This window comes from Lissotriton helveticus, chromosome 4_1, assembly GCF_964261635.1.
Source record: "Lissotriton helveticus chromosome 4_1, aLisHel1.1, whole genome shotgun sequence".
In the NCBI taxonomy this organism is placed as follows: Eukaryota; Metazoa; Chordata; class Amphibia; order Caudata; family Salamandridae; genus Lissotriton; species Lissotriton helveticus.
The window spans coordinates 971,099,744-971,160,691 of record NC_136063.1 but is presented as its reverse complement, the minus strand read 5'-3'; the positions used below and the strand labels follow the sequence as shown (position 1 = coordinate 971,160,691).

At 35.4% G+C, this 60,948-nt stretch overlaps 22 non-coding genes across 22 annotated transcripts; all 22 read right to left on the bottom strand.

Annotated features, from left to right (window-relative positions):
* Positions 1 to 9,300: 9,300 nt before the first annotated feature.
* TRNAI-AAU (transfer RNA isoleucine (anticodon AAU)) lies at positions 9,301 to 9,374 on the bottom strand. Its single transcript has one exon. It is a non-coding gene; the product is annotated as a tRNA-Ile (tRNA).
* A 786-nt stretch (positions 9,375 to 10,160) lies between these two features.
* Positions 10,161 to 10,234, bottom strand: TRNAF-AAA (transfer RNA phenylalanine (anticodon AAA)). The gene has a single exon. It is a non-coding gene; the product is annotated as a tRNA-Phe (tRNA).
* Positions 10,235 to 10,814: 580 nt separating this feature from the next.
* TRNAI-AAU (transfer RNA isoleucine (anticodon AAU)) lies at positions 10,815 to 10,888 on the bottom strand. Its single transcript has one exon. It is a non-coding gene; the product is annotated as a tRNA-Ile (tRNA).
* Positions 10,889 to 12,541: 1,653 nt separating this feature from the next.
* On the bottom strand, positions 12,542 to 12,615 carry TRNAI-AAU (transfer RNA isoleucine (anticodon AAU)). Its single transcript has one exon. It is a non-coding gene; the product is annotated as a tRNA-Ile (tRNA).
* A 2,311-nt stretch (positions 12,616 to 14,926) lies between these two features.
* TRNAI-AAU (transfer RNA isoleucine (anticodon AAU)) lies at positions 14,927 to 15,000 on the bottom strand. The gene has a single exon. It is a non-coding gene; the product is annotated as a tRNA-Ile (tRNA).
* Positions 15,001 to 18,549: 3,549 nt separating this feature from the next.
* Positions 18,550 to 18,623, bottom strand: TRNAI-AAU (transfer RNA isoleucine (anticodon AAU)). Its single transcript has one exon. It is a non-coding gene; the product is annotated as a tRNA-Ile (tRNA).
* A 790-nt stretch (positions 18,624 to 19,413) lies between these two features.
* Positions 19,414 to 19,487, bottom strand: TRNAI-AAU (transfer RNA isoleucine (anticodon AAU)). The gene has a single exon. It is a non-coding gene; the product is annotated as a tRNA-Ile (tRNA).
* A 1,443-nt stretch (positions 19,488 to 20,930) lies between these two features.
* On the bottom strand, positions 20,931 to 21,004 carry TRNAI-AAU (transfer RNA isoleucine (anticodon AAU)). The gene has a single exon. It is a non-coding gene; the product is annotated as a tRNA-Ile (tRNA).
* A 1,442-nt stretch (positions 21,005 to 22,446) lies between these two features.
* TRNAI-AAU (transfer RNA isoleucine (anticodon AAU)) lies at positions 22,447 to 22,520 on the bottom strand. The gene has a single exon. It is a non-coding gene; the product is annotated as a tRNA-Ile (tRNA).
* A 2,955-nt stretch (positions 22,521 to 25,475) lies between these two features.
* TRNAI-AAU (transfer RNA isoleucine (anticodon AAU)) lies at positions 25,476 to 25,549 on the bottom strand. The gene has a single exon. It is a non-coding gene; the product is annotated as a tRNA-Ile (tRNA).
* A 1,444-nt stretch (positions 25,550 to 26,993) lies between these two features.
* On the bottom strand, positions 26,994 to 27,067 carry TRNAI-AAU (transfer RNA isoleucine (anticodon AAU)). The gene has a single exon. It is a non-coding gene; the product is annotated as a tRNA-Ile (tRNA).
* Positions 27,068 to 28,505: 1,438 nt separating this feature from the next.
* On the bottom strand, positions 28,506 to 28,579 carry TRNAI-AAU (transfer RNA isoleucine (anticodon AAU)). Its single transcript has one exon. It is a non-coding gene; the product is annotated as a tRNA-Ile (tRNA).
* Positions 28,580 to 30,022: 1,443 nt separating this feature from the next.
* Positions 30,023 to 30,096, bottom strand: TRNAI-AAU (transfer RNA isoleucine (anticodon AAU)). The gene has a single exon. It is a non-coding gene; the product is annotated as a tRNA-Ile (tRNA).
* A 7,187-nt stretch (positions 30,097 to 37,283) lies between these two features.
* TRNAI-AAU (transfer RNA isoleucine (anticodon AAU)) lies at positions 37,284 to 37,357 on the bottom strand. Its single transcript has one exon. It is a non-coding gene; the product is annotated as a tRNA-Ile (tRNA).
* A 580-nt stretch (positions 37,358 to 37,937) lies between these two features.
* On the bottom strand, positions 37,938 to 38,011 carry TRNAI-GAU (transfer RNA isoleucine (anticodon GAU)). The gene has a single exon. It is a non-coding gene; the product is annotated as a tRNA-Ile (tRNA).
* A 2,304-nt stretch (positions 38,012 to 40,315) lies between these two features.
* Positions 40,316 to 40,389, bottom strand: TRNAI-AAU (transfer RNA isoleucine (anticodon AAU)). Its single transcript has one exon. It is a non-coding gene; the product is annotated as a tRNA-Ile (tRNA).
* A 2,960-nt stretch (positions 40,390 to 43,349) lies between these two features.
* Positions 43,350 to 43,423, bottom strand: TRNAI-AAU (transfer RNA isoleucine (anticodon AAU)). The gene has a single exon. It is a non-coding gene; the product is annotated as a tRNA-Ile (tRNA).
* Positions 43,424 to 44,866: 1,443 nt separating this feature from the next.
* Positions 44,867 to 44,940, bottom strand: TRNAI-AAU (transfer RNA isoleucine (anticodon AAU)). The gene has a single exon. It is a non-coding gene; the product is annotated as a tRNA-Ile (tRNA).
* Positions 44,941 to 46,383: 1,443 nt separating this feature from the next.
* On the bottom strand, positions 46,384 to 46,457 carry TRNAI-AAU (transfer RNA isoleucine (anticodon AAU)). The gene has a single exon. It is a non-coding gene; the product is annotated as a tRNA-Ile (tRNA).
* A 6,857-nt stretch (positions 46,458 to 53,314) lies between these two features.
* TRNAI-AAU (transfer RNA isoleucine (anticodon AAU)) lies at positions 53,315 to 53,388 on the bottom strand. Its single transcript has one exon. It is a non-coding gene; the product is annotated as a tRNA-Ile (tRNA).
* Positions 53,389 to 56,349: 2,961 nt separating this feature from the next.
* TRNAI-AAU (transfer RNA isoleucine (anticodon AAU)) lies at positions 56,350 to 56,423 on the bottom strand. Its single transcript has one exon. It is a non-coding gene; the product is annotated as a tRNA-Ile (tRNA).
* A 2,960-nt stretch (positions 56,424 to 59,383) lies between these two features.
* TRNAI-AAU (transfer RNA isoleucine (anticodon AAU)) lies at positions 59,384 to 59,457 on the bottom strand. Its single transcript has one exon. It is a non-coding gene; the product is annotated as a tRNA-Ile (tRNA).
* Between the last annotated feature and the right edge of the window lie 1,491 nt (positions 59,458 to 60,948).

Genomic DNA, 60,948 nt, shown 5'->3' with positions numbered 1-60,948 from the left:
TCCTGATGTCAGCGTCTTCTGTTAGGGGCAGACCTGAACTCCGCTGAATTAGTGTGCTTATACTGTTCCTACACCGCTCCGTTCTGGCTTTCCAGGCGAGGAGAGAGCCACACTTCTCCCCATACTCGAAGTTTCGGAGTTTACTCACTTCCCACCTGTCCTTATTTTTTTTGTCAGCGCGTGCCTTGAAGCCACTCTGTAGCTCAATCAGCTCTTTTTCGAGTAGTGGGATCTTACCCCTATCTTCCAATACCGCTAACTGTAGTTGTTGTTCTTTTGTTTTAATCATTTCAAGGTCAGATCTATCTTTTTCTTTCATAAGCTTTCTCTTTAAAGCCATATACGACCCAAGGACACCCCTCAAGTAGGCCTTAAGTGAGTCCCAAACCATTTGTTCCGGAGCTGTATGTGCATTGAATAAAAAAAACTCCAGCAGATTTCCCTTGATTTTACTTTTAATTTCATCATCTAAAAGGATTGTTCTATCCAGAGTCCATCTATATAGTGGGGGCGTGACCTTAAGATCAATTTTCAGTTCCACAACCGAATGATCAGACAAACCTACAGGAATATGAGAAACTGAAACGATGTCTGACAAGAAAACTTGGTCTAAGAAAAAAAAATCGATTCTAGAGTATTGTTTATATTTCTTACTGTAAAAAGAGTATTCCCTGAGATTTCCTTGCTTAGTTCTCCAAGCCTCCCGAAGGTTGAAGTTTTTTATAATATTTTTCAGAGCCAGCAAGGATTTGTTAGGGGAATTATATTTTGCCTTAGAAGTACGGTCCAAAAGAGGGTCCAAAATAAGATTAAAGTCGCCTCCCAAAATGACTGGAGCTGTGTATTGTATCATATATTCTTCTATTTTTTGAAGAAACCTGGGATTATCTTCATTGGGACCGTAATATGCAGTACATAAAAAAGTAAGACTGCCAATAGAGAGGACTGCCACCAGCCATCGCCCCAATTGATCTGTTCCCCAGTTTTGTACCCTAATGCCCTTATTTGCCCGCACAATAATGGCTACTCCTCTCGTGGAACCTTTCTGTTTAGAGCACAGGATCTCCTGAACCCACCTAAGTCTAGAAAAAACTTGACCGCATGCTTCCGCTTCAAGATGGGTTTCTTGTAGGGAAAAAATGTGCTCGTTTGTCTTTTTAAGAAATTCACAAACTCTTTGCTGTTTCTTTCGATCCCCTATCCCATTTAAATTCCAAGATAATATCGTAGTACTAACTGCCATAGCGAAAACCAGTAATTATAGCTCGTTGAGATCTGCATTGATTTTTCAACCCATCAAAATAAGAACTTCTTGCATCTGAGGACATTTTTAAGTGTTTTACCCCCTCCCCCCCGTAACCCCTCCCACCCCTCCCTCTTTATCTTTCCCATGCTTTGTGTATTAACCATTAACTATTATGTCCCCCAACAACCCGTGTGCAGTTTTTTTTCCTTTTTTTTTTTATAGGTTTTTTTTTTTTCAAAAGTTTTTTCCTTTCCCCTTTCCCTTTTTTTTTTTCTATTTCCCCCTGGTAGCAGGTATACCAATCCCCTCATCCCTGTTTTACTAATTACATACAATTAGTTATGCACAACTTATAACTATATGCCAAGGTTGATGCTGCTTGGCTATTTTCTCATTTTGTCTAGCAGTTCATCTACTTCCTCGGGGTAGTTACAGTTATGCATCTTATTGTTCCACATTATTTTTAATAGGGCAGGAAATTTCATTTGGACTTGAGCTCCCAAAGAACGGAGTTCAGGCATCCTGGAACCCAGCTCCCATTGCCTCTGAGCCGTTTTCCCCCCTATGTCCGATCTAATTTGATAGGGATTGGCCAGATAGTGAAGAGAGGATCTTGCGAGACACCTGCTGAGGATTAGTTCTTTTACTGTGTATGTCTGAAAATATACCAAGATTTTTCGGGGGGCTTTGCTGTCCGGATGTAGCCTGAAGGGTTCTCTGTGTACACGCTGAATTTCAGCTTCTAGATCTATATCTGGTCGATCCTTTAATATATCTTCCCGTAGTAGCCTGCACATGAATCCCTTAATGTCTTCCACTTCAGCCCCCTCTGGAATCTTAAGTATTCTTAAGTTATTTCGACGACTCTGCATTTCCAACCTCTCCATGTCCATTGTGAGTTTACGGTTCTGCTCCTTTAGAGTATTAATATCTTTGGAATTCTCCTTTGATGTTTCCGAGAGCGAGGTAACTTTACTTTCCAGCACACAGGTTTGAGCTGCTAGTCCCTCCATTTTTGCCTCCAAATTATCAAATCTATCATATAGTCCTTTCTGATTGCTCTCGGAAGTTGCAAACTTGTCCATCAAGTCGTCCCTGAGAGATTGGAATAGACAACCAAGTCGGTCCCTCTCTTCTCCACTGACAGCTTCTTCAAATCTACCCCTGGTGTTTAGGATAGAATCGTGTGCAATACTATTTGCACTACAAAAGGAAAGAGGATTAGAAAGAGGTTTAAGTAGGGCTGTATGGGGAGTTTGAGAGGTACAAGGGCTCCCATTATCAGATAAAGTATGAACCATAGGGGATACTGGAGATGAAGCAGTGGCCAAATTTACTGCGTCTAATTTTGTACTTGGGAGGAGAGGCCCTTGCCTACTTAAAAGATCAGTGCTCGTCACAGGATCATGCTCTAGGGGAGCGGATAAAGTATGTTTTAATCCTTCCATATGTGTAATCGGCTCCAGTTCTGCATACCTATTTTCCAAAGGTTAAGTTGTCAGGATGGGGTGGGGAGGCTCAATATCAAGTTCGTTAGACCCTTCGCCTACCTCCACCACCTCATCTGAAACAGCAGGCTCTATATTGATGTCTGACGTTTCTCCTCCTACTCCCACAAATGATTTTTCGGAGGGGTCTTCCTTTGAGTTAACTGCCTGCTCCATAATCTTAAAGAAGCTTTTGAGTGAGGGGGTGCCTCTCTGAGCTAAAAGCTGTTTGTTGCACTTAACAGCCCCTCCTCTCTTGGCCCCCCCTTCTTCTTATGTTTGTGTGGGGATACCGGTGTTGGCCCCTCTCTCACCAGGGTTTCTCCTGAGTCCCAAAGCCCCCGCCTCCTAAGGTCCTGTTTAGACCTCAACTGATATCGATTTCTGGTGCCCACTGCTCCTCCACCAAACACTGCCCCCTTTAACTGTTTTAAACCTCCCTCTGTATTATCTAGAGGATTAACCACACTAATGTCTGTGTAGGCAGATCGGTTTTCAACTTCACTCACAACTTCTGCCTCCATGCAGGCACTCCCACTTAGAACCCCCTTACCAGCAGCCTCACGTTCCCTTAGGCTCGAAGAGGGGTAGCAGCCCCAGCAAACCGGACCTTTCACTCGGAGGATAAGTGCTGCTCTTGAGCGCTGCCAATAATCTCGGCTGTAGAGTATCCGTGTGCTTTTGAGGCTGTCGGTCGGTGGACACACAGCAACCTTCGAGAGACTGCAGCGGCTCCTGATGCTTCTAGCACGGCTCAGCTCTCCTGCCTCCAGCCGAGCGCACAGCCGAACGTCACATGAGACGCGAGGCCGCATCCCTCAGGTCCGGATCCGGATCCAAGGTCCTAGTGCCTGGAGCGTTTTTTTTTTTTTTTTACCGGGAGAAACAAAGGAGAACAAACTCAGTTTTCCGCGGGGTAAAGAGAAGACTGAGACATTATCTGTCCTCACCGCTCAAAACTGCGATAGTCAGCCGGTGAGATCCATCGTTATGTTGGTAGTTCCCGGCGAATTGTGGTGTCGTGGCGGGGGAGCTCTTCAGCAGCCGCTAGCCTGCCGCCGCTATGTTCCCTAAATATATAGCATACTTTTGAAGAATTAGCAGATGATGAAATGCTACTGATTCCATCCAATCCTTCAAGCAGCGTGTGATCCAAGGAGATAAACAGTCCAAAATGAGACACTAGAAAAATTCATCTATTTTCAAACAATTAAACTTGGCCTGTACAGGGGTCAAACCTGTGACCTTGGCGTTATTAGCACCACGCTCTAACCATCTGAGCTAACAGGCCATTTTGCACAACTTCCTGGAGGTCCAGCATATGAAGAAGGGCAAATGATAGTTAACCCAGGAGATTTGGAAAGCTTAATTTTAGCAGTTTACCATGAAGTTATAGATATATATCATCAACATGAAGAAACCAATATGACTTAAAAAAAACTTACAATACAAAAGAGATTTTCATACTTAGTGTTAGAACTTAGAACCATTAACGTTTTTTCAATGTGGTTAAGCAATAATTATATATTCATCACCTATATTGAATTGATTCATCTAATCATTTTATCAGCTTCTCCTCAAAGGAAATATAGAGATAAACATGATACAGTAGAAAATACATCTATTTTCAACATTAAAGGAGCATCAAGTATTAGCTTGGAGACTGATTGAAAGTATGTCCTTGGCGTTTTTAACTTCATGCTCTAACAGACTAAACTAATAGAGTCACTAAATATATAGCATACTATTGAAGATGAAGCAGATGATGAAGTCCTACTGATTGTTAATCCGGGATAGTTGGAAAGCTTATATTCAGCTGTTTACATTCATAGTATCTTTATATATTATCAACAAGACTAAACAAAAATGATCTCAATAAATTGCAATAAATAAGAGATTTAGTTACTTGGCGTTAGAACTTAGAACCATTAATAGATATTCCAGGCGCTTTAAGAATAGTAATTAATTCTATAATTATATCAAATGTATTCATCCAATCCTTCAAGCAGCGTTTGATCCAAGGAGATAAACAGTCCAAAATGAGACACAAGAAAAATTCATCTTTTTTCAAAGAATTAAACTTTGGCTGTACAGTGATCGAACCTGTGACCTTGGTGTTACTAGCACCACGCTCTAACCAACGGAGCTAACAGGCCAAATTTCACATCTTCCGGAGGACCAGCACAGGAAGCAGTGCTAATGATAGTTCAACCGGGAGATTTGGAAAGCTTAATTTCAGCTGTTTAATATGAATTAACTTTCATATTATCAACATGAAGAAACTAATATGACTTCAAAAAAATTGCAATACAAAAGAGATTTCCATACTTAGTGTTAGAATTTTGAACCAGTAACGTTTTTTCCACGTGGTTTAGCAATAAATAAATATTCATCACCTATATTCAATTAATTCATCTAATCATTCTATCAGCTTCTGCGCAAAGTAAATATAGAGGTAAACATGATACAGAAGAAAATACATCTATTTTCAACATTAAAGGAGCATCAAGTATTGGCTTGGAGACTTATTGAAATTATGTCCTTTCCGTTTTTAACTTCATGCTCTAACAGACTAAACTAATAGGCTCACTAAATATATAGAATACTTTTGAAGAATTAGCAGATGATGAAATGCTACTGATATCATCCAATCCTTCAAGCAGCGTGTGATTCAAGGAGATAAACAGTCCAAAATGAGACACAAGAAAAATTCATCTTTGTTCAAACAATTAAACTTGGCCTGTCCAGGGAGCGAACCTGTGACCTTGGCGTTATTAGCACCACGCTCTAACCATCTCAGCTAACAGTCCATTTTGCATAACTACCTTGAGGTCCAGCATATGAAGAAGGGCAAATGATAGTTAACCCAGGAGATTTGGAAAGCTTAATTTCAGCAGTTTACCATGAAGTTATTGTTATATATCATCAACATGAAGAAACTAATATGACTTAAAAAAATTACAATACAAAAGAGATGTTCATACTTAGTGTTAGAAATTAGAACCATTAACGTTTTTTCCATGTGGTTAAGCAATAAAAAGAAAAGTCATCACCTATATTGAATTGACTCATCTAATCATTTTATCAGCTTCTCCTCAAAGGAAATATAGAGATAAACATGATACAGTAGAAAATACATCTATTTAATTTGAGGGCAGCAAATGGGAGGACACCCTCGGATAGGGGGGGGGGCCCACACCTACAATAGGCCAGGACACTCCTCTAGATTAGACTACTTCCTAATAGACGTATGTCTATGGCCTTATGTAAGGGACATGCAGGTGGTCCCTTCGACTGAAAGTGACCACAATTCACTCTCTCTAAGTATGGTCCAGTGGTGGTGCACTTCAAATAGGGTTAATATTAACCTGGTAGCCCCATCCCCGGATGAGTCCGAAGTCTCCCCTTGTGGCAGACGAATAAAATGGGCGAAACTGGTCTTATCCGAGGCAAAGGTAGGGGAAATTCAATCCCTTTTAATCCAAGCAGTAACAACCCTTGGAACCTCCCTAGAAGGGGCGGGTGGAGCTAGTGGGCTTTTTGTCTCCCTGGTAGAAGCCCTAACCAATGTGTTTACTATGTATCCAAACCAGTCGGGCAATAAAAAATCAAAAAAACTAGTTGATGGTTGGTATACCCAAACCTGTAGGGTCCACAAGGCAAGGCTAGTAGAGGCGGTTAAACTTAAATCCCGAGGCGTGATTCAGGAAGCTAGGAAGGCTTATAATAAATCTATTAAACTTGCCAGGATGGAATGGGAAGCAAAATTTTGGGATGACCTCCTCCAGGCTAGCAAGATCAGGGACTCAAGGGCCTTTTGGAATCTCATTAGCACACGGAATAAACCCGATGCATCAATGAGACCCTGTAACATCCCGCCCCAAAACTGGGTAAAACACTTTGGGAATTTATATCTCCCTCCAGATGGGGAACTGATCTTGGGGATGGACCTTACACGTGAAATTGAACCCCTTGCCTATGACCTCTTCACTCCCCTAGAGATTGAGGGAGTTATAGGTTGGGTAGCACCGCGTAAGGCAGCAGGCCCTGATGGCCTACCGGGGGACCTTATGAGGGCATTCCCAACGGAGTGGGCTAGGGTTATAGCAGCTCTCCTGAACGATATCATGGCGGGAGGGGCAGTGACAGAATCCTGGAAAGGGGCAGTGGTGGTCCCGATTTACAAAAAAGGGTGTAGGGAAACACCGGGGAACTACCGCCCTATAAGTCTGATAGACTCCACCCAAAAGATAGCCGGGAAAGCTATCCTTGGTAGGATTCTTCATTGGGTGGAGGAGAATAAAATCCTATCAGACTTTCAGGCAGGTTTTCGGGCAGGCATGGGGACAATAGAGCAGGTGTTTAGGCTGGCACTATTGGGGTGGAAGGTGGTGGAGCTAGGCAAGGGTAGTCTTTTTTTGGCCTTTATAGACCTGAAGACTGCCTTTGACCTGGTTCCCCGGGAAGAGCTTTGGAGGGTACTCTACGAGATGGGACTACCTCCTTATATCTTGTCCCTTCTCATTAGCCTTCATACCCATACCTATGCACAAGTCCGCTGGGGTAAGAACGGAGAGCTCACCGAGAAGATACCAGTGTCTAGGGGCGTAAGACAGGGCTGTGTCTTGGCTCCCACCCTCTTCTCGTTATATGTGAATGGGGTGGTCAAACATCTTCAGCAAGAACCAGCCGACGCCCCCTGCCTCGGAGGAGTCCGCATCCCCACCCTACTCTTTGCGGACGACACGCTCCTGATTTCGAAGACCCCACAAGGCCTACAGAAATTGCTAACACGATTTCAGGAGTTTTGTACAGCAAAAGGGTTAACAATAAATGTGGATAAAACAAAATATTTAGTCCTAAACCCTCCTAAGAAACTAGGCCGCCCACCGTCACTTAATTCGATCCCTTTAGAAAAAGTAGCCGAATTCGATTACCTCGGCATTCGAATTACGGATAGGTTGTCCTGGGCAAACCACATTGAAAAAATGGTCCTCAACCATAGGAGAGTTGGAGGAGCCCTTATGAGGGAGTTCAGGGCCTCACCTAGGAGATCTCTTACCCCAGTAACTGACATCTACAAGGCCAAAGTTGTGTCATCGGCCTTGTATGGGGCTGAACTGTGGGGCCACTGCCGAATGGACACCCTAGTGACAGCGGAGAGTAAGCTACTGAAATCCATTATCTCCGTTCCACTGAGCACTCCATCTGTACCAGTGTGGTTGGACACGGGCTGTAAAAATATCAAAGACCAGGCCCAGCTCCGGCCGCTCCTATTATGGACACGAATATGGAGGGCCGAAGAATTAAAGTCCTATGCTGATGCCCTGGGGGATATAATGAGCCTGGGGGGTTGGCCAAAGATAAGATGGTTAAGTGAAACTAAAAACCTCCTGGAGAAGATCGGTCTAGGAGACTGTTGGCCATCACGTTCAGCCCCACCAAAAGAAGTGGTTAAGACACATTATTGGAAATGGATTTCGGAGCGCTTAAGTACAAACTCCAACCACTGCAATTCCACGGTTGCCTTTTTACAAATTAAAGACATTGTTGCCTTTGAACCCTACCTGGACATGATTACCATCCCCTTTGATCGAGCACTTTATTTTAAATTCAGAGTTGGATCCCTCCCAGTAGGTGCTGTGGTATCGAAATGGTCATTAGCGGGCCAAACTTCCCCTAATTGTGCATGTTGCCCGAGTAGGATTGAGTCCATTGCCCACGTTCTATTCGAATGCCCGGATTATGCAAGGCCTAGGAGCTCTTGGCTGAAACCTCTATGTCGAAATATGGGCACTCGTAACCACCTAGTAGCCTTGCGTATCCTAACCACAGACACTTCTCCCCCTATAGTGTGTGGAATAGCAAAATTTTTAAAGCAGTTTTGGCTTATTCGTTGTAAGAGATTGTCAGTAGCTGTTTAATTCATTTTTTTAGCTAATTTATTAATGGGCACTTCACGCCCTTTTATCCCTCTTAAATGAGTTTTATACTGGCTTCTTGTACGCAATGTTTTTCTATTTTTGAAACTGTAATGCTTGTATTTAATTGTGCTTACAAGATATCTTGCATATCGAATAAAAGCTTATGACTGACTGACTGACATCTATTTTCAACATTAAAGGTGCATCAAGTATTGGCTTGGAGACTGATTGAAAGTATGTCCTTGGCGTTTTTAACTTCATGCTCTAACAGACTAAACTAATAGTCTCAGTAAATATATAGTATACTATTGAAGATGAAGCAGATGATGAAGTCCTACTGATTGTTAATCCGGGATAGTTCGAAAGCTTATATTCAGCTGTTTACATTCATAGTATCTTTATATATTATCAACGAGACTAAACAAAAATTATCTCAATAAATTGCAATAAATAAGAGATTTAGTTACTTGGCGTTAGAACTTAGAACCATTAATAGATATTCCAGGCGCTTTAAGAATAGTAATTAATTCTATAATTATATCAAATGTATTCATCCAATCCTTCAAGCAGCATTTGATCCAAGGAGATAAACAGTCCAAAATGAGACACAAGAAAAATTCATCTTTTTTCAAAGAATTAAACTTGGCCTGTACAGGGATCGAACCTGTGACCTTGGAGTTATTAGCACCACGCTCTAACCAACTGAGCTAACAGGCCAATTTGCCATCTTCTGGAGGACCGGCACAGGAAGCAGTGCTAATGATAGTTCAACCGGGAGATTTGGAAAGCTTAATTTCCGCTGTTTAATATGAATTAACTTTCATATTATCAACATGAAGAAACTAATATGACTTCAAAAAAATTGCAATACAAAAGAGATTTCCATACTTAGTGTTAGAATTTTGAACCATTAACGTTTTTTCCATGTGGTTAAGCAATAAATAAATATTCATCACCTATATTCAATTGATTCATCTAATCATTCTATCAGCTTCTCCTCAAAGGAAATATAGAGATAAACATGATACAGTAGAAAATACATCTATTTTCAACATTAAAGGAGCATCAAGTATTGGCTTGGAGACTGATTGAAATTATGTCCTTGGCGTTTTTAACTTCATGCTCTAACAGACTAAACTAATAGTCTCACTAAATATATAGCATACTATTAAAGATGAAGCAGATGATGAAGTCCTACTGATTGTTAATCCGGGATAGTTGGAAAGCTTATATTCGGCTGTTTACATTCATAGTATCTTTATATATTATCAACAAGACTAAACAAAAATGATCTCAATAAATTGCAATAAATAAGAGATTTAGTTACTTGGCGTTAGAACTTAGAACCATTAATAGATATTCTGGGCGCTTTAAGAATAGTAATTAATTCTATAATTATATCAAATGTATTCATCCAATCCTTCAAGCAGCGTTTGATCCGGGGAGATACACAGTCCAAAATGAGACACAAGAAAAATTCATCTTTTTTCAAAGAATTAAACTTGGCCTGTACAGGGATCGAACCTGTGACCTTGGCGTTTTTAGCACCACGCTCTAACTAACTGAGCTAACAGGTTAATTTGCACATTTTCTGGAGGACCAGCACAGGAAGCAGTGCTAATGATAGTTCAACCGGGAGATTTGGAAAGCTTAATTTCAGCTGTTTAATATGAATTAACTTTCATATTATCAACATGAAGAAACTAATATGACTTCAAAAAAATTGCAATACAAAAGAGATTTCCATACTTAGTGTTAGAATTTTGAACCAGTAACGTTTTTTCCACGTGGTTTAGCAATAAATAAATATTCATCACCTATATTCAATTGATTCATCTAATCATTCTATCAGCTTCTGCGCAAAGGAAATATGGAGGTAAACATGATACAGAAGAAAATACATCTATTTTCAACATTAAAGGAGCATCAAGTATTGGCTTGGAGACTGATTGAAATTATGTCCTTTGCGTTTTTAACTTCATGCTCTAACAGACTAAACTAATAGGCTCACTAAATATATAGAATACTTTTGAAGAATTAGCAGATGATGAAATGCTACTGATTCCATCCAATCCTTCAAGCAGCGTGTGATTCAAGGAGATAAACAGTCCAAAATGAGACACAAGAAAAATTCACCTTTGTTCAAACAATTAAACTTGGCCTGTACAGGGATCGAACCTGTGACCTTGGCGTTATTAGCACCACGCTCTAACCATTTGAGCTAACAGGCCATTTTGCATAACTACCTTGAGGTCCAGCATATGAAGAAGGGCAAATGATAGTTAACCCAGGAGATTTGGAAAGCTTCATTTCAGCAGTATACCATGAAGTTATTGTTATATATTATCAACATGAAGAAACTAATATGACTTAAAAAAATTACAATACAAAAGAGATGTTCATACTTAGTGTTAGAACTTAGAACCATTAACGCTTTTTCCATGTGGTTAAGCAATAAATAAATAGTCATCACCTATATTGAATTGATTCATCTAATCATTTTATCAGCTTCTCCTCAAAGGAAATATAGAGATAAACATGATACAGTAGAAAATACATATATTTTCAACATTAAAGGTGCATCAAGTATTGGCTTGGAGACTGATTGAAAGTATGTCCTTGGCGTTTTTAACTTCATGCTCTAACAGACTAAACTAATAGTCTCAGTAAATATATAGCATACTATTGAAGATGAAGCAGATGATGAAGTCGTACTGATTGTTAATCCGGGATAGTTGGAAAGCTTATATTCAGCTGTTTACATTCATAGTATCTTTATATATTATCAACAAGACTAAACAAAAATGATCTCAATAAATTCCAATAAATAAGAGATTTAGTTACTTGGCGTTAGAACTTAGAACCATTAATAGATATTCCAGGCGCTTTAAGAATAGTAATTAATTCTATAATTTTATCAAATGTATTCATCCAATCCTTCAAGCAGCGTTTGATCCAAGGAGATAAACAGTCCAAAATGAGACACAAGAAAAATTAATTTTTTTTCAAAGAATTAAACTTGGCCTGTATAGGGATCGAACCTGTGACCTTGGCGTTATTAGCACCACGCTCTAACCATCTGAGCTAACAGGCCATTTTGCACAACTACCCGGAGGTCCAGCAAATGAAGAAGGGCAAATGATAGTTAACCCAGGAAATTTGGAAAGCTTAATTTCAGCAGTTTACCATGAAGTTATTGTTATATATTATCAACATGAAGAAACTAATATGTCTTAAAAAAAAGTTACAATACAAAAGAGATTTTCATACTTAGTGTTAGAACTTAGAACCATTACCGTTTTTTCCATGTGGTTAAGCAATACATAAATATTCATCACCTATATTGAATTGATTCATCTAATCATTTTATCAGCTTCTCCTCAAAGGAAATATAGAGATAAACATGATACAGTAGAAAATACATCTATTTTCAACATTAAAGGTGCATCAAGTATTGGCTTGGAGACTGATTGAAAGTATGTCCTTGGCGTTTTTAACTTCATGCTCTAACAGACTAAACTAATAGTCTCAGTAATTATATAGTATACTATTGAAGATGACGCAGATGATGAAGTCCTACTGATTGTTAATCCGGGATAGTTGGAAAGCTTATATTCAGCTGTTTACATTCATAGTATCTTTATATATTATCAACAAGACTAAACAAAAATGATCTCAATAAATTGCAATAAATAAGAGATTTAGTTACTTGGCGTTAGAACTTAGAACCATTAATAGATATTCCATGCGCTTTAAGAATAGTAATTAATTCTATAATTATATCAAATGTATTCATCCAATCCTTCAAGCAGCGTTTGATCCAAGGAGATAAACAGTCCAAAATGAGACACAAGAAAAATTCATCTTTTTTCAAAGAATTAAACTGGCCTGTACAGGGATCGAACCTGTGACCTTGGCGTTATTAGCACCACGCTCTAACCAACTGAGCTAACAGGCCAATTTGCACATCTTCTGGAGGACCGGCACAGGAAGCAGTGCTAATGTTAGTTCAACCGGGAGATTTGGAAAGCTTAATTTCAGCTGTTTAATATGAATTAACTTTCATATTATCAACATGAAGAAACTAATATGACTTCAAAAAAATTGCAATACAAAAGAGATTTCCATACTTAGTGTTAGAATTTTGAACCAGTAACGTTTTTTCCACGTGGTTTAGCAATAAATAAATATTCATCACCTATATTCAATTGATTCATCTAATCATTCTATCAGCTTCTGCGCAAAGGAAATATGGAGGTAAACATGATACAGAAGAAAATACATCTATTTTCAACATTAAAGGAGCATCAAGTATTGACTTGGAGACTGATTGAAATTATGTCCTTGGCTTTTTTAACTTCATGCTCTAACAGACTAAACTAATAGTCTCACTAAATATATAGTATACTATTAAAGATGAAGCAGATGATGATGTCCTACTGATTGTTAATCCGGGATAGTTGGAAAGCTTATATTCAGCTGTTTACATTCATAGTATCTTTATATATTATCAACAAGACTAAACAAAAAAGATCTCAATAAATTGCAATAAATAAGAGATTTAGTTACTTGGCGTTAGAACTTAGAACCATTAATGGATATTTCAGGCGCTTTAAGAATAGTAATTAATTCTATAATTATATCAAATGTATTCATCCAATCCTTCAAGCAGCGTTTGATCCAAGGAGATAAACAGTCCAAAATGAGACACAAGAAAAATTCATCTTTTTTCAAAGAATTAAACTTGGCATGTATAGGGATCGAACCTGTGACCTTGGCGTTATTAGCACCACGCTCTAACCATTTGAGCTAACAGGCCATTTTGCATAACTACCTTGAGGTCCAGCATATGAAGAAGGGCAAATGATAGTTAACCCAGGAGATTTGGAAAGCTTCATTTCAGCAGTATACCATGAAGTTATTGTTATATATTATCAACATGAAGAAACTAATATGACTTAAAAAAATTACAATACAAAAGAGATGTTCATACTTAGTGTTAGAACTTAGAACCATTAATGCTTTTTCCATGTGGTTAAGCAATAAATAAATAGTCATCACCTATATTGAATTGATTCATCTAATCATTTTATCAGCTTCTCCTCAAAGGAAATATAGAGATAAACATGATACAGTAGAAAATACATATATTTTCAACATTAAAGGTGCATCAAGTATTGGCTTGGAGACTGATTGAAAGTATGTCCTTGGCGTTTTTAACTTCATGCTCTAACAGACTAAACTAATAGTCTCAGTAAATATATAGCATACTATTGAAGATGAAGCAGATGATGAAGTCGTACTGATTGTTAATCCGGGATAGTTGGAAAGCTTATATTCAGCTGTTTACATTCATAGTATCTTTATATATTATCAACAAGACTAAACAAAAATGATCTCAATAAATTCCAATAAATAAGAGATTTAGTTACTTGGCGTTAGAACTTAGAACCATTAATAGATATTCCAGGCGCTTTAAGAATAGTAATTAATTCTATAATTATATCAAATGTATTCATCCAATCCTTCAAGCAGCGTTTGATCCAAGGAGATAAACAGTCCAAAATGAGACACAAGAAAAATTAAATTTTTTTCAAAGAATTAAACTTGGCCTGTATAGGGATCGAACCTGTGACCTTGGCGTTATTAGCACCACGCTCTAACCATCTGAGCTAACAGGCCATTTTGCACAACTACCTGGAGGTCCAGCAAATGAAGAAGGGCAAATGATAGTTAACCCAGGTAATTTGGAAAGCTTAATTTCAGCAGTTTACCATGAAGTTATTGTTATATATTATCAACATGAAGAAACTAATATGTCTTAAAAAAAAAGTTACAATACAAAAGAGATTTTCATACTTAGTGTTAGAACTTAGAACCATTACCGTTTTTTCCATGTGGTTAAGCAATACATAAATATTCATCACCTATATATTGAATTGATTCATCTAATCATTTTATCAGCTTCTCCTCAAAGGAAATATAGAGATAAACATGATACAGAAGAAAATACATCTATTTTCAACATTAAAGGAGCATCAAGTATTGGCTTGGAGACTGATTGAAATTATGTCCTTTGCGTTTTTAACTTCATGCTCTAACAGACTAAACTAATAGGCTCACTAAATATATAGAATACTTTTGAAGAATTAGCAGATGATGAAATGCTACTGATTCCATCCAATCCTTCAAGCAGCGTGTGATTCAAGGAGATAAACAGTCCAAAATGAGACACAAGAAAAATTCACCTTTGTTCAAACAATTAAACTTGGCCTGTACAGGGATCGAACCTGTGACCTTGGCGTTATTAGCACCACGCTCTAACCATTTGAGCTAACAGGCCATTTTGCATAACTACCTTGAGGTCCAGCATATGAAGAAGGGCAAATGATAGTTAACCCAGGAGATTTGGAAAGCTTCATTTCAGCAGTATACCATGAAGTTATTGTTATATATTATCAACATGAAGAAACTAATATGACTTAAAAAAATTACAATACAAAAGAGATGTTCATACTTAGTGTTAGAACTTAGAACCATTAACGCTTTTTCCATGTGGTTAAGCAATAAATAAATAGTCATCACCTATATTGAATTGATTCATCTAATCATTTTATCAGCTTCTCCTCAAAGGAAATATAGAGATAAACATGATACAGTAGAAAATACATATATTTTCAACATTAAAGGTGCATCAAGTATTGGCTTGGAGACTGATTGAAAGTATGTCCTTGGCGTTTTTAACTTCATGCTCTAACAGACTAAACTAATAGTCTCAGTAAATATATAGCATACTATTGAAGATGAAGCAGATGATGAAGTCGTACTGATTGTTAATCCGGGATAGTTGGAAAGCTTATATTCAGCTGTTTACATTCATAGTATCTTTATATATTATCAACAAGACTAAACAAAAATGATCTCAATAAATTCCAATAAATAAGAGATTTAGTTACTTGGCGTTAGAACTTAGAACCATTAATAGATATTCCAGGCGCTTTAAGAATAGTAATTAATTCTATAATTATATCAAATGTATTCATCCAATCCTTCAAGCAGCGTTTGATCCAAGGAGATAAACAGTCCAAAATGAGACACAAGAAAAATTCATCTTTGTTCAAACAATTAAACTTGGCCTGTACAGGGATCTAACCTGTGACCTTGGCGTTATTAGCACCATGCTCTAACCATCTGAGCTAACAGGCCATTTTGCACAACTACCTGGAGGTCCAGCAAATGAAGAAGGGCAAATGATAGTTAACCCAGGAAATTTGGAAAGCTTAATTTCAGCAGTTTACCATGAAGTTATTGTTATATATTATCAACATGAAGAAACTAATATGTCTTAAAAAAAAGTTACAATACAAAAGAGATTTTCATACTTAGTGTTAGAACTTAGAACCATTAACGTTTTTTCGATGTGGTTAAGCAATACATAAATATTTATCACCTATATTGAATTGATTCATCTAATCATTTTATAAGCTTCTCCTCAAAGGAAATATAGAGATAAACATGATACAGTAGAAAATACATCTATTTTCAACATTAAAGGAGCATCAAGTATTGGCTTGGAGACTGATTGAAAGTATGTCCTTGGCGTTTTTAACTTCATGCTTTAACAGACTAAACTAATAGTCTCACTAAATATATAGTATACTATTGAAGATGAAGCAGATGATGAAGTCCTACTGATTGTTAATCCGTGATAGTTGGAAAGCTTATATTCAGCTGTTTACATTCATAGTATCTTTATATATTATCAACAAGACTAAACAAAAATGATCTCAATAAATTGCTATAAATAAGAGATTTAGTTACTTGGCGTTAGAACTTAGAACCATTAATAGGTATTCCAGGCGCTTTAAGAATAGTAATTAATGCTATAATTATATCAAATGTATTTATCCAATCCTTCAAGCAGCGTTTGATCCAAGGAGATAAACAGTCCAAAATGAGACACAAGAAAAATTCATCTTTTTTCAAAGAATTAAACTTGGCCTGTACAGTGATCGAACCTGTGACCTTGGCGTTTATTAGCACCACGCTCTAACCAACTGAGCTAACAGGCCAAATTTCACATCTTCTGGAGGACCAGCACAGGAAGCAGTGCTAATGATAGTTCAACCGGGAGATTTGGAAAGCTTAATTTCAGCTGTTTAATATGAATTAACTTTCATATTATCAACATGAAGAAACTAATATGACTTCAAAAAAATTGCAATACAAAAGAGATTTCCATACTTAGTGTTAGAATTTTGAACCAGTAAAGTTTTTTCCATGTGGTTTAGCAATAAATAAATATTCATCACCTATATTCAATTGATTCATCTAATCATTCTATCAGCTTCTGCGCAAAGGAAATATAGAGGTAAACATGATACAGAAGAAAATACATCTATTTTCAACATTAAAGGAGCATCAAATATTGGCTTGGAGACTGATTGAAATTATGTCCTTTGCGTTTTTAACTTCATGCTCTAACAGACTAAACTAATAGGCTCACTAAATATATAGAATACTTTTGAAGAATTAGCAGATGATGAAATGCTACTGATTCCATCCAATCCTTCAAGCAGCGTGTGATTCAAGGAGATAAACAGTCCAAAATGAGACTGTGTTTTTTTTAAAAATACTACTTCGTGTAGTTCGGGCCTCCTCGAGCCTTACCTTCTGTGTCCGAGTCTTCGAGCTCCGACGTTCCTGTTCTCAGAGGAGCGCGTAGTGCGTCATCACGTTGCTGTGTACAGCCTTCCTGTTGGATAAAAGTTTCGGCAGTCTGGATTGGTCATCAGCTATTTTGCTTTGTGACGTTTTCGCATGACTCTTGTCCACGTTGCTTAGCGACCTATTCTCTGCTCTGCCACCCTTACAGCGCACTGGTTACGGGCACTAGTTACAAAGTGCTCACCGCTGGTGCGCACAGCTTCCAGTTTGTCGAAGTGCTCACCGCTGGTGCGCACAGCTTCCAATCTGTCATATACATTTCGCCATTTACAGCGCACTAGTTACAGCGCAAATGTGAGACAGTGTTTATTCCTGGTGCGTGCTACTTCAAGCTTCAAGTTCATAACGGACTCATCGCTTGTCATCGCTGGTGCGCACAGCTTTCTTACTACTAGTGCTCACCTCTGATTTGTATAACATTCTGTTTATTTACTCATAGTATTTTGTTTCTAACGTGCTCATCGCTGATGCGCACGGCTTATTTGGATTTGTTTTGGCTTTTGTTCTTCACATTTGGACACTGTTTGATTTCATAAAGAATTATTCTTGTTATCTTCCAATTTGCTCTTAAAGTAATGTCTACCCTTCAATCTGTTAATCCACCTCCAGCTTTTCTGGAAACTCCTGGTGAACCTCCAATTAGGTGGGAAATTTGCCATGATGCGTTCGAAAATTATTTAGGAGCGATTGGGGCATCTAGATTTTGCCCTGAAAGAAAGAAGTGCCTGCTTTTACATTCTCTGGGATTGAGGGCAGGTCTGTCTTTAAGCATCTCCCAGATTTACCTGTTATTGAAGGTGTTGTGTCTGATGATTATAGTGACACTGTGCAAACACTAAAGATTCGTTTTGACAAACAACCTAACTTAATGGTTCGTAGACACACTTTCTTTAAGAGAAAACAAGCTGATTCGGAAGATATTGATGCTTATATTTCCATCTTGCTGAGATTAGCATCTGAATGTAAATTTGAAAACTTTAATGAACAGCTTATCAGGGATCAATTTGTGTGTCATTGTAAGGATAAAAACATTAGGCAAAAGTTGTTAGCAGATGATGAAATGCTACTGATTCCATCCAATCCTTCAAGCAGCGTGTGATTCAAGGAGATAAACAGTCCAAAATGAGACACAAGAAAAATTCATCTTTGTTCAAACAATTAAACTTGGCCTGTACAGGGATCGAACCTGTGACCTTGGCGTTATTAGCACCATGCTCTAACCATCTGAGCTAACAGGCCATTTTTCACAACTCCCTGGAGGTCCAGCAAATGAAGAAGGGCAAATGATAGTTAACCCAGGAGATTTGGAAAGCTTAATTTCAGCAGTTTACCATGAAGTTATTGTTATATATTATCAACATGAAGAAACTAATATGACTTAAAAAAAATTACAATACAAAAGAGATTTTCATACTTAGTGTTAGAACTTAGAACCATTAACGTTTTTTCGATGTGGTTAAGCAATACATAAATATTCATCACCTATATTGAATTGATTCATCTAATCATTTTATCAGCTTCTCCTCAAAGGAAATATAGAGATAAACATGATACAGTAGACAATACATCTATTTTCAACATTAAAGGTGCATCAAGTATTGGCTTGGAGACTGATTGAAAGTATGTCCTTGGCGTTTTTAACTTCATGCTCTAACAGACTAAACTAATAGAGTCACTAAATATATAGCATACTATTGAAGATGAAGCAGATGATGAAGTCCTAATGATTGTTAATCCGGGATAGTTGGAAAGCTTATATTCAGCTGTTTACATTCATAGTATCTTTATATATTATCAACAAGACTAAACAAAAAAGATCTCAATAAATTGCAATAAATAAGAGATTTAGTTACTTGGCGTTAGAACTTAGAACCATTAATAGATATTCCAGGCGTTTTAAGAATAGTAATTAATTCTATAATTATATCAAATGTATTCATCCAATCCTTCAAGCAGCGTTTGATCCAAGGAGATAAACAGTCCAAAATGAGACACAAGAAAAATTCATCTTTTTTCAAAGAATTAAACTTGGCCTGTACAGGGATCGAACCTGTGACCTTGGCGTTATTAGCACCACGCTCTAACCAACTGAGCTAACAGGCCAATTTGCACATTTACTGGAGGACCAGCACAGGAAGCAGTGCTAATGATAGTTCAACCGGGAGATTTGGAAAGCTTAATTTCAGCTGTTTAATATGATTTAACTTTCATATTATCAACATGAAGAAACTAATATGACTTCAAAGAAATTGCAATACAAAAGAGATTTCCGTACTTAGTGTTAGAATTTTGAACCAGTAACATTTTTTCCACGTGGTTTAGCAATAAATAAAAATTCATCACATATATTCAATTGATTCATCTAATCATTCTATCAGCTTCTGCGCAAAGGAAATATAGAGGTAAACATGATACAGAAGAAAATACATCTATTTTCAACATTAAAGGAGAATCAAGTATTGGCTTGGAGACTGATTGAAATTATGTCCTTTGCGTTTTTAACTTCATGCTCTAACAGACTAAACTAATAGGCTCACTAAATATATAGAATACTTTTGAAGAATTAGCAGATGATGAAATGCTACTGATTCCATCCAATCTTTCAAGCAGCGTTTGATTCAAGGAGATAAACAGTCCAAAATGAGACACAAGAAAAATTCTTTTTTGTTCAAACATTTAAACTTGGCTTGTACAGGGATCGAACCTGTGACCTTGGCGTTATTATACCGCGCTCTAACCATCTGAGCTAACAGGCCATTTTGCACAACTACCTGGAGGTCCAGCATATGAAGAAGGGCAAATGATAGTTAACCCAGGAGATATGGAAAGCTTAATTTCAGCAGTTTACCATGAAGTTATTGTTATATATTATCAACATGAAGAAACTAATATGACTTAAAAAAACGTACAATACAAAAGAGATTTTCATACTTGGTGTTAGAACTTAGAACCATTAACGTTTTTTCCATGTGGTTAAGCAATACATAAATATTCATCACCTATATTGAATTGATTCATCTAATCATTTTATCAGCTTCTCCTCAAAGGAAATATAGAGATAAACATGATACAGTAGAAAATACATCTATTTTCAACATTAAAGGTGCATCAAGTATTGGCTTGGAGACTGATTGAAAGTATGTCCTTGGCGTTTTTAACTTCATGCTCTAACAGACTAAACTAATAGTCTCACTAAATATATAGTATACTATTGAAGATGAGGCAGATGATGAAGTCCTACTGATTGTTAATCCGGGATAGTTGGAAAGCTTATATTCAGCTGTTTACATTCATAGTATCTTTATATATTATCAACAAGACTAAACAAAAAAGATCTCAATAAATTGCAATAAATAAGAGATTTAGTTACTTGGCGTTAGAACTTAGAACCATTAATAGATATTCCAGGTGCTTTAAGAATAGTAATTAATTCTATAATCATATCAAATGTATTCATCCAATCCTTCAAGCAGCGTTTGATCCAAGGAGATAAACAGTCCAAAATGAGACACAAGAAAAATTCATCTTTTTTCAAAGAATTAAACTTGGCCTGTACAGGGATCGAACCTGTGACCTTGGTGTTATTAGCACCACGCTCTAACCAACTGAGCTAACAGGCCAATTTGCACATCTTCTGGAGGACCAGCACAGGAAGCAGTGCTAATGATAGTTCAACCGGGAGATTTGGAAAGCTTAATTTCAGCTGTTTAATATGAATTAACTTTCATATTATCAACATGAAGAAACTAATATGACTTCAAAAAATTGCAATACAAAAGAGATTTCCATACTTAGTGTTAGAATTTTGAACCAGTAACGTTGTTTCCACGTGGTTTAGCAATAAATAAATATTCATCACCTATATTCAATTGATTCATCTAATCATTCTATCAGCTTCTGCGCAAAGGAAATATGGAGGTAAACATGATACAGAAGAAAATACATCTATTTTCAACATTAAAGGAGCATCAAGTATTGGCTTGGAGACTGATTGAAATTATGTCCTTTGCATTTTTAACTTCATGCTCTAACAGACTAAACTAATAGGCTCACTAAATATATAGAATACTTTTGAAGAAATAGCAGATGATGAAATGCTACTGATTCCATCCAATCCTTCAAGCAGCGTGTGATTCAAGGAGATAAACAGTCCAAAATGAGACACAAGAAAAATTCATCTTTTTTCAAAGAATTCAAATTGACCTGTACAGGGATCGAACCTGTGACCTTTGGGTTATTAGCACCACGCTCTAACCATCTGAGCTAACAGGCCATTTTGCACAACTACCAGGAGGTCCAGCAAATGAAGAAGGGCAAATGATAGTTAACCCAGGAGATTTGGAAAGCTTAATTTCAGCAGTTTACCATGAAGTTATTGTTATATATTATCAACATGAAGAAACTAATATGACTTAAAAAAATTACAATACAAAAGAGATTTTCATACTTGGTGTTAGAACTTAGAACCATTAACGTTTTTTCCATGTGGTTAAGCAATACATAAATATTCATCACCTATATTGAATTGATTCATCTAATCATTTTATCAGCTTCTCCTCAAAGGAAATATAGAGATAAACATGATACAGTAGAAAATACATCTATTTTCAACATTAAAGGTGCATCAAGTATTGGCTTGGAGACTGATTGAAAGTATGTCCTTGGCGTTTTTAACTTCATGCTCTAACAGACTAAACTAATAGTCTCACTAAATATATAGTATACTATTGAAGATGAAGCAGATGATGAAGTCCTACTGATTGTTAATCCGGGATAGTTTAAAGCTTATATTCAGCTGTTTACATTCATAGTATCTTTATATATTATCAACAAGACTAAACAAAAAAAGATCTCAATAAATTGCAATAAATAAGAGATTTAGTTACTTGGCGTTAGAACTTAGAACCATTAATAGATATTCCAGGCGCTTTAAGAATAGTAATTAATTCTATAATTATATCAAATGTATTAATCCAATCCTTCATGCAGCGTTTGATCCAAGGAGATAAACAGTCCAAAATGAGACATAAGAAAAATTCATCTTTTTTCAAACAATTAAACTTGGCCTGTACAGGGATCGAACCTGTGACATTGGCGTTATTAGCACCACGCTCTAACCAACTGAGCTAACAGGCCAATTTGCACATCTTCTGGAGGACCAGCACAGGAAGCAGTGCTAATGATAGTTCAACCGGGAGATTTGGAAAGCTTAATTTCAGCTGTTTAATATGAATTAACTTTCATATTATCAACATGAAGAAACTAATATGACTTCAAAAAAATTGCAATACAAAAGAGATTTCCATACTTAGTGTTAGAATTTTGAACCAGTAACGTTTTTTCCACGTGGTTTAGCAATAAATAAATATTCATCACCTATATTCAATTGATTCATCTAATCATTCTATCAGCTTCTGCGCAAAGGAAATATGGAGGTAAACATGATACAGAAGAAAAATACATCTATTTTCAACATTAAAGGAGCATCAAGTATTGGCTTGGAGACTGATTGAAATTATGTCCTTTGCGTTTTTAACTTCATGCTCTAACAGACTAAACTAATAGGCTCACTAAATATATAGAATACTTTTGAAGAATTAGCAGATGATGAAATGCTACTGATTCCATCCAATCCTTCAAGCAGCGTGTGATTCAAGGAGATAAACAGTCCAAAATGAGACACAAGAAAAATTCATCTTTTTTCAAAGAATTAAAATTGGCCTGTACAGGGATCGAACCTGTGACTTTTGGGTTATTAGCACCACGCTCTAACCATCTGAGCTAACAGACCACTTTGCACAACTACCTGGAGGTCCAGCAAATGAAGAAGGGCAAATGATAGTTAACCCAGGAGATTTGGAAAGCTTAATTTCAGCAGTTTACCATGAAGTTATTGTTATATATTATCAACATGAAGAAACTAATATGATTAAAAAAATTACAATACAAAAGAGATTTTCATACTTGGTGTTAGAACTTAGAACCATTAACGTTTTTTCCATGTGGTTAAGCAATACATAAATATTCATCACCTATATTGAATTGATTCATCTAATCATTTTATCAGCTTCTCCTCAAAGGAAATATAGAGATAAACATGATACAGTAGAAAATACATCTATTTTCAACATTAAAGGTGCATCAAGTATTGGCTTGGAGACTGATTGAAAGTATGTCCTTGGCGTTTTTAACTTCATGCTCTAACAGACTAAACTAATAGTCTCACTAAATATATAGTATACTATTGAAGATGAAGCAGATGATGAAGTCCTACTGATTGTTAATCCGGGATAGTTGGAAAGCTTATATTCAGCTGTTTACATTCATAGTATCTTTATATATTATCAACAAGACTAAACAAAAAAGATCTCAATAAATTGCAATAAATAAGAGATTTAGTTACTTGGCGTTAGAACTTAGAACCATTAATAGATATTCCAGGCGCTTTAAGAATAGTAATTAATTCTATAATCATATCAAATGTATTCATCCAATCCTTCAAGCAGCGTTTGATCCAAGGAGATAAACAGTACAAAATGAGACACAAGAATTTTTTTTTTCAAAGAATTAAACTTGGCCTGTACAGGGATCGAACCTGTGACCTTGGTGTTATTAGCAGCACGCTCTAACCAACTGAGCTAACAGGCCAATTTGCACATCTTCTGGAGGACCAGCACAGGAAGCAGTGCTAATGATAGTTTAACCGGGAGATTTGGAAAGCTTAATTTCAGCTGTTTAATATGAATTAACTTTCATAATATCAACATGAAGAAACTAATATGACTTCAAAAAATTGCAATACAAAAGAGATTTCCATACTTAGTGTTAGAATTTTGAACCAGTAACGTTTTTTCCACGTGGTTTAGCAATAAATAAATATTCATCACCTATATTCAATTGATTCATCTAATCATTCTATCAGCTTCTGCGCAAAGGAAATATGGAGGTAAACATGATACAGAAGAAAATACATCTATTTTCAACATTAAAGGAGCATCAAGTATTGGCTTGGAGACTGATTGAAATTATGTCCTTTGCGTTTTTAACTTCATGCTCTAACAGACTAAACTAATAGGCTCACTAAATATATAGAATACTTTTGAAGAATTAGCAGATGATGAAATGCTACTGATTCCATCCAATCCTTCAAGCAGCGTGTGATTCAAGGAGATAAACAGTCCAAAATGAGACACAAGAAAAATTCATCTTTTTTCAAAGAATTAAAATTGGCCTGTACAGGGATCGAACCTGTGACCTTTGGGTTATTAGCACCACGCTCTAACCATCTGAGCTAACAGGCCATTTTGCACAACTACCTGGAGGTCCAGCAAATGAAGAAGGGCAAATGATAGTTAACCCAGGAGATTTGGAAAGCTTAATTTCAGCAGTTTACCATGAAGTTATTGTTATATATTATCAACATGAAGAAACAAATATGACTTAAAAAAATTACAATACAAAAGAGATTTTCATACTTGGTGTTAGAACTTAGAACCATTAACGTTTTTTCCATGTGGTTAAGCAATACATAAATATTCATCACCTATATTGAATTGATTCATCTAATCATTTTATCAGCTTCTCCTCAAAGGAAATATAGAGATAAACATGATACAGTAGAAAATACATCTATTTTCAACATTAAAGGTGCATCAAGTATTGGCTTGGAGACTGATTGAAAGTATGTCCTTGGCGTTTTTAACTTCATGCTCTAACAGACTAAACTAATAGTCTCACTAAATATATAGTATATTATTGAAGATGAAGCAGATGATGAAGTCCTACTGATTGTTAATCCGGGATAGTTGGAAAGCTTATATTCAGCTGTTTACATTCATAGTATCTTTATATATTATCAACAAGACTAAACAAAAAAAGATCTCAATAAATTGCAATAAATAAGAGATTTAGTTACTTGGCGTTAGAACTTAGAACCATTAATAGATATTCCAGGCGCTTTAAGAATAGTAATTAATTCTATAATTATATCAAATGTATTAATCCAATCCTTCATGCAGCGTTTGATCCAAGGAGATAAACAGTCCAAAATGAGACATAAGAAAAATTCATCTTTTTTCAAACAATTAAACTTGGCCTGTACAGGGATCGAACCTGTGACATTGGCGTTATTAGCACCACGCTCTAACCAACTGAGCTAACAGGCCAATTTGCACATCTTCTGGAGGACCAGCACAGGAAGCAGTGCTAATGATAGTTCAACCGGGAGATTTGGAAAGCTTAATTTCAGCTGTTTAATATGAATTAACTTTCATATTATCAACATGAAGAAACTAATATGACTTCAAAAAAATTGCAATACAAAAGAGATTTCCATACTTAGTGTTAGAATTTTGAACCAGTAACGTTTTTTCCACGTGGTTTAGCAATAAATAAATATTCATCACCTATATTCAATTGATTCATCTAATCATTCTATCAGCTTCTGCGCAAAGGAAATATGGAGGTAAACATGATACAGAAGAAAATACATCTATTTTCAACATTAAAGGAGCATCAAGTATTGGCTTGGAGACTGATTGAAATTATGTCCTTTGCGTTTTTAACTTCATGCTCTAACAGACTAAACTAATAGGCTCACTAAATATATAGAATACTTTTGAAGAATTAGCAGATGATGAAATGCTACTGATTCCATCCAATCCTTCAAGCAGCGTGTGATTCAAGGAGATAAACAGTCCAAAATGAGACACAAGAAAAATTCATCTTTTTTCAAAGAATTAAAATTGGCCTGTACAGGGATCGAACCTGTGACCTTTGGGTTATTAGCACCACGCTCTAACCATCTGAGCTAACAGGCCATTTTGCACAACTACCTGGAGGTCCAGCAAATGAAGAAGGGCAAATGATAGTTAACCCAGGAGATTTGGAAAGCTTAATTTCAGCAGTTTACCATGAAGTTATTGTTATATATTATCAACATGAAGAAACTAATATGACTTAAAAAAATTACAATACAAAAGAGATTTTCATACTTGGTGTTAGAACTTAGAACCATTAACGTTTTTTCCATGTGGTTAAGCAATACATAAATATTCATCACCTATATTGAATTGATTCATCTAATCATTTTATCAGCTTCTCCTCAAAGGAAATATAGAGATAAACATGATACAGTAGAAAATACATCTATTTTCAACATTAAAGGTGCATCAAGTATTGGCTTGGAGACTGATTGAAAGTATGTCCTTGGCGTTTTTAACTTCATGCTCTAACAGACTAAACTAATAGTCTCACTAAATATATAGTATATTATTGAAGATGAAGCAGATGATGAAGTCCTACTGATTGTTAATCCGGGATAGTTGGAAAGCTTATATTCAGCTGTTTACATTCATAGTATCTTTATATATTATCAACAAGACTAAACAAAAAAAGATCTCAATAAATTGCAATAAATAAGAGATTTAGTTACTTGGCGTTAGAACTTAGAACCATTAATAGATATTCCAGGCGCTTTAAGAATAGTAATTAATTCTATAATTATATCAAATGTATTAATCCAATCCTTCATGCAGCGTTTGATCCAAGGAGATAAACAGTCCAAAATGAGACATAAGAAAAATTCATCTTTTTTCAAACAATTAAACTTGGCCTGTACAGGGATCGAACCTGTGACATTGGCGTTATTAGCACCACGCTCTAACCAACTGAGCTAACAGGCCAATTTGCACATCTTCTGGATGACCAGCACAGGAAGCAGTGCTAATGATAGTTCAACCGGGAGATTTGGAAAGCTTAATTTCAGCTGTTTAATATGAATTAACTTTCATATTATCAACATGAAGAAACTAATATGACTTCAAAAAAATTGCAATACAAAAGAGATTTCCATACTTAGTGTTAGAATTTTGAACCAGTAACGTTTTTTCCACGTGGTTTAGCAATAAATAAATATTCATCACCTATATTCAATTGATTCATCTAATCATTCTATCAGCTTCTGCGCAAAGGAAATATGGAGGTAAACATGATACAGAAGAAAATACATCTATTTTCAACATTAAAGGAGCATCAAGTATTGGCTTGGAGACTGATTGAAATTATGTCCTTTGCGTTTTTAACTTCATGCTCTAACAGACTAAACTAATAGGCTCACTAAATATATAGAATACTTTTGAAGAATTAGCAGATGATGAAATGCTACTGATTCCATCCAATCCTTCAAGCAGCGTGTGATTCAAGGAGATAAACAGTCCAAAATGAGACACAAGAAAAATTCATCTTTTTTCAAAGAATTAAAATTGGCCTGTACAGGGATCGAAACTGTGTCCTTTGGGTTATTAGCACCACGCTCTAACCATCTGAGCTAACAGACCATTTTGCACAACTTCCTGGAGGTCCAGCAAATGAAGAAGGGCAAATGATAGTTAACCCAGGAGATTTGGAAAGCTTAATTTCAGCAGTTTACCATGAAGTTATTGTTATATATTATCAACATGAAGAAACTAATATGACTTAAAAAAATTACAATACAAAAGAGATTTTCATACTTGGTGTTAGAACTTAGAACCATTAACGTTTTTTCCATGTGGTTAAGCAATACATAAATATTCATCACCTATATTGAATTGATTCATCTAATCATTTTATCAGCTTCTCCTCAAAGGAAATATAGAGATAAACATGATACAGTAGAAAATACATCTATTTTCAACATTAAAGGTGCATCAAGTATTGGCTTGGAGACTGATTGAAAGTATGTCCTTGGCGTTTTTAACTTCATGCTCTAACAGACTAAACTAATAGTCTCACTAAATATATAGTATACTATTGAAGATGAAGCAGATGATGAAGTCCTACTGATTGTTAATCCGGGATAGTTGGAAAGCTTATATTCAGCTGTTTACATTCATAGTATCTTTATATATTATCAACAAGACTAAACAAAAAAGATCTCAATAAATTGCAATAAATAAGAGATTTAGTTACTTGGCGTTAGAACTTAGAACCATTAATAGATATTCCAGGCGCTTTAAGAATAGTAATTAATTCTATAATCATATCAAATGTATTCATCCAATCCTTCAAGCAGCGTTTGATCCAAGGAGATAAACAGTACAAAATGAGACACAAGAAATTTTTTTTTCAAAGAATTAAACTTGGCCTGTACAGGGATCGAACCTGTGACCTTGGCGTTATTAGCACCACGCTCTAACCAACTGAGCTAACAGGCCAATTTGCACATCTTCTGGAGGACCAGCACAGGAAGCAGTGCTAATGATAGTTCAACCGGGAGATTTGGAAAGCTTAATTTCAGCTGTTTAATATGAATTAACTTTCATATTATCAACATGAAGAAACTAATATGACTTCAAAAAATTGCAATACAAAAGAGATTTCCATACTTAGTGTTAGAATTTTGAACCAGTAACGTTTTTTCCACGTGGTTTAGCAATAAATAAATATTCATCACCTATATTCAATTGATTCATCTAATCATTCTATCAGCTTCTGCGCAAAGGAAATATGGAGGTAAACATGATACAGAAGAAAATACATCTATTTTCAACATTAAAGGAGCATCAAGTATTGGCTTGGAGACTGATTGAAATTATGTCCTTTGCGTTTTTAACTTCATGCTCTAACAGACTAAACTAATAGGCTCACTAAATATATAGAATACTTTTGAAGAATTAGCAGATGATGAAATGCTACTGATTCCATCCAATCCTTCAAGCAGCGTGTGATTCAAGGAGATAAACAGTCCAAAATGAGACACAAGAAAAATTCATCTTTTTTCAAAGAATTAAAATTGGCCTGTACAGGGATCGAACCTGTGACCTTTGGGTTATTAGCACCACGCTCTAACCATCTGAGCTAACAGGCCATTTTGCACAACTACCTGGAGGTCCAGCAAATGAAGAAGGGCAAATGATAGTTAACCCAGTAGATTTGGAAAGCTTAATTTCAGCAGTTTACCATGAAGTTATTGTTATATATTATCAACATGAAGAAACTAATATGACTTAAAAAAATTACAATACAAAAGAGATTTTCATACTTGGTGTTAGAACTTAGAACCATTAACGTTTTTTCCATGTGGTTAAGCAATACATAAATATTCATCACCTATATTGAATTGATTCATCTAATCATTTTATCAGCTTCTCCTCAAAGGAAATATAGAGATAAACATGATACAGTAGAAAATACATCTATTTTCAACATTAAAGGTGCATCAAGTATTGGCTTGGAGACTGATTGAAAGTATGTCCTTGGCGTTTTTAACTTCATGCTCTAACAGACTAAACTAATAGTCTCACTAAATATATAGTATATTATTGAAGATGAAGCAGATGATGAAGTCCTACTGATTGTTAATCCGGGATAGTTGGAAAGCTTATATTCAGCTGTTTACATTCATAGTATCTTTATATATTATCAACAAGACTAAACAAAAAAAGATCTCAATAAATTGCAATAAATAAGAGATTTAGTTACTTGGCGTTAGAACTTAGAACCATTAATAGATATTCCAGGCGCTTTAAGAATAGTAATTAATTCTATAATTATATCAAATGTATTAATCCAATCCTTCATGCAGCGTTTGATCCAAGGAGTTAAACAGTCCAAAATGAGACACAAGAAAAATTCATCTTTTTTCAAACAATTAAACTTGGCCTGTACAGGGATCGAACCTGTGACCTTGGCGTTATTAGCACCACGCTCTAACCAACTGAGCTAACAGGCCAATTTGCACATCTTCTGGAGGACCAGCACAGGAAGCAGTGCTAATGATAGTGTAGTATTCTATACATTTCACTTGTCTCTGTTAGATTGTATTTCCACTTATGTTATGTTTATCTCCTAAGTTCTGTTACTATGGATTCTTGGAATCCTGTTGTGTTCTCCGAGTGCATTCCACAGGCGGAGCACTCTGGCTTGGACCACGACTTGAACAGACGGTTGTACCAGTATTGCCCGTTCTAATAAACTACTTTTGATCTATCACCTTGCATCCCGTGGATTTCTACATAATTTTACTGGCGACGATGCGTGCTCTACATCTATGATCTCCGTGGGACTTACAAAGGTGCTTTCTCTGAAGAAGTGAGAGAGAGCCTCGCTTCCCTCGTCACAGCTCTTCAACTCCTGCTGTTGGACTACGTGTCATTTTGAGGATTGTCTGGAGTCTATCCTGACCTATTGGTAACTCGTCAAAGTACAGTCTCCTACTACTACCTTCATTTTGGACATCACCAAAACCGTAAGAGTTTCATGTCCCTGTCCGTGTCTTTGACTTAATTTCTCACTTTGTGTCTTTGTGCCTAACGAAGGTAGCATCTCTCAGCTTAACTTCGGACTTTTGGAGACTTTCTCAAGACTTTGCAGTTACATTTATTATATTCGGGGCCTCTCCACTTATTTCTTCATACGGTCGACCGTTGACTGTGTTTTTTTGAAAAATACTACTTCGTGTAGTTCGGGCCTCCTCGAGCCTTACCTTCTGTGTCCGAGTCTTCGAGCTCCGACGTTCCTGTTCTCAGAGGAGCGCGTAGTGCGTCATCACGTTGCTGTGTACAGCCTTCCTGTTGGATAAAAGTTTCGGCAGTCTGGATTGGTCATCAGCTATTTTGCTTTGTGACGTTTTCGCATGACTCTTGTCCACGTTGCTTAGCGACCTATTCTCTGCTCTGCCACCCTTACAGCGCACTGGTTACGGGCACTAGTTACAAAGTGCTCACCGCTGGTGCGCACAGCTTCCAGTTTGTCGAAGTGCTCACCGCTGGTGCGCACAGCTTCCAATCTGTCATATACATTTCGCCATTTACAGCGCACTAGTTACAGCGCAAATGTGAGACAGTGTTTATTCCTGGTGCGTGCTACTTCAAGCTTCAAGTTCATAACGGACTCATCGCTTGTCATCGCTTGTCATCGCTGGTGCGCACAGCTTTCTTACTACTAGTGCTCACCTCTGATTTGTATAACATTCTGTTTATTTACTCATAGTATTTTGTTTCTAACGTGCTCATCGCTGATGCGCACGGCTTATTTGGATTTTTTGGGCTTTTGTTCTTCACATTTGGACACTGTTTGAGTTCATAAAGAATTATTCTTGTTATCTTCCAATTTGCTCTTAAAGTTATGTCTACCCTTCAATCTGTTAATCCACCTCCAGCTTTTCTGGAAACTCCTGGTGAACCTCCAATTAGGTGGGAAATTTGCCATGATGCGTTCGAAAATTATTTAGGAGCGATTGGGGCATTTAGATTTCGCCCTGAAAGAAAGAAGTGCCTGCTTTTACATTCTCTGGGTTTTGAGGGCAGGTCTGTCTTTAAGCATCTCCCAGATTTACCTTTTATTGAAGGTGTTGTGTCTGATGATTATAGTGACACTGTGCAAACACTAAAGATTCGTTTTGACAAACAACCTAACTTAATGGTTCGTAGACACACTTTCTTTAAGAGAAAACAAGCTGATTCGGAAGATATTGATGCTTATATTTCCATCTTGCGGAGATTAGCATTTGAATGTAAATTTGAAAACTTTAATGAACAGCTTATCAGGGATCAATTTGTGTGTCATTGTATGGATAAAAACATTAGGCAAAAGTTGTTAGCCATGAGTGATCCTTCCTTAGATGACACTATTAAGTTAGCCAAGAGTGTTGAAACGTCCATGGTTTCCCTCAAGGAATTAGAAGACAAAGTGGTTGAACCTATAAACGCTTTAAATTTGAATTCTTCTAACAGAGTCAACAAAAAGAAATCCATGTCTAACTTTACTAAAGGGAAGGTTTTGAATAAGTCAGAGTCTTCGTCTTATTCTCAAATGTGTATTAGGTGTGGTAATCCACAACACCAAAAGAGGTCTCCTTGTCCTGCTTCCAGTGTTACTTGCAACTACTGCAAAAAGATGGGACATTTTGCAAAAGTTTGTTTAAAGTTGAAAAACAAGAAGAATTTCATAAAACCTGTTGTTGGCGTTGTTGATTCTGATTCTTCGTCAGAATCAGAAACTATTGCTGTTGTTACTGATTGCTCTGAAGGGCCTGTCATTGAAGGTGATCCTGACTCTTGTGTCGACCCCATTGTTGATATTGCTGTTGGCGGTAAAATTTTGAAACTTTTAGTCGACTCAGGTGCAAGGATCACTATGATAGATAAAGAACTTTTTGACAATACATGGAATGATGAGCAACCTCTTCTTCCTCCAGACCGTACTCCTGTGTCGTATGAAGGAAGGAAAATTAATCTCCTTGGTTTCTTTGAAGACATCTTATGTTTTAAGGGGAGGAAGATTAGAGGGAAAATCTATGTTGCGATTAAAGGGCTCAACATTTTGGGCTGGTTCCATCAGGGTCTTTTTGGTATGATGCTTAAGCCAGGTGCGAAAGAACAAGTTTTTGTTGCTAGCTGCTCTGACTATTTACAAATGCTAAGGTGCAAGTTTCCTTCTGTGTTTAGTTCCAGTTTGGGAAAAATAAAAGGGTTCAAACACAAGATTATTGTTAAAGAGGGGTCAACACCTGTTAAACATAAGCTTCGGGGTGTGCCCTTCAGTGTCAGGGATGATTTGAAGAAGGAACTTGAGATGTTGTGTGAGAATGGTGTGATAGAGCCTGCAGAGTCTTCCCTTTGGCTTTCGCCTTTAGTCGTAGCTCGGAAGAGGGATGGTAAACTTAGGGTCTGTGTGGACCTTCGCTCTGATAACAAGGTAATCTGGGTGGATTCTCATCCTCTTCCCCGGATTAATGATCTTCTTGCAGCTACTAAAGGTGCAAAGTTTTTCACTAAACTGGATTTAGCCAGTGCTTACCACCAGGTCGAACTGCATCCTGATTCCCGTCACTTGACTGCTTTTATCTCTCCTTTAGGCACTTTTCAGTATCGACGTATGCCTTTTGGCCTAGCTTCGGCCGCGTCGGTTTTTCAGAGAGTTATGGGTAATATCTTGGAAGGTGTTAAGGGAGTGACTGTTTTTCAAGATGATGTTTTGATTTTTGGCAAGGACGTTTCTTCTCATGATTCGGTCCTTGATAATGTTTTGGGTTTGTTTCAAGATCATGGTGTAGTGTTGAAATTGGAGAAGTGTAAGTTTATGTGTACAGAAGTTGAGTACGGTGGTCATATTTTGACACAAGACGGAATAAAGCCTAGACCTGGACTTTTGGAGGCTATTTCCAAAGCTCCAATTCCGTCTGACAAGACCGGAGTTAAGTCTCTTCTAGGTATTTGTGAATACTACTCCAGGTTTATTCCCCATTACGCGACCATCGTGCGTCCTATTAGTAACCTGTTGAAAAAGGGAGTGAAATTTGTTTGGTGCGAGCAATGCATCAAGGCTTTTGATGTCTGATTCTGTTATTAAACCTTTTGACCCTGCTTTGCCGTGCTGTTTGACTGTTGATGCAAGTCAGGTTGGTCTTGGTGCTACCTTAACACAAAGTGAGGGTGGAGTTGAAAGAACTATCAGTTTTACATCCAGAGTTCTGAGATCTGCTGAGGTTCAATACTCTGTTATAGAGAAAGAACTTTTGGCTTGTACATGGGCTATCGAGAAGTTTAGACCGTTCATTTGGGGAAGGCGTTTCTTACTTCAAACTGACCACAAACCTTTGGTCAACATTTTGGGTGGTGGTCTTACTAAATGTTGCACACCTAGGATTTTGAGGATGGTGACCAGGCTTTTGCAGTACCATTTTGATGTTGTGTATATTGCTGGTGGAAAAAACGTAAGGGCAGATTTTTTGTCCCGATTTCCACCTGCTGTGCGTGATGATGATGTTGACATTTCCTTTTCCGATCTCATTGAGGAGGACTGTGATGATTGTTTGATTGCCTGTGTAGACATCCCTGAACTACAAGTTTGTTCTGAAGTGGAGTGGAGGAAGGCTTTTGAACAAGATAGTGTTCTTCAGGATGTTTGTAATTTTGTTAAGTTGGGCTGGCCACGTGAGAAGGTCTTGTCTTCTTCTCTTCAACCCGTTTCTAAGGTTGGGCATGAGATCTCCATTGAAGATGGGATTTTACTTCGTAATGATAAGATCATTCCTCCATTTGCATTTAGAAAAGATATCATTATGAAGGCTCATGAGGGTCATCTTGGTTGTTCACTTACTAAACGTAGGATTCGTGAAAAGTTCTGGTGGCCCGCTATGGATTCGGATATTGATCTTTTTGTTGCTGACTGTTGTATCTGTAAATCTTCAGATAAGAGTCTCAAGACTTCGGTTCCTCCTCTTATGCCGGTTGAGTGCCCGGATCGTCCTTGGGCTAGACAAGTTATTGATATCATGGGACCTTATTCAATGCTGAGTTGCTGTTCCAGGTTCATTCTAGTCTTGATTGATTATGCCTCCAAGTGGCCGGAGTATAAATTGGTTAAAGATGATGATACGAAAAGTGTCATTGAATTCTTGTGCGATATTTGGAGTAGGGAAGGTTTTCCTGAAGTGTTGGTTTCCGACAATGGGAAACAATTTATGAGTCATGAGTTTGTTGACTTTCTGTCCAGTTCAGGTGTGAAGCATGTCGAGAGTTCTCTCTATCATCCTCAAGGGAATGGTCTTGTCGAGAGGATGAACAGAGTTATTGGCGACTGTGTGAAGTGGGCTAGGAGTAGTAATGTTGAGGTCAGCAAAGCGTTGGAGAGCATGATTTGGTTTTATAGGACCACTCCTCACTCTTCCACTAAGGTATCTCCCTTTGAGATAATGAGAGGTCGAAAGCCAAACACTTCGTTTTGTCCTGGGTGGATGTCTAAGTGGATGAAGTCTAGTTCTGATGTCTCGAGTCTCATGTCCATTGTAAAGAGTAATGTTCTGCATGCCCAGTCCAAGCAAAAGGGTAATTTTGATGTTAGGAAGGGTATGAAAGAGAGTGTTTTGGAAGTTGGAGACTGTGTGAGGATTAGAAAATCTATCCATGTCAACAAAGGGGACAGCAAGTTTGGATCTCCTGTAAAAGTGGTTAAAATTGTGGGAAATGCTGTACAAGTTGAGGGAGGTTTCTGGTGGAATTTGAACGGAGTTGCTACGGTTGTTAGTAGTACTCCTGTCGTCACAAAAGCATCCTCAACCTCACCTGTCTCCTCAAAAGCTTCACCACCAAGGCTCCTGCCACCGACTTCAGTGTCAGGAAGAGTTCTCGCATTGTTAATAGACCTTTGAGGTTTAGAAAGTAATATTTCTTTATCTGTTTGTTTTTCTTTTGTTTTCTTTGTTTTTTCTATTTTGTTTTTAAAACGTTTTTGTTTCTTTGAGAAAAGGAGGTGATGTAGTATTCTATACATTTCACTTGTCTCTGTTAGATTGTATTTCCACTTATGTTATGTTTATCTCCTAAGTTCTGTTACTATGGATTCTTGGAATCCTGTTGTGTTCTCCGAGTGCATTCCACAGGCGGATCACTCTGGCTTGGACCACGACTTGAACAGACGGTTGTACCAGTATTGCCCGTTCTAATAAACTACTTTTGATCTATCACCTTGCATCCCGTGGATTTGTACAGATAGTTCAACCGGGAGATTTGGAAAGCTTAATTTCAGCTGTTTAATATGAATTAACTTTCATATTATCAACATGAAGAAACTAATATGACTTCAAAAAAATTTGCAATACAAAAGAGATTTCCATCCTTAGTGTTAGAATTTTGAACCACTAACATTTTTTCCAAGTGGTTTAGCAATAAATAAATATTCATCACCTATATTCAATTGATTCATCTAATCATTCTATCAGCTTCTGCGCAAAGGAAATATGGAGGTAAACATGATACAGAAGAAAATACATCTATTTTCAACATTAAAGGAGCATCAAGTATTGGCTTGGAGACTGATTAAAATTATGTCCTTTGCGTTTTTAACTTCATGCTCTAACAGACTAAACTAATAGGCTCACTAAATATATAGAATACTTTTGAAGAATTAGCAGATGATGAAATGCTACTGATTCCATCCAATCCTTCAAGCAGCGTGTGATTCAAGGAGATAAACAGTCCAAAATGAGACACAAGAAAAAATCATCTTTTTTCAAAGAATTAAACTTAGCCTGTACAGGGATCGAACCTGTGACCTTGGCGTTATTAGCACCACGCTGTAACCAACTGAGCTATTTAGCACCACGCTCTAACCAACTGAGCTAGCAGGCCAATTTGCACATCATCTGGAGGACCAGCACAGGAAGCAGTGCTAATGATAGTTCAACCGGGAGATTTGGAAAGCCTAATTTCAGCTGTTTAATATGAATTAACTTTCATATTATCAACATGAGGAAACTAATATGACTTCAAAAAAATTGCAATACAAAAGAGATTTTCATACTTAGTGTTAGAACTTAGAACCATTAACGTTTTTTCCATGTGGTTAAGCAATAAATAAATATTCATCACCGATATTGAATTGATTCATCTAATCATTTTATCAGCTTCTCCTCAAAGGAAATATAGAGATAAACATGATACAGTAGAAAATACATCTATTTTCAACATTAAAGAGGCATCAAGTATTAGCTTGGAGACTGATTGAAAGTATGTCCTTGGCGTTTTTAACTTCATGCTCTAACAGACTAAACTAATAGTCTCACTAAATATATAGCATACTATTGAAGATGAAGCAGATGATGAAGTCCTACTGATTGTTAATCCGGGATAGTTGGAAAGCTTATATTCAGCTGTTTACATTCATAGTATCTTTATATATTATCAACAAGACTAAACAAAAATGATCTCAATAAATTGCAATAAATAAGAGATTTAGTTACTTTGCGTTAGAACTTAGAACCATTAATAGATATTCCAGGTGCTTTAGGAATAGTAATTAATTCTATAATAATATCAAATGTATTCATCCAATCCTTCAAGCAGCGTTTGATCCAACGAGATAAACAGTCCGAAATGAGACACAAGAAAAATTCCTCTTTTTTCAAAGAATTAAACTTGGCCTGTACAGGGATCGAACCTGTGACCTTGGCGTTATTAGCACCACGCTCTAACCAACTGAGCTAACAGGCCACTTTGCACATCTTCTGGAGGATCAGCACAGGAAGCAGTGCTAATGATAGTTCAACCGGGAGATTTGGAAAGCTTAATTTCAGCTGTTTAATATGAATTAACTTTCATATTATCAACATGAAGAAACTAATATGACTTCAAAAAAATTGCAATACAAAAGAGATTTCCATACTTAGTGTTAGAATTTTGAACCAGTAACGTTTTTTCCACGTGGTTTAGCAATAAATAAATATTCATCACCTATATTCAATTGATTCATCTAATCATTCTATCAGCTTCTGCGCAAAGGAAATATGGAGGTAAACATGATACAGGAGAAAATACATCTATTTTCAACATTAAAGGAGCATCAAGTATTGGCTTGGAGACTGATTGAAATTATGTCCTTTGCGTTTTTAACTTCATGCTCTAACAGACTAAACTAATAGGCTCACTGAATATATAGAATACTTTTGAAAAATTAGCAGATGATGAAATGCTACTGATTCCATCCAATCCTTCAAGCAGCGTGTGATTCAAGGAGATAAACAGTCCAAAATGAGACACAAGAAAAATTAATCTTTGTTCAAACAATTAAACTTGGCCTGTACAGGGTTCTAACCTGCGACCTTGGCGTTATCAGCACCACGCTCTAACCATCTGAGCTAACAGGCCATTTTGCACAACTACCTGGAGGTCCAGCAAATGAAGAAGGGCAAATGATAGTTAACCCAGGAGATTTGGAAAGCTTAATTTCAGCAGTTTACCATGAAGTTATTGTTATATATTATCAACATGAAGAAACTAATTTGACTTAAAAAAAATTACAATACAAGAGATATTTTCATACTTAGTGTTAAAACTTAGAACCATTAACGTTTTTTCCATGTGGTTAAACAATAAATAAATATTCATCACCTATATTGAAATGATTCATCTAATCATTTTATCAGCTTCTCCTCAAAGGAAATATAGAGATAAACATGATACAGTAGAAAATACATCTATTTTCAACATTAAAGGAGCATCAAGTATTGGCTTGGAGACCGATTGAAAGTATGTCCTTGGCGTTTTTAACTTCATGCTCTAACAGACTAAACTAATAGGTCACTAAATATATAGCATACTATTGAAGATGAAGCAGATGATGAAGTCCTACTGATTGTTAATCCGGGATAGTTGGAAAGCTTATATTCAGCTGTTTTCATTCATAGTATCTTTATATATTATCAACAAGACTAAACAAAAATTATCTCAATAAATTGCGATAAATAAGAGATTTAGTTACTTGGTTTTAGAACTTAGTTCCATTAATAGTTATTCCAGGCGCTTTAAGAATAGTAATTAATTCTATAATTATATCAAATGTATTCATCCAATCCTTCAAGCAGCGTTTGATCCAAGGAGATAAACAGTCCAAAATGAGACACAAGAAAAATTCAACTTTTTTCAAAGAATTAAACTTGGCCTGTACAGGGATCGAACCTGTGACCTTGGCGTTATTAGCACCACTCTCTAACCAACAGAGCTAACAGGCCAATTTGCACATCTCCTGGAGGACCAGCACAGGAAGCAGTGCTAATGATAGTTCAACCGGGAGATTTGGAAAGCTTAATTTCAGCTGTTTAATATGAATTAACTTTCATATTATCAACATGAAGAAACTAATATGACTTCAAAAAAATTGCAATACAAAAGAGATTTCCATACTTAGTGTTAGAATTTTGAACCAGTAACGTTTTTTCCACGTGGTTTAGCAATAAATAAATATTCATCAACTATATTCAATTGATTCATCTAATCATTCTATCAGCTTCTGCGCAAAGGAAATATGGAGGTAAACATGATACAGAAGAAAATACATCTATTTTCAACATTAAAGGAGCATCAAGTATTGGCTTGGAGACTGATTGAAATTATGTCCTTTGCGTTTTTAACTTCATGCTCTAACAGACTAAACTAATAGAGTCACTAAATATATAGCATACTATTGAAGATGAAGCAGATGATGAAGTCCTACTGATTGTTAATCCGGGATAGTTGGAAAGCTTATATTCAGCTGTTTACATTCATAGTATCTTTATATATTATCAACAAGACTAAACAAAAATGATCTCAATAAATTGCAATAAAAAGGAGATTTAGTTACTTGGCGTTAGAACTTAGAACCATTAATAGATATTCCAGGCGCTTTAAGAATAGTAATTAATTCTATAATTATATCAAATGTATTCATCCAATCCTTCAAGCAGCGTTTGATCCAAGGAGATAAACAGTCCAAAATGAGACACAAGAAAAATTCATCTTTTTTCAAAGAATTAAACTTGGCCTGTACAGGGATTGAACCTGATACCTTGGTGTTATTAGCATCACTCTCTAACCAACTGAGCTAACAGGCCAATTTGCACATCTTATGGAGGACCAGCACAGAAAGCAGTGCTAATGATAGTACAACCGGGAGATTTGGAAAGCTTAATTTCAGCTGTTTAATATGAATTAACTTTCATATTATCAACATGAAGAAACTAATATGACTTCAAAAAAATTGCAATACAAAAGAGATTTCCATTCTTAGTGTTAGAATTTTGAACCAGTAACGTTTTTTCCACGTGGTTTAGCAATAAATAAATATTCATCAACTATATTCAATTGATTCATCTAATCATTCTATCGGCTTCTGCGCAAAGGAAATATGGAGGTAAACATGATACAGAAGAAAATACATCTATTTTCAACATTAAAGGAGCATCAAGTATTGGCTTGGAGACTGATTGAAATTATGTCCTTTGCGTTTTTAACTTCATGCTCTAACAGACTAAACTAATAGGCTCACTAAATATATAGAATACTTTTGAAGAATTAGCAGATGAGGAAATGCTACTGATTCCATCCAATCCTTCAAGCAGCGTGTGATTCAAGGAGATAAACAGTCCAAAATGAGACACAAGAAAAATTCATCTTTGTTTAAACAATTAAACTTGGCCTGTACAGGGATCGAACCTGTGACCTTGGCGTTATTAGCACCATGCTCTAACCATCTGAGCTAACAGGCCATTTTGCACAACTCCCTGGAGGTCCAGCATATGAAGAAGGGCAAATGATAGTTAACCCAGGAGATTTGGAAAGCTTAATTTCAGCAGTTTACCATGAAGTTATTGTTATATATTATCAACATGAAGAAAGTAATATGACTTAAAAAAAATTACAATACAAAAGAGATTTTCATACTTAGTGTTAGAACTTAGAACCATTAACATTTTTTCCATGTGGTTAAGCAATAAATAAATATTCATCACCTATATTGAATTGATTCATCTAATAATTTTATCAGCTTCTTCTCAAAGGAAATATAGAGATAAACATGATACAGTAGAAAATACATCTATTTTCAACATTAAAGGAGCATCAAGTATTGGCTTGGAGACTGATTGAAAGTATGTCCTTGGCGTTTTTAACTTCATGCTCTAACAGACTAAACTAATAGGTCACTAAATATATAGCATACTATTGAAGATGAAGCAGATGATGAAGTCCTACTGATTGTTAATCCGGGATAGTTGGAAAGCTTATATTCAGCTGTTTACATTCATAGTATCTTTATATATTATCAACAAGACTAAACAAAAATGATCTCAATAAATTGCAATAAATAAGAGATTTAGTTACTTGGCGTTAGAACTTAGAACCATTAATAGATATTCCAGGCACTTTAAGAATAGTAATTAATTCTATAATTATATCAAATGTATTCATCCAATCCTTCAAGCAGCGTTTGATCCAAGGAGATAAACAGTCCAAAATGAGACACAAGAAAAATTCATCTTTTTTCAAAGAATTAAACTTGGCCTGTACAGGGATCGAACCTGACACCTTGGCGTTATTAGCATCACTCTCTAACCAACTGAGCTAACAGGCCAATTTGCACATCTTCTGGGGGACCAGCACAGAAAGCAGTGCTAATGATAGTTCAACCGGGAGATTTGGAAAGCTTAATTTCAGCTGTTTAATATGAATTAATTTTCATATTATCAACATGAAGAAACTAATATGACTTCAAAAAAATTGCAATACAAAAGAGATTTCCATACTTAGTGTTAGAATTTTGAACCAGTAACGTTTTTTCCACGTGGTTTAGCAATAAATAAATATTCATCACCTATATTCAATTGATTCATCTAATCATTCTATCAGCTTCTGCGCAAAGGAAATATGAAGGTAAACATGATACAGAAGAAAAGACATCTATTTTCAACATTAAAGGAGCATCAAATATTGGCTTGGAGACTGATTGAAATTATGTCCTTTGCGTTTTTAACTTCATGCTCTAACAGACTAAACTAATAGGCTCACTAAATATATAGAATACTTTTGAAGAATTAGCAGATGAGGAAATGCTACTGATTCCATCCAATCCTTCAAGCAGCGTGTGATTCAAGGAGATAAACAGTCCAAAATGAGACACAAGAAAAATTCATCTTTGTTCAAACAATTAAACTTATCCTGTACAGGGATCGAACCTGTGACCTTGGCGTTATTAGCACCACGCTCTAACCATCTGAGCTAACAGGCCATTTTGCACAACTACCTGGAGGTCCATCATATGAAGAAGGGCAAATGATAGTTAACCCAGGAGATTTGGAAAGCTTAATTTCAGCAGTTTACCATGAAGTTATTGTTATATATTATCAACATGAAGAAACTAATATGACTTAAAAAAAATTACAATACAAAAGAGATTTTCATACTTAGTGTTAGAGCTTAGAACCATTAACGTTTTTTCCATGTGGTTAAGCAATAAATAAATATTCATCACCTATATTGAATTGATTCATCTAATCATTTTATCAGCTTCTCATCAAAGGAAATATAGAGATAAACATGATAAAGTAGAAAATACATCTATTTTCAAAATTAAAGGAGCATCAAGTATTGGCTTGGAGACTGATTGAAAGTATGTCCTTGGCGTTTTTAACTTCATGCTCTAACAGACTAAACTAATAGGTCACTAAATATATAGCATACTATTGAAGATGAAGCAGATGATGAAGTCCTACTGATTGTTAATCCGGGATAGTTGGAAAGCTTATATTCAGCTGTTTACATTCATAGTATCTTTATATATTATCAACAAGACTAAACAAAAATGATCTCAATAAATTGCAATAAATAAGAGATTTAGTTACTTGGCGTTAGAACTTAGAACCATTAATAGATATTCCAGGCGCTTTAAGAATAGTAATTAATTCTATAATTATATCAAATGTATTAACCCAATCCTTCAAGCAGCGTTTGATCCAAGGAGATAAACAGTCCAAAATGAGACACAAGAAAAATTCATCTTTTTCCAAAGAATTAAACTTGGCCTGTACAGGGATCGAACCTGTGACATTGGCGTTATTAGCACCACTCTCTAACCAACTGAGCTAACAGGCCAATTTGCACATCTTCTGGAGGACCAGCACAGGAAGCAGTGCTAATGATAGTTCAACCGGGAGATTTGGAAAGCTTAATTTCAGCTGTTTAATATGAATTAACTTTCATATTATCAACATGAAGAAACTAATATGACTTCAAAAAACTTGCAATACAAAAGAGATTTCCATACTTAGTGTTAGAATTTTGAACCAGTAACGTTTTTTCCACGTGGTTTAGCAATAAATAAATATTCATCAACTATATTCAATTGATTCATCTAATCATTCTATCAGCTTCTGCGCAAAGGAAATATGGAGGTAAACATGATACAGAAGAAAATACATCTATTTTCAACATTAAAGGAGCATCAAGTATTGGCTTGGAGACTGATTGAAATTATGTCCTTTGCGTTTTTAACTTCATGCTCTAACAGACTAAACTAATAGGCTCACTAAATATATAGAATACTTTTGAAGAATTAGCAGATGAGGAAATGCTACTGATTCCATCCAATCCTTCAAGCAGCGTGTGATTCAAGGAGATAAACAGTCCCAAATGAGACACAAGAAAAATTCATCTTTGTTCAAACAATTAAACTTGGCCTGTACAGGGATCGAACCTGTGACCTTGGCGTTATTAGCACCACGCTCTAACCATCTGAGCTAACAGGCCATTTTGCACAACTACCTGGAGGTCCAGCATATGAAGAAGGGCAAATGATAGTTAACCCAGGAGATTTGGAAAGCTTAATTTTAGCAGTTTACCATGAAGTTATTGTTATATATTATCAACATGAAGAAACTAATATGACTTAAAAAAAATTACAATACAAAAGAGATTTTCATACTTAGTGTTAGAACTTAGAACCATTAACGTTTTTTCAATGTGGTTAAGCAATAAATAAATATTCATCACCTATATTGAGTTGATTCATCTAATCATTTTATCAGCTTCTCCTCAAAGGAAATATAGAGATAAACATGATACAGTAGAAAATACATCTATTTTCAACATTAAAGGAGCATCAAGTATTGGCTTGGAGACTGATTCAAAGTATGTCCTTGGCATTTTTAACTTCATGCTCTAACAGACTAAACTAATAGGTCACTAAATATATAGCATACTATTGAAGATGAAGCAGATGATGAAGTCCTACTGATTGTTAATCCGGGATAGTTGGAAAGCTTATATTCAGCTGTTTACATTCATAGTATCTTTATATATTATCAACAAGACTAAACAAAAATTATCTTAATAAATTGCAATAAATAAGAGATTTAGTTACTTGGCGTTAGAACTTAGAACCATTAATAGATATTCCAGGCGCTTTAAGAATAGTAATTAATTCTATAATTATATCAAATGTATTCATCCAATCCTTCAAGCAGCGTTTGATCCAAGGAGATAAACAGTCCAAAATGAGACACAAGAAAAATTCATCTTTTTTCAAAGAATTAAACTTGGCCTGTACAGGGATTGAACCTGATACCTTGGTGTTATTAGCATCACTCTCTAACCAACTGAGCTTACAGGCCAATTTGCACATCTTATGGAGGACCAGCACAGAAAGCAGTGCTAATGATAGTTCAACCGGGAGATTTGGAAATCTTAATTTCAGCTGTTTAATATGAATTAACTTTCATATTATCAACATGAAGAAACTAATATGACTTCAAAAAAATTGCAATACAAAAGAGATTTCCATACTTAGTGTTAGAATTTTGAACCAGTAACGTTTTTTCCACGTGGTTTAGCAATAAATAAATATTCATCACCTATATTCAATTGATTCATCTAATCATTCTATCGGCTTCTGCGCAAAGGAAATATGGAGGTAAACATGATACAGAAGAAAATACATCTATTTTCAACATTAAAGGAGCATCAAGTATTGGCTTGGAGACTGATTGAAATTATGTCCTTTGCGTTTTTAACTTCATGCTCTAACAGACTAAACTAATAGGCTCACTAAATATATAGAATACTTTTGAAGAATTAGCAGATGAGGAAATGCTACTGATTCCATCCAATCCTTCAAGCAGCGTGTGATTCAAGGAGATAAACAGTCCAAAATGAGACACAAGAAAAATTCATCTTTGTTTAACCAATTAAACTTGGCCTGTACAGGGATCGAACCTGTGACCTTGGCGTTATTAGCACCACGCTCTAACCATCTGAGCTAACAGGCCATTTTGCACAACTCCCTGGAGGTCCAGCATGTGAAGAAGGGCAAATGATAGTTAACCCAGGAGATTTGGAAAGCTTAATTTCAGCAGTTTACCATAAAGTTATTGTTATAAATTATCAACATGAAGAAACTAATATGACTTAAAAAAAATTACAATACAAAAGAGATTTTCATACTTAGTGTTAGAACTTAGAACCATTAACATTTTTTCCATGTGGTTAAGCAATAAATAAATATTCATCACCTATATTGAATTGATTCATCTAATCATTTTATCAGCTTCTTCTCAAAGGAAATATAGAGATAAACATGATACAGTAGAAAATACATCTATTTTCAACATTAAAGGAGCATCAAGTATTGGCTTGGAGACTGATTGAAAGTATGTCCTTGGCGTTTTTAACTTCATGCTCTAACAGACTAAACTAATAGGTCACTAAATATATAGCATACTATTGAAGATGAAGCAGATGATGAAGTCCTACTGATTGTTAATCCGGGATAGTTGGAAAGCTTATATTCAGCTGTTTACATTCATAGTATCTTTATATATTATCAACAAGACTAAACAAAAATGATCTCAATAAATTGCAATAAATAAGAGATTTAGTTACTTGGCGTTAGAACTTAGAACCATTAATAGATATTCCAGGCGCTTTAAGAATAGTAATTAATTCCATAATTATATCAAATGTATTCATCCAATCCTTCAAGCAGCGTTTGATCCAAGGAGATAAACAGTCCAAAATGAGACACAAGAAAAATTCATCTTTTTTCAAAGAATTAAACTTGGCCTGTACAGGGATCGAACCTGACACCTTGGTGTTATTAGCATCACTCTCTAACCAACTGAGCTAACAGGCCAATTTGCACAGCTTCTGGGGGACCAGCACAGAAAGCAGTGCTAATGATAGTTCAACCGGGAGATTTGGAAAGCTTAATTTCAGCTGTTTAATATGAATTAATTTTCATATTATCAACATGAAGAAACTAATATGAGTTCAAAAAAATTGCAATACAAAAGAGATTTCCATACTTAGTGTTAGAATTTTGAACCAGTAACGTTTTTTCCACGTGGTTTAGCAATAAATAAATATTCATCACCTATATTCAATTGATTCATCTAATCATTCTATCAGCTTCTGCGCAAAGGAAATATGAAGGTAAACATGATACAGAAGAAAATACATCTATTTTCAACATTAAAGGAGCATCAAATATTGGCTTGGAGACTGATTGAAATTATGTCCTTTGCGTTTTTAACTTCATGCTCTAACAGACTAAACTAATAGGCTAACTAAATATATAGAATACTTTTGAAGAATTAGCAGATGAGGAAATGCTACTGATTACATCCAATCCTTCAAGCAGCGTGTGATTCAAGAAGATAAACAGTCCAAAATGAGACACAAGAAAAATTCATCTTTGTTCAAACAATTAAACTTGGCCTGTACAGGGATCGAACCTGTGACCTTGGCGTTATTAGCACCACACTCTAACCATCTGAGCTAACAGGCCATTTTGCACAACTACCTGGAGGTCCAGCATATGAAGAAGGGCAAATGATAGTTAACCCAGGAGATTTGGAAAGCTTAATTTCAGCAGTTTACCATGAAGTTATTGTTATATATTATCAACATGAAGAAACTAATATGACTTAAAAAAAATTACAATACAAAAGAGATTTTCATACTTAGTGTTAGAACTTAGAACCATTAACGTTTTTTCCATGTGGTTAAGCAATAAATAAATATTCATCACCTATATTGAATTGATTCATCTAATCATTTTATCAGCTTCTCCTCAAAGGAAATATAGAGATACACATGATACAGTAGAAAATACATCTATTTTCAACATTAAAGGAGCATCAAGTATTGGCTTGGAGACTGATTGAAAGTATGTCCTTGTCGTTTTTAACTTCATGCTCTAACAGACTAAACTAATAGAGTCACTAAATATATAGCATACTATTGAAGATGAAGCAGATGATGAAGTCCTACTGATTGTTAATCCGGGATAGTTGGAAAGCTTATATTCAGCTGTTTACATTCATAGTATCTTTATATATTATCAACAAGACTAAACAAAAATGATCTCAATAAATTGCTATAAATAAGAGATTTAGTTACTTGGCGTTAGAACTTAGAACCATTAATAGATATTCCAGGCGCTTTAAGAATAGTAATTAATTCTATAATTATATCAAATGTATTCATCGAGTCCTTCAAGCAGCGTTTGATCCAAGGAGATAAACAGTCCAAAATGAGACACAAGAAAAATTCATCTTTTTTCAAAGAATTAAGATTGGCCTGTAGAGGGATCGAACCTGTGAACTTGGCGTTATTAGCACCACGCTCTAACCAACTGAGCTAACAGGCCAATTTGCACATCTTCTGGAGGACCAGCACAGGAAGCAGTGCTAATGATAGTTCAACCGGGAGATTTGGAAAGCTTAATTTCAGCTGTTTAATATGAATTAACTTTCATATTATCAACATGAAGAAACGAATATGACTTCAAAAAAATTGCAATACAAAAGAGATTTCCATACTTAGTGTTAGAATTTTGAACCAGTAACGTTTTTTCCACGTGGTTTAGCAATAAATGAATATTCATCACCTATATTCAATTGATTCATCAAATCATTCTATCAGCTTCTGCGCAAAGGAAATATGGAGGTAAACATGATACAGAAGAAAATACATCTATTTTCAACATTAAAGGAGCATCAAATATTGGCTTGGAGACTGATTGAAATGATGTCCTTTGCGTTTTTAACTTCATGCTCTAACAGACTAAACTAATAGGCTCACTAAATATATAGAATACTTTAGAAGAATTAGCAGTTGATGAAATGCTACTGATTCCATCCAATCCTTCAAGCAGCGTGTGATTCAAGAAGATAAACAGTCCAAAATGAGACACAAGAAAAATTCCTCTTTGTTCAAACAATTAAACTTGCCATGTACAGGGATCGAACCTGTGACCTTGGCGTTATTAGCACCACGCTCTAACCATCTGAGCTAACAGGCCATTTTGCACAACTACCTGGAGGTCCAGCAAATGAAGAAGGGCAAATGATAGTTAACCCAGGAGATTTGGAAAGCTTAATTTCAGCAGTTTACCATGAAGTTATTGTTATATATTATCAACATGAAGAAACTAATATGACTTAAAAAAAATTACAATACAAAAGAGATTTTCATACTTAGTGTTAGAACTTAGAACCATTAACGTTTTTTCCATGTGGTTAAGCAATAAATAAATGTTCATCACCTATATTGAATTGATTGATCTAATCATTTTATCAGCTTCTCCTCAAAGGAAATATAGAGATAAACATGATACAGTAGAAAATACATCTATTTTCAAAATTAAAGGAGCATCAAGTATTGGCTTGGAGACTGATTGAAAGTATGTCCTTGGCGTTTTTAACTTCATGCTCTAACAGACTAAACTAATAGGTCACTAAATATATAGCATACTATTGAAGATGAAGCAGATGATGAAGTCCTACTGATTGTTAATCCGGGATAGTTGGAAAGCTTATATGCAGCTGTTTACATTCATAGTATCTTTATATATTATCAACAAGACTAAACAAAAATGATCTCAATAAATTGCAATAAATAAGAGATTTAGTTACTTGGCGTTAGAACTTAGAACCATTAATAGATATTCCAGGCGCTTTAAGAATAGTAATTAATTCTATAATTATATCAAATGTATTCATCCAATCCTTCAAGCAGCGTTTGATCCAAGGAGATAAACAGTCCAAAATGAGACACAAGAAAAATTCATCTTTTTCCAAAGAATTAAACTTGGCCTGTACAGGGATCGAACCTGTGACCTTGGCGTTATTAGCACCACTCTCTAACCAACTGAGCTAACAGGCCAATTTGCACATCTTCTGGAGGACCAGCACAGGAAGCACTGCTAATGATAGTTCAACCGGGAGATTTGGAAAGCTTAATTTCAGCTGTTTAATATGAATTAACTTTCATATTATCAACATGAAGAAACTAATATGACTTCAAAAACAATTGCAATACAAAAGAGATTTCCATACTTAGTGTTAGAATTTTGAACCAGTAACGTTTTTTCCACGTGGTTTAGCAATAAATGAATATTCATCCCCTATATTCAATTGATTCATCAAATCATTCTATCAGCTTCTGCGCAAAGGAAATATGGAGGTAAACATGATACAGAAGAAAATACATCTATTTTCAACATTAAAGGAGCATCAAATTTTGGCTTGGAGACTGATTGAAATGATGTCCTTTGCGTTTTTAACTTCATGCTCTAACAGACTAAACTAATAGGCTCACTAAATATATAGAATACTTTAGAAGAATTAGCAGATGATGAAATGCTACTGATTCCATCCAATCCTTCAAGCAGCGTGTGATTCAAGAAGATAAACAGTCCAAAATGAGACACAAGAAAAATTCCTCTTTGTTCAAACAATTAAACTTGCCATGTACAGGGATCGAACCTGTGACCTTGGCGTTATTAGCACCACGCTCTAACCATCTGAGCTAACAGGCCATTTTGCACAACTACTTGGAGGTCCAGCAAATGAAGAAGGGCAAATGATAGTTAACCCAGGAGATTTGGAAAGCTTAATTTCAGCAGTTTACCATGAAGTTATTGTTATATATTATCAACATGAAGAAACTAATATGACTTAAAAAAAATTACAATACAAAAGAGATTTTCATACTTAGTGTTAGAACTTAGAACCATTAACGTTTTTTCCATGTGGTTAAGCAATAAATAAATGTTCATCACCTATATTGAATTGATTGATCTAATCATTTTATCAGCTTCTCCTCAAAGGAAATATAGAGATAAACATGATACAGTAGAAAATACATCTATTTTCAAAATTAAAGGAGCATCAAGTATTGGCTTGGAGACTGATTGAAAGTATGTCCTTGGCGTTTTTAACTTCATGCTCTAACAGACTAAACTAATAGGTCACTAAATATATAGCATACTATTGAAGATGAAGCAGATGATGAAGTCCTACTGATTGTTAATCCGGGATAGTTTGAAAGCTTATATTCAGCTGTTTACATTCATAGTATCTTTATATATTATCAACAAGACTAAACAAAAATGATCTCAATAAATTGCAATAAATAAGAGATTTAGTTACTTGGCGTTAGAACTTAGAACCATTAATAGATATTCCAGGCGCTTTAAGAATAGTAATTAATTCTATAATTATATCAAATGTATTCATCCAATCCTTCAAGCAGCGTTTGATCCAAGGAGATAAACAGTCCAAAATGAGACACAAGAAAAATTCATCTTTTTCCAAAGAATTAAACTTGGTCTGTACAGGGATCGAACCTGTGACCTTGGCGTTATTAGCACCACTCTCTAACCAACTGAGCTAACAGGCCAATTTGCACATCTTCTGGAGGACCAGCACAGGAAGCAGTGCTAATGATAGTTCAACCGGGAGATTTGGAAAGCTTAATTTCAGCTGTTTAATATGAATTAACTTTCATATTATCAACATGAAGAAACTAATATGACTTCAAAAAAATTGCAATACAAAAGAGATTTCCATACTTAGTGTTAGAATTTTGAACCAGTAACGTTTTTTCCACGTGGTTTAGCAATAAATAAATATTCATCACCTATATTCAATTGATTCATCTAATCATTCTATCAGCTTCTGTGCAAAGGAAATATGAAGGTAAACATGATACAGAAGAAAATACATCTATTTTCAACATTAAAGGAGCATCAAATATTGGCTTGGAGACTGATTGAAATTATGTCCTTTGCGTTTTTAACTTCATGCTCTAACAGACTAAACTAATAGGCTAACTAAATATATAGAATACTTTTGAAGAATTAGCAGATGAGGAAATGCTACTGATTCCATCCAATCCTTCAAGAAGCGTGTAATTCAAGAAGATAAACAGTCCAAAATGAGACACAAGAAAAATTCATCTTTGTTCAAACAATTAAACTTGGCCTGTACAGGGATCGAACCTGTAACCTTGGCGTTATTAGCACCACGCTCTAACCATCTGAGCTAATAGGCTATTTTGTAAAACTACCTGGAGGTCCAGCATATGAAGAAGGGCAAATGATAGTTAACCCAGGAGATTTGGAAAGCTTAATTTCAGCAGTTTACCATGAAGTTATTGTTATATATTATCAACATGAAGAAACTAATATGACTTAAAAAAAATTACAATACAAAAGAGATTTTCATACTTAGTGTTAGAACTTAGAACCATTAACGTTTTTTCCATGTGATTAAGCAATAAATAAATATTCATCACCTATATTGAATTGATTCATCTAATCATTTTATCAGCTTCTCCTCAAAGGAAATATAGAGATAAACATGATACAGTAGAAAATACATCTATTTTCAACATTAAAGGAGCATCAAGTATTGGCTTGGAGACTGATTGAAAGTATGTCCTTGTCGTTTTTAACTTCATGCTCTAACAGACTAAACTAATAGAGTCACTAAATATATAGCATACTATTGAAGATGAAGCAGATGATGAAGTCCTACTGATTGTTAATCCGGGATAGTTGGAAAGCTTATATTCAGCTGTTTACATTCATAGTATCTTTATATATTATCAACAAGACTAAACAAAAATGATCTCAATAAATTGCAATAAATAAGAGATTTAGTTACTTGGCGTTAGAACTTAGAACCATTAATAGATATTCCAGGCGCTTTAAGAATAGTAATTAATTCTATAATTATATCAAATGTATTCATCCAATCCTTCAAGCAGCGTTTGATCCAAGGAGATAAACAGTCCAAAATGAGACACAAGAAAAATTCATCTTTTTCCAAAGAATTAAACTTGGCCTGTACAGGGATCGAACCTGTGACATTGGCGTTATTAGCACCACTCTCTAACCAACTGAGCTAACAGGCCAATTTGCACATCTTCTGGAGGACCAGCACAGGAAGCAGTGCTAATGATAGTTCAACCGGGAGATTTGGAAAGCTTAATTTCAGCTGTTTAATATGAATTAACTTTCATATTATCAACATGAAGAAACTAATATGACTTCAAAAAAATTGCAATACAAAAGAGATTTCCATACTTAGTGTTAGAACTTAGAACCATTAACGTTTTTTCCATGTGATTAAGCAATAAATAAATATTCATCACCTATATTGAATTGATTCATCTAATCATTTTATCAGCTTCTCCTCAAAGGAAATATAGAGATAAACATGATACAGTAGAAAATACATCTATTTTCAACATTAAAGGAGCATCAAGTATTGGCTTGGAGACTGATTCAAAGTATGTCCTTGGCATTTTTGACTTCATGCTCTAACAGACTAAACTAATAGGTCACTAAATATATAGCATACTATTGAAGATGAAGCAGATGATGAAGTCCTACTGATTGTTAATCCGGGATAGTTGGAAAGCTTATATTCAGCTGTTTACATTCATAGTATCTTTATATATTATCAACAAGACTAAACAAAAATGATCTCAATAAATTGCAATAAATAAGAGATTTAGTTACTTGGCGTTAGAACTTAGAACCATTAATAGATATTCCAGGCGCTTTAAGAATAGTAATTTATTCTATAATTATATCAAATGTATTCATCGAGTCCTTCAAGCAGCGTTTGATCCAAGGAGATAAACAGTCCAAAATGAGATACAAGAAAAATTAATCTTTTTTCAAAGAATTAAGCTTGGCCTGTAGAGGGATCCAACCTGTGACCTTGGCGTTATTAGCACCACACTCTAACCAACTGAGCTAACAGGCCAATTTGCACATCTTCTGGAGGACCAGCACAGGAAGCAGTGCTAATGATAGTTCAACCGGGAGATTTGGAAAGCTTAATTTCAGCTGTTTAATATGAATTAACTTTCATATTATCAACATGAAGAAACTAATATGACTTCAAAAAAATTGCAATACAAAAGAGATTTCCATACTTAGTGTTAGAATTTTGAACCAGTAACGTTTTTTCCACGTGGTTTAGCAATAAATAAATATTCATCACCTATATTCAATTGATTCATCAAATCATTCTATCAGCTTCTGCGCAAAGGAAATATGGAGGTAAACATGATACAGAAGAAAATACATCTATTTTCAACATTAAAGGAGCATCAAATATTGGCTTGGAGACTGATTGAAATTATGTCCTTTGCGTTTTTAACTTCATGCTCTAACAGACTAAACTAATAGGCTCACTAAATATATAGAATACTTTAGAAGAATTAGCAGATGATGAAATGCTACTGATTCCATCCAATCCTTCAAGCAGCGTGTGATTCAAGAAGATAAACAGTCCAAAATGAGACACAAGAAAAATTCATCTTTGTTCAAACAATTAAACTTGGCCTGTACAGGGATCGAACCTGTGACCTTGGCGTTATTAGCACCATGCTCTAACCATCTGAGCTAACAGGCCATTTTGCACAACTACCTGGAGGTCCAGCATATGAAGAAGGGCAAATGATAGTTAACCCAGGAGATTTGGAAAGCTTAATTTCAGCAGTTTACCATGAAGTTATTGTTATATATTATCAACATGAAGAAACTAATATGACTTAAAAAAAATTACAATACAAAAGAGATTTTCATACTTAGTGTTAGAACTTAGAACCATTAACGTTTTTTCCATGTGGTTAAGCAATAAATGAATATTCATCACCTATATTGAATTGATTCATCTAATCATTTTATCAGCTTCTCCTCAAAGGAAATATAGAGATACACATGATACAGTAGAAAATACATCTATTTTCAACATTAAAGGAGCATCAAGTATTGGCTTGGAGACTGATTGAAAGTATGTCCTTGTCGTTTTTAACTTCATGCTCTAACAGACTAAACTAATAGAGTCACTAAATATATAGCATACTATTGAAGATGAAGCAGATGATGAAGTCCTACTGATTGTTAATCCGGGATAGTTGGAAAGCTTATATTCAGCTGTTTACATTCATAGTATCTTTATATATTATCAACAAGACTAAACAAAAATGATCTCAATAAATTGCTATAAATAAGAGATTTAGTTACTTGGCGTTAGAACTTAGAACCATTAATAGATATTCCAGGCGCTTTAAGAATAGTCATTAATTCTATAATTATATCAAATGTATTCATCGAGTCCTTCAAGCAGCGTTTGATCCAAGGAGATAAACAGTCCAAAATGAGACACAAGAAAAATTCATCTTTTTTCAAAGAATTAAGCTTGGCCTGTAGAGGGATTGAACCTGTGACATTGGCGTTATTAACACCACGCGCTAACCAACTGAGCTAACAGGCCAATTTGCACATCTTCTGGAGGGCCAGCACAGGAAGCAGTGCTAATGATAGTTCAACCGGGAGATTTGGAAAGCTTAATTTCAGCTGTTTAATATGAATTAACTTTCATATTATCAACATGAAGAAACTAATATGACTTCAAAAAAATTGCAATACAAAAGAGATTTCCATACTTAGTGTTAGAATTTTGAACCAGTAACGTTTTTTCCACGTGGTTTAGCAATAAATGAATATTCATCACCTATATTCAATTGAATTATCAAATCATTCTATCAGCTTCTGCGCAAAGGAAATATGGAGGTAAACATGATACAGAAGAAAATACATCTATTTTCAACATTAAAGGAGCATCAAATATTGGCTTGGAGACTGATTGAAATGATGTCCTTTGCGTTTTTAACTTCATGCTCTAACAGACTAAACTAATAGGCTCACTAAATATATAGAATACTTTAGAAGAATTAGCAGATGATGAAATGCTACTGATTCCATCCAATCCTTCAAGCAGCGTGTGATTCAAGAAGATAAACAGTCCAAAATGAGACACAAGAAAAATTCCTCTTTGTTCAAACAATTAAACTTGGCCTGTCCTGGGATCGAACCTGTGACCTTGGCGTTATTAGCACCACGCTCTAACCATCTGAGCTAACAGGCCATTTTGCACAACTACCTGGAGGTCCAGCAAATGAAGAAGGGCAAATGATAGTTAACCCAGGAGATTTGGAAAGCTTAATTTCAGCAGTTTACCATGAAGTTATTGTTATATATTATCAACATGAAGAAACTGATATGACTTAAAAAAAATTACAATACAAAAGAGATTTTCATACTTAGTGTTAGAACTTAGAACCATTAACGTTTTTTCCATGTGGTTAAGCAATAAATAAATATTCATCACCTATATTGAATTGATTCATCTAATCATTTTATCAGCTTCTCCTCAAAGGAAATATAGAGATAAACATGATACAGTAGAAAATACATCTATTTTCAACATTAAAGGAGCATCAAGTATTGGCTTGGAGACTGATTGAAAGTATGTCCTTGGCGTTTTTAACTTCATGCTCTAACAGACTAAACTAATAGGTCACTAAATATATAGCATACTATTGAAGATGAAGCAGATGATGAAGTCCTACTGATTGTTAATCCGGGATAGTTGGAAAGCTTATATGCAGCTGTTTACATTCATAGTATCTTTATATATTATCAACAAGACTAAACAAAAATGATCTCAATAAATTGCAATAAATAAGAGATTTAGTTACTTGGCGTTAGAACTTAGAACCATTAATAGATATTCCAGGCGCTTTAAGAATAGTAATTAATTCTATAATTATATCAAATGTATTCATCCAATCCTTCAAGCAGCGTTTGATCCAAGGAGATAAACAGTCCAAAATGAGACACAAGAAAAATTCATCTTTTTCCAAAGAATTAAACTTGGTCTGTACAGGGATTGAACCTGTGACCTTGGCGTTATTAGCACCACTCTCTAACCAACTGAGCTAACAGGCCAATTTGCACATCTTCTGGAGGACCAGCACAGGAAGCAGTGCTAATGATAGTTCAACCGGGAGATTTGGAAAGCTTAATTTCAGCTGTTTAATATGAATTAACTTTCATATTATCAACATGAAGAAACTAATATGACTTCAAAAAAATTGCAATACAAAAGAGATTTCCATACTTAGTGTTAGAATTTTGAACCAGTAACATTTTTTCCACGTGGTTTAGCAAAAAATAAATATTCATCAACTATATTCAATTGATTCATCTAATCATTCTATCAGCTTCTGCGCAAAGGAAATATGGAGGTAAACATGATACAGAAGAAAATACATCTATTTTCCACATTAAAGGAGCATCAAGTATTGGCTTGGAGACTGATTGAAATTATGTCCTTTGCGTTTTTAACTTCATGCTCTAACAGACTAAACTAATAGGCTCACTAAATATATAGAATACTTTTGAAGAATTAGCAGATGATGAAATGCTACTGATTCCATCCAATCATTCAAGCAGCGTGTGATTCAAGGAGATAAACAGTCCAAAATGAGACACAAGAAAAATTCATCTTTGTTTAAACAATTAAACTTGGCCTGTACAGGGATCGAACCTGTGACCTTGGCGTTATTAGCACCACGCTCTAACCATCTGAGCTAACAGGCCATTTTGCATAACTCCTGGAGGTCCAGCATATGAAGAAGGGCAAATGATAGTTAACCCAGGAGATTTGGAAAGCTTAATTTCAGCAGTTTACCATGAAGTTATTGTTATATATTATCAACATGAAGAAACTAATATGACTTAAAAAAAATTACAATACAAAAGAGATTTTCATACTTAGTGTTAGAACTTAGAACCATTAACATTTTTTCCATGTGGTTAAGCAATAAATAAATATTCATCACCTATATTGAATTGATTCATCTAATCATTTTATCAGCTTCTTCTCAAAGGAAATATAGAGATAAACATGATGCAGTAGAAAATACATCTATTTTCAACATTAAAGGAGCATCAAGTATTGGCTTGGAGACTGATTGAAAGTATGTCCTTGGCGTTTTTAACTTCATGCTCTAACAGACTAAACTAATAGGTCACTAAATATATAGCATACTATTGAAGATGAAGCAGATGATGAAGTCCTACTGATTGTTAATCCGGGATAGTTGGAAAGCTTATATTCAGCTGTTTACATTCATAGTATCTTTATATATTATCAACAAGACTAAACAAAAATGATCTCAATAAATTGCAATAAATAAGAGATTTAGTTACTTGGCGTTAGAACTTAGAACCATTAATAGATATTCCAGGCGCTTTAAGAATAGTAATTAATTCTATAATTATATCAAATGTATTCATCCAATCCTTCAAGCAGCGTTTGATCCAAGGAGATAAACAGTCCAAAATGAGACACAAGAAAAATTCATCTTTTTTCAAAGAATTAAACTTGGCCTGTACAGGGATCGAACCTGACACCTTGGCGTTATTAGCATCACTCTCTAACCAACTGAGCTAACAGGCCAATTTGCACATCTTCTGGGGGACCAGCACAGAAAGCAGTGCTAATGATAGTTCAACCGGGAGATTTGGAAAGCTTAATTTCAGCTGTTTAATATGAATTAATTTTCATATTATCAACATGAAGAAACTAATATGACTTCAAAAAAATTGCAATACAAAAGAGATTTCCATACTTAGTGTTAGAATTTTGAACCAGTAACGTTTTTTCCACGTGGTTTAGCAATAAATAAATATTCATCACCTATATTCAATTGATTCATCTAATCATTCTATCAGCTTCTGCGCAAAGGAAATATGATGGTAAACATGATACAGAAGAAAATACATCTATTTTCAACATTAAAGGAGCATCAAATATTGGCTTGGAGACTGATTGAAATTATGTCCTTTGCGTTTTTAACTTCATGCTCTAACAGACTAAACTAATAGGCTAACTAAATATATAGAATACTTTTGAAGAATTAGCAGATGAGGAAATGCTACTGATTCCATCCAATCCTTCAAGCAGCGTGTGATTCAAGAAGATAAACAATCCAAAATGAGACACAAGAAAAATTCATCTTTGTTCAAACAATTAAACTTGGCCTGTACAGGGATCGAACCTGTGACCTTGGCGTTATTAGCACCACACTCTAACCATCTGAGCTAACAGGCTATTTTGCACAACTACCTGGAGGTCCAGCATATGAAGTAGGGCAAATGATAGTTAACCCAGGAGATTTGGAAAGCTTAATTTCAGCAGTTTACCATGAAGTTATTGTTATATATTATCAACATGAAGAAACTAATATGACTTAAAAGAAATTACAATACAAAAGAGATTTTCATACTTAGTGTTAGAACTTAGAACCATTAATGTTTTTTCCATGTGGTTAAGCAATAAATAAATATTCATCACCTATATTGAATTGATTCATCTAATCATTTTATCAGCTTCTCCTCAAAGGAAATATAGAGATAAACATGATACAGTAGAAAATACATCTATTTTCAACATTAAAGGAGCATCAAGTATTGGCTTGGAGACTGATTGAAAGTATGTCCTTGTCGTTTTTAACTTCATGCTCTAACAGACTAAACTAATAGAGTCACTAAATATATAGCATACTATTGAAGATGAAGCAGATGATGAAGTCCTACTGATTGTTAATCCGGGATAGTTGGAAAGCTTATATTCAGCTGTTTACATTCATAGTATCTTTATATATTATCAACAAGACTAAACAAAAATGATCTCAATAAATTGCTATAAATAAGAGATTTAGTTACTTGGCGTTAAAACTTAGAACCATTAATAGATATTCCAGGCGCTTTAAGAATAGTAATTCATTCTATAATTATATCAAATGTATTCATCGAGTCCTTCAAGTAGCGTTTGATCCAAGGAGATAAACAGTCCAAAATGAGATACAAGAAAAATTTATCTTTTTTCAAAGAATTAAGCTTGGCCTGTAGAGGGATCAAACCTGTGACCTTGGCGTTATTAGCACCACACTCTAACCAACTGAGCTAACAGGCCAATTTGCACATCTTCTGGAGAACCAGCACAGGAAGCAGTGCTAATGATAGTTTAACCGGGAGATTTGGAAAGCTTAATTTCAGCTGTTTAATATGAATTAACTTTCATATTATCAACATGAAGAAACTAATATGACTTCAAAAAAATTGCAATACAAAAGAGATTTCCATACTTAGTGTTAGAATTTTGAACCAGTAACGTTTTTTCCACGTGGTTTAGCAATAAATAAATATTCATCACCTATATTCAATTGATTCATCAAATCATTCTATCAGCTTCTGCGCAAAGGAAATATGGAGGTAAACATGATACAGAAGAAAATACATCTATTTTCAACATTAAAGGAGCATCAAATATTGGCTTGGAGACTGATTGAAATGATGTCCTTTGCGTTTTTAACTTCATGCTCTAACAGACTAAACTAATAGGCTCACTAAATATATAGAATACTTTAGAAGAATTAGCAGATGATGAAATGCTACTGATTCCATCCAATCCTTCAAGCAGCGTGTGATTCAAGAAGATAAACAGTCCAAAATGAGACACAAGAAAAATTCATCTTTGTTCAAACAATTAAACTTGGCCTGTACAGGGATCGAACCTGTGACCTTGGCGTTATTAGCACCACGCTCTAACCATCTGAGCTAACAGGCCATTTTGCACAACTACCTGGAGGTCCAGCATATGAAGAAGGGCAAATGATAGTTAACCCAGGAGATTTGGAAAGCTTAATTTCAGCAGTTTACCATGAGGTTATTGTTATATATTATCAACATGAAGAAACTAATATGACTTAAAAAAAATTACAATACAAAAGAGATTTTCATACGTAGTGTTAGAACTTAGAACCATTAACGTTTTTTCCATGTGGTTAAGCAATAAATAAATATTCATCACCTATATTGAATTGATTCATCTAATCATTTTATCAGCTTCTCCTCAAAGGAAATATAGAGATACACATGATACAGTAGAAAATACATCTATTTTCAACATTAAAGGAGCATCAAGTATTGGCTTGGAGACTGATTGAAAGTATGTCCTTGTCGTTTTTAACTTCATGCTCTAACAGACTAAACTAATAGAGTCACTAAATATATAGCATACTATTGAAGATGAAGCAGATGATGAAGTCCTACTGATTGTTAATCCGGGATAGTTGGAAAGCTTATATTCAGCTGTTTACATTCATAGTATCTTTATATATTATCAACAAGACTAAACAAAAATGATCTCAATAAATTGCTATAAATAAGAGATTTAGTTACTTGGCGTTAGAACTTAGAACCATTAATAGATATTCCAGGCGCTTTAAGAATAGTAATTAATTCTATAATTATATCAAATGTATTCATCGAGTCCTTCAAGCAGCGTTTGATCCAAGGAGATAAACAGTCCAAAATGAGACACAAGAAAAATTCATCTTTTTTCAAAGAATTAAGCTTGGCCTGTAGAGGGATCGAACCTGTGACCTTAGCGTTATTAACACCACGCTCTAACCAACTGAGCTAACAGGCCAATTTGCACATCTTCTGGAGGACCAGCACAGGAAGCCGTGCTAATGATAGTTCAACCGGGAGATTTGGAAAGCTTAATTTCAGCTGTTTAATATGAATTAACTTTCATATTATCAACATGAAGAAACTAATATGACTTCAAAAAAATTGCAATACAAAAGAGATTTCCATACTTAGTGTTAGAATTTTGAACCAGTAACGTTTTTTCCACGTGGTTTAGCAATAAATGAATATTCATCACCTATATTCAATTGATTCATCAAATCATTCTATCAGCTTCTGCGCAAAGGAAATATGGAGGTAAACATGATACCGAAGAAAATACATCTATTTTCAACATTAAAGGAGCATCAAATATTGGCTTGGAGACTGATTGAAATGATGTCCTTTGCGTTTTTAACTTCATGCTCTAACAGACTAAACTAATAGGCTCACTAAATATATAGAATACTTTAGAAGAATTAGCAGATGATGAAATGCTACTGATTCCATCCAATCCTTCAAGCAGCGTGTGATTCAAGAAGATAAACAGTCCAAAATGAGACACAAGAAAAATTCCTCTTTGTTCAAACAATTAAACTTGGCCTGTCCTGGGATCGAACCTGTGACCTTGGCGTTATTAGCACCA